General features: G+C 47.9%; 1 pseudogene; it reads left to right on the forward strand.

The window, feature by feature from the left end:
• The first annotated feature begins 16239 nt into the window (after positions 1 to 16239).
• LOC138276112 (zinc finger protein 84-like) lies at positions 16240 to 41323 on the forward strand (annotated as a pseudogene).
• Positions 41324 to 72089: the final 30766 nt, after the last annotated feature.

Genomic DNA, 72089 nt, shown 5'->3' on the forward strand with positions numbered 1-72089 from the left:
AAAGGGGCACGGCAGGGGGGCATGGCCTGTTCTGAGAAGACCTGGGGCACACCATTACACAACACCAACAACAGTCCCATGGGGGCATGCGGTCATGCCAACGATGGAGCAAAGGGAAAGCCACGACAGGAGGGAAGGCCACTACGTCAAACTGACATCCTGGCACTCGTCAACCAACATACCTCCTACATTAACTAGGGCCCTATTAGCAATCCTCTAGCCAAACCGACAACTGCAATGTAACTGCGACAACAGTTGCCACTACCACCTCTGATCTGTGTGCAGCTCAAGTAGCCTATGGCAGTAACCTCCCCATGGAACATAAATACCTAAATTAAGGGGTGAGGATGACATCTGCAACAATCTCCTGAAACAAGACAAAGGCCCCAGTACACTCAAATGTCAATGCCCATAGTTGTCACAAACATCAGCCAAAGTAAACAACAATAGGAGCGACACAGCACTAAGGACACACCCATGCTGCATATATCAGGGCCCATCCTGTGCCTGGGTAACAAGGCAACATCACAAATGTCATACTGCTCAGACAACAGCATTGAGGAGGGGACACATGTAACTGGTCACTGAAATACACCTGCACAGTCAGAGGACGAAATAGGACACTGATACGACTATCAGGGCAATCCAATGTAACACACATTACCCAACATCAGCAGGACCCATTAACAATGTCAACATCCATATCAGATCATAACATTGCCATGCATAGGATATGCAACATGTCAATTACATTTAAGTCGATGTGAACGATCAGGGATTGTGGCAGGTCCTGATAGTTATGTGTGCTGCCAGGGCCATCAGAACACCCACAGCCAGTGAAAGGTCTCACCATGAGAAAGGATATACACGGAGGGTCGAGTAGGAAAAGAAGGTGGCAATTCTCTATTTGGCATAAAGCAACACCTAGAGGCGATGAGGCTGACAAGTCTGATAACTCAATAACATACATGTGACACACAGGTGGGCCATAGGCCTGAAACAATGCCCATCTGAAGGACTGCAGATATTAATACAAATCAAGATCACAAAGTGAATTCATCAAAAGGCAGGCACGTCACGTCACAATTGTCACAACACAGACACACTAATTGTACCCTGTTTCATTGCAGAGGAAGATGGGTCTCCTGCCGATATGCCTGTCCCAGATTTCCCTGATGACATGGATGACGAGCTGATAAACATTCCCCAGGAGACTATCCAAATGGTCCTTGAAACCCTCCAGGCCCCACCTTCAGTCACAAGGAGGAGCACAGAACAAGCAGCCATCGCAGAGGATCCACCCAACACCCTAATTGTAAGACCTGCCAGCTCCAATACAGCTGAGGACTCAGACGACACTGGCACCAGCTTTGAGAGAACTGTAGTTGGAGTACAGCGGGAGCTGGCCAAGGAGGTGCGGGTGGGAATGCAAAATATAGCAGCCAGCCTTGAGGGGGTGCGTTCGTGCATGATGTCATCTGCAGATCAGGCAGCAGCTATGCAAGCCCTAACATCTATCTTGCAGGAACTGCAGAAAACCCAGAAGGAAATCAGCACAGCTGTAATACAGTTGACCCAACACCTACAACAGCAATCCTGTCAACGCGTGCATGAATGCAACATTGAACCCCTCACGGCCGACCTGGCTGCCTACCATTGTGATGTGGCTGCTATTCTCAAGAACCAGCAGGCCCTCCTTGCAGTAGTACTGCCCTTAAGACCTTCACAGGGAGCAGCGACCGGGATGTCTGACTCCACGTCTTCCAACACTGAGGTGTGTGTTGCCCCTTCACAACCAACAACAACAAGGACAAAGCAGGCAACACACACATCAGAAGAAGAAGACATGGAACAGATCACATTCACAAGGAAAATTACCCGGAAGCACTAGTCCCTGCCACATGGCCAACTATTACCAAAGTCCTGCGTTTTGAAACATGACAGTCTTACAACAACTGTACTCAAGCACTGTTCTGCTAACCACTGTATAACTTGTCACCCAGCCCAGTGATTGTCTCTCTCATACTCATTGGCTAAGTCTGTCCCTCTGCATTGTCTGAAACAGCAACCCCAGCATGACAAAAGCATTTTGGTAAACCCTTGTGTTGGATCACAATGGAAGATATCACTATAATGGACTCACAATCATGGACAATGTACATATAGCACTACAGCACTTTTCAATAAATAGCACTTACACAACAAATCTGTCTCTGGGTAATGTGACATATCAACTGCGCAGTAGATAATTGAAATGTCCCTACTGTCAAATAACGTAGCTTGTCAATACAACTGTCCAGATATTATGTAGTTAGAGAAATCTGCACAGTGACCATGATTGCATCATACTCTGCCCTTCCTGAGGGAATAATCTGATGAAGTGAGAAACCATACACCACCATGCTGTGTTGGACAGAAGAATGCTTCCTCAGGGGATAACTAAGTCATCAAATAGTGCCCGCTAAATGTTGTCAACGTGCAAAAATAACACAATAAACATGCCACACTAATCTAAGTAAACACTGAAAAAACTGCACAAATGAAGGTGTCTGAGTTAACATACAAATAGGTAATCATGCTGAACTGTGTCACAAATGATGTATGAGGGTCATGAAGACAAGAATACAAGATTGCCAATGAGAACTCATCTTATAAGGGTGTGCATGATCATCACACTGCAGTAAGACCTAAAACTGTTTCCCCAATATCAAGTCTGGAAGCACTGTTAGTGACTTTGAAAACACACTTATCAACAGAAACACATTGTCATCAATCAATCAATCAATCAATCATTTATTTATAAAGCGCGCTATGTACCCGTCAGGGTTTCGAGGCGCTGGGGGGGGGTGGGAGGGTGAGCTGTTTAGCGGTCGAAAAGCCAGGTCTTGAGGAGTCTCCTGAAGGCGAGGAGGTCCTGGGTCTGGCGTAGTGATGTGGGGAGGGAGTTCCAGGTCTTGGCGGCGAGGAAGGAGAAGGATCTGCCGCCGGAGGTCTTGCGCTGGATTCTGGGGACGATGGCGAGGGCGAGATTGGCAGAGCGGAGTTGACGTGTGGGAGTGTAAAAGTTGAGTCTGGAGTTGAGGTAGGTAGGTCCGTTGTTGTGAAGAGCCTTGTGAGCGTGGGTGAGGAGTTTAAAGGTGATCCTCTTGTCCACAGGGAGCCAGTGGAGGTCCTTCAGGTGAGGGGAGATGTGACATCGGCGGGGTATGTCGAGGATCAGGCGGGCGGATGCATTTTGGACACGCTGGAGTCGTTTGATGTCTTTAGTTGGGATGCCTGTGTAGAGTGCGTTGCCGTAGTCAAGTCTGCTGCTGACGAGGGCTTGGGTCACCGTCTTTCTGGTTCCTGTTGGGATCCACTTGAAAATTCTGCGGAGCATTCGAAGGGTGTTGAAGCAGGAAGAGGAGACGGCGCTGACCTGTTTGGACATGGTGAGGGCGGAGTCCAGGATGAAGCTGAGGTTTCTTGCGTGGCTGGCTGGGGTGGGTGGGGGTCTGAGGTCAGTGGGCCACCAGGAGTCGTTCCAGGCCGAGGGGGTGCGCCCGAGGATGAGGACTTCCGTCTTGTTGGAGTTGAGTTTCAGGCGGCTGTTGTTCATCCACTCGGCGATGGATTTTAGTCCCTCGTGGAGGTTGGTTTTGGCGGTGAGTGGGTCTTTGGTCAGGGAGAGGACGAGCTGGGTGTCGTCGGCGTAGGAGATGATGCTGAGGTGGTGTTGGCGGGCCAGTTTAGCGAGGGGGGCCATGTAGACGTTGAACAACGTAGGGCTGAGGGAGGAGCCTTGGGGGACGCCGCAGATGAGGTTGGTGGCTTTGGAGCGGAAAGGGGAGAGTCGGACTCTCTGAGTTCTGTCGGAGAGGAAGGATGAGATCCAGTTGAGGGCTTTCTCTTGGATGCCGGCTTCATGGATGCGGGTCAGTAGGGTGCGGTGGCAGACTGTGTCAAAAGCGGCTGATAGGTCGAGGAGGATGAGGGCCGAGGTTTCGCCGTTGTCCATTTGATGTCTGATGTCATCTGTGGCGGCGAGGAGTGCAGTCTCGGTGCTGTGGTTTCGTCTGAATCTGGATTGCGAGGGGTCTAGGATGGAGTTGTCTTCGAGGAAGTGGGCGAGCTGTGTGTTGACGATTTTTTCGATGACTTTAGCTGGAAAAGGGAGAAGAGAGATCGGTCAGAAGTTTTTGAGATCGTTGGGGTCAGCCTTGGGTTTTTTGAGGAGGGGTTGGATTTCTGCGTGTTTCCAGCTGTCCGGGAAGGTGGCGGAGTTGAAGGAGAGGTTGATGATCTCGCGGAGTTTGGGGGCGATGGTGGCGTTGGCTTTGTTGAACACATGATGTGGGCATGGGTCCGTGGGGGAGCCTGAGTGGATGGTGTTCATGGTTGTTATGGTTTCGGCGTCATCCACGTGGGTCCAGGCGGTGAGGCGGCAGGCGTGGGCGGAGATGATCCATATTAACTGTGATTGGTGGTTGCAACAAAAGGTAGACACTTTGCAAGGTAGCTCTGGGTTAGCTGGCAATCGTACAGCTCAGTTGGGATTTGTTTGTAGCACTGGACACAGACGTTATAGTACAAAAGAGATGTACACGGAATCCAAACCCACGATCAAGTACCATTCAACACATACTATTATGGGGTAACCAAATATTTATTTAAAGCTAAGCATAGATGAGGAAACTGAGGGAAAAATCTTACCTACCCTAATCTACCCTGACTACTCATTACCCACAACTGTCCCTAACTAACCTAAGCTACACTTACTTATTACATGTAACGAAACGTTCTAAACATCTACCCCCCCCCCCTTATGAGACGGGACACATTGAGGACAACACATACTAACCTAAACACATACTATACTATCCTAAACAAAAATATATTTTTTTGGTAAATTATTTTGTTATGTTTTTTGCTTTTTTTTTTTTTTTACACACAAGAACCCCAACATAGCCCCCCACCCACCCGCCCACACATATAATAAGTCAAAAAAGAAAAAAGCAGAACCCCCTACCCCCCACCCACTAACACTGACTAAACTAACAGCCTATACTAACCTAACACTAAGCCCCCTAAGCCCACTAAGTATAAGAACAAGGAAAGAGAAGGGAGGGGAGGGTATCATGTCCATCTATTCAACTGTCTAGAGGTTGGCCCTCCGGAGGGTCCTCTTGATATCCTTGACCCGCCGTTTAATGTGCCGCACATCCCGGCTCAGGTGGCTCACCTTGCGCAGCACTTTGTCCATCTTGTTTTCAAGTCTCTTGAAGGCTGCAGGGTCAACAGCTGGAGCAGTGGCAGTCTGGATACCGGTGGAGGAGGTCTATGTGGGCTGTACTGCATGGGTGGCAATGCTGGGGCCAGGAAGTCCAGCAGATGTAGATTCAACAGAGGCAGCTGTGGGTGGGGCCACCTGGCTCAGATTGGTGGTTGTTTCTGTGGTGGCTGTGGTGGGCACAGTAGGCCCACCCTGTGGGAAGGCTTGCAATGCCCCGGAGGCACGTTCATGGCGATATCGCCGGGCCATCCTCCGGAACCTCGACTCCACCAGCAGGATGTGCTGGTATCGCATGGCCCGACGCTGAAATTCACGGACCTGGTCTGGAGTCATGTTAGCTGCTATGAAGACAAATGCAGATATGCCACATTAGTAACTGCATTGTGTGAAACAGCACAGCAAGTTAATCAGACATTACATCTACTGTACTTCTAACAGCTCATTTCATGATACAGAGCATCGAATGTCCCTGAGGAAGTACATGGCAGGCCAGACAACAAAGGTCACATCACACAAAGCACATTCAAAACCCACAAGATGGGTAACAACTGGCCTTGACTTGCAATCTAAGAATCATGCTGCATATCCTCCACCAAGAGCTGGGCTACAAATGTCAGTGTACGGAAAGCAAAACTAAAGCCACATGGTCTGCAAGTTGTAACTGGACTTTCCAGTATGGTACCAAGTGCCAAACCTGAGTGTGTATACTAGTATGCAACCAAACCGTCCCTTATTCACAGGTATGTGTAACATACTGGTAGCCTCAATACTAGGTACCCCATTCACAAACCCATGGCCGTGTTTGAGGGGGGGCGGTGGATACACAACTATAATTTGCCAACAACATGTACACCGAGGAGTGTATAGGCAACTCCACACATGTTTGTCTCTACAGACACACCACAGGTAAGGTCTATCTACATTTTGGAGTCAGCAAACCCTAGAGCACTCATAGGGTCAGACATGTCAGGAAAAATCAGAACTTAGTACACAACATATACTTCCAGTGAGGCCTGACTTACATCAGACACAGAGTTGCTAGAACACCCTTGATCATGAATTGCATGCACACCTAGGCCATTACACTCAGGTTCCACAGACTTGATGCACTACATGTGGAAGTACATGATGCTAGGAGGTTCTACCTACTGTTTCAAAATTAGGTAGGTAAATAGTGAAGCAGATGTCTATTGGGAAGCTATTAGCTCCACCAATCTTAGAGAATGTGGGTCTGACAGGCTGACTAAATAGGGCCTGACTTCCATTGCGACTCTTGGTGATACAAGTGTCAGAGACATGACTATCCCCTGTACTCACAGTGGGGCCTACAGGGATGTACTACAATCCCTACATGATACCATTGGATACGCATTGGCTAACTCAAAACATGTGAAAACTGCATTCCCACTCATGGAACAAGTGAAAAACTTGGCCACAGCATCACACCTTGCTATGCGTCCAACTCACACGAGTCCATAACCAGCAAACACAACACATAACAGACATATCAACTCTTACTGCAGTGGTCGGGGTCCTCAAATGTCGCCACCTCTCCCACAATGTAGGGCGCCGGTCCACCTGTAAGGTATGGAAGGAAGAAATGTGCTCAAAATCTGTGCATAGTGCAACATTTTCAGTATCATTTACAATGTGTAGGCTGAATAAGTAAATGGCTGCCATTCAGACATGATGGTACTGCATCTGATATTTCACGGCCAACTAGTACATAGCATGGGTCTCCTGTGACAGTTACACACATATCTGCACACATACATTGGCCCTAACTATCATGTGGTTGCAAACTTGCCCCATAATTGGTGAGCACTAACAAATATGGAGTGTAATCGGCTCATCATGTGCATCCAAGAGAAACATCCAACGCCTGGTTACTTGAGGACTGCATTACCAGTCAAACATGCCTTGTGGCCATGACACATTTAGTGCACATAGGCCCAATGTACAGAGGGAGGGGCAGGGACTCCTGTAAGACATCCTGTTGTTACAGTATAGTCAATTGATGTGGCCCAGCTATGGTGATTTGCACCAACCATGGAGATGTAAAGCCATTTGCATACACTTGGACTGCCATCCATATTTGGATTGTGGCTCAACAGATTCCAGCAAACATCTTACAATGTTAGCTGAGGGCACCTTACACCTTTACACGATGTATTCAAATGTTGCGTCATTATGACATTTATCCAAAAAGATTAAGAAACACAATAATCCCACACATTCATAGTACTTCTGTGAACGCTTTCCATCCACACTCACCAGACTCACATGAGACCAATGTTTGAGCCACTTTGCTATTATAAATTGTCGTGAAGGCAGCACTCATTTTCCGCATCATGTAGTGATTCTAAAGTCAGTCTAGCAATTGCATCAACATAGTTGGCCTAAATGTTGGTGCATCTGTACTTCTCTGTCAATAATACCCTATATAGACACGATTGGCTCCTATTTTGTTAGCTGTGCTGACAGAAAGGCCGCACCAATTTCCTTCATGGTAAAGTTACCTGTAAGTTTGCTGAGCACGTGCTACCTGACAGCTAGCAATTGTGATCCTTGCCATAGTGCATCAATGATCCCCTTATATGTCCCCAAAATTACACATAGTCATCAAGTTAGCTGGCAGACATTGCACTAATCCACTGATGTCACTACAGAGCATTTATTTGTGCACAATAACAATAGTCGTACTCATCAACAGTGCCACCAATCATGATTCCCAGGTGGTCCAAGAGATCCTGCTCCCTGGTGATGAGGTCAGCCCACCGGTGCTTCAGCTGGTGGTCACTCCTCTGGCTGGCATACACACGCTGCAGGTGATGCAGCACCTTTCCCCACCGGATTCTGCGCGCCTCTGTCGGGTACGCCTGTGTGACCCTGCCCCCTGCCTGGATCTTGAGTGGCAAGAAATGCGTCACCAGCCAGATGAAGCCCCCAACTCCTCTTCCCTCATCCTGCCAAGACGTGGCCTACCAGACATACTTATAATTGAAGAGAAGGAATAGGGGTAAAAGAAATAGAAAGGGGAAATGGGTGAAAGTAGGGGTAAAAAGACAGGAAAAAAGTAAACCTAAACACTAAAAGAACCCAACTATCCCCAAATTAACACTACCCACAACAGACTCCCACAAACAAGAAATACACAAGATAAATGGACAAATGTAGACAAAACACAGTACTACAGTATACACAAACAAAATGTATTTCACAAAAGGACTTTACTCATAGCACACAGGACAAATACAGCACAAAATCTCCGGACAACACTCTCTACACAGCCACACAGTCTAGAAGGATCATAGACTGCAAAGTGAAAGTGAAAGTACACCCACTGTACATGATATGTAAATAGGATATCCTATTACATCACTTCCTGAATGAAAAGTCCTGCCTTTTCCGCTTTATGCGTCATTTTTTGTTGCACAAAACTGTATTTGCGTAATTTTGTTTGACGCACAGACGTGAATATTAACCTGCATCCACATATTGATACATGGACTGTACAAATATCTGGATGCGGGCTTTTTTTCACTCCTGTGCGTCAAAAAAAATGACGCAAATACAGTTTTGGTAAACAAAAAATGACGCACACCGCTAGGGACGTCATAATTACAGTGCATTAACTGGTTTGGGGCATTTTTACTTGTTTTTTGGTTATTTTACATTTGGAACACATCAGAGATTGGCTAATTGAAGACAGTATGGTGTTGATGGTGTATGTTCACATGTGTGACATCATACTGCAGCGGAACATCATCCACTACACCCTTCACAGTATGTTTACAGTTGGCTGACGTCATAGATAGTCATAAGTGTGGCCTACATATATGTGTGGCACAAATTGTGCATGTTTGCCATAAGGAGAGGATAGCAATGTGACGCACATATGTACAATACCTAATTGCCTTTGGCTCAAAGTGTGTGCTTTGACAACTAATTTGTTGGTTGACCAGGTGTGTGTGTACATCACTTGAAGCATTATTGTACATTTGGTTGTATGAATGTGACGTCCATGTGTCCAACCCTAAGATGCAAGTAAAAATTGGAATGAGCAAGGGCATGTGTTAGTCATACATGTAACAACACCCGCAAAGTATACCTCCAGGTTTTAGGGTCACGTAGACGCCACATGTGACATAGCATGCACCAGATGGATGGCAGACACATGTTCATGTCAAAGGTCCACAATTTCTACATCCTATGTCCTAGAGTATTGGTAAGAGCTTCCTAGGCACTAGTTGATGAATCCCACAGTGAGTCATACACATGCATTGAGGAAGTGGGTACCATGTTGTTTGCACAGACAGACAAGGGTCAATCTCATATGTATGATGACACCACAGTTGAGGCCATAGAAGTAAGCCCCAACTATCAAGTGGCTGTGGTGGACCAGCATACAAGACAGCACATGTCCACATATTTCCAGTGATCAATTGCACATAGGTGTCTTGTTCATGTGTGTGGTCCATTGATGATCCTGTAGATTTTTTGGGATGTAATTTGTCACAGTTTGGACCAGGACTCATCATGAGTCAGTGGCAGCTATTCCTGTAACTACTGAGTATCCTTTGTTGATCAATGTGAGTAAAGTAGATGTGGACATGTGAACCAACATGTGGATGGTCCCACCCTGTCACTAAAGACGTGTAATGAGACAGTCAACAGGGCAACCTTGGTGTGCTGAGTGAGATAATGTCTCAATTGTCATGTTCCAGCAGGTGTCATTACAACATTTGTACACAGGTTGGCCTCTGCACTTCCCACTGCATCTGGGAACATCATAGCCTCTGTGCTGTTTATTCTTGCAGCTATTCACCACACACGGCCCATCACTATGTTGTGCGCACTGTGATGCTGTGTGTGAACTGTCATGGTTCTGACATTTGTGTATTAGTCATGTACATTATCAGAGGTTGCTGGTTGTGCAGAAAGCCCCGTACCCAAGCCTTGCCTATGACCCTGGGACACTGTCACACTTTGTCATTCATGCATAAATGCAACCCAGAAAAGGGATGGGCCATGAACTTTGCATTTCCTCAAGGATTTAACTCAAATGGTACAGTTAAAAGGCAGATAAGGCTATACAATGTATTTGTGTATGCATGGTAGAAGCCCATGCCCAATGCCCCCTGATGAATGGCAGGTTTGCTAACGCAAGTGTGGTACATATGTAGACACAGGGATACTTTAGTGTGACGCACAGACAGTTGCCAGTCAGGCTGACAGAATGCAAGATGATTCAGGAGCCAGCTACTGGACAAGTTACATAATCAGTGGTCTGACTGAGACTGTTTGGAGGACAAACTAGACAGTTGACATGTCAATCTGTGTATGTCCTGTATTTTTGAAGGTGACAAATGAACCCAAGGGCTGTGTTACACGGCTTAATTACTATCAATGGTTGACGATGTATTTGACATAATGGCAACTCCTATGCTGTTCCAGGCATCATCAGGGGCAGTGCTTTTTGTAATGGGTTGTGTACATGGAGGTGATCACAGGTGTGGGCTGCATCTGTTTCTCACCAGTCCTGTAGGTGAGACTTGCATTCTAACAGACATTTTCACAAGGGGAAGCACTCTACATGTGCTAACAGGGCTTTGAAACTAGAAGACAGTTTATAAATTGACCTGACGTCCATGCAGTCAGATGTTCTTTGACAATGGCATACCTTAGGAAAGGGTGTAGCACACTGGTATGCTAATGTTGGTCTGTGTTAGTAGAGGAGGTATTATCAGGGTACACATCTTAGTATTCCAGGGACCTCTTCCGACAGGTGGGTTGTGACCAGGTGCATGGGTGTGTCAGGAGTTAGGAAATGGGCTGACATGTACATGGAATGTCATGTGCGCAATGCATGTCATATGTGTGGCACTTGTGCTGTCTATGTTCTGCTTCTAGGGAACTCTAATCATAGATATTCCTTGCAAATATTGGATGCAGTTGGACTAACTGCTGTCAAGGGTCTTGTCAGACATTCCTGTTAGTGATGCCAAAGCACATTGACTGCCTCATGTATGAGGCTTGCTTTCCCCTTATTGAGTGATGGTGTCATAGTTGTGTGCCATATGCTGCGTTGGACCTTGCTTTCAACATGTATGTCTGAAATAGTGTGTGTGTGTATGTGACCATTGTATGTTAGGCATCACATAAGCTCTGGGATGTTCCGTGTCCTACTCAGTATCACAGCAATGCTCCATGAGGCAACACTCTTATTCTGATAAGTAGAGATGAAGGTGTGTAAAAAGGAATTGCCAGACTATGATACGGTGATTATAATAGGTGTTTATTTACATTAGTTAACTAAAGTGGCGAAGGTGATCATATTCAGAAGAAATTATTTACAATCGGTTGCCGTCTCCGTATACCAGCAGCTGTGTTCTGTAGTTCCCCCTCCTGTTGCAGGCCAGCATCTTCCTCTTCCTCCTCTTCAGGCATGTGTGGCTCTGGTTCCAGGAGGGGCATGTTTCTTCTGATACAAATGTTGTGCAATATTGCACATGTGAGGATGATCCTACAGACCATCTCGGGGGAATATAGGAGGCTACCACCAGTGATGTCGAGGCAGCGGAACCTTGACTTGAAGATGCCGAAGGTCCGCTCGACAATGCTGCGTGTCCTCCTATGGGCCTCGTTGTATGCACGCTCTGCAGCTGTACTCGGGTTGCCAAATGGTGTCATAATCCATGGCTGGATGCCATACCCCTGATCAGCTGCAAGAGAAAATGAATGGGATCATGTTGATGTAGATGGCACTATTGAAAAGACCTTTAATGGCAGTAGTTGTCTTGTGTTGTCTGTGACTCTTTTGTGTACTAATGTGACATCCTATGCTTGTAGGCTATACCATCTGCATTGTGTTGTTTCCTTGGCTGAACAAGTGTTTGTCTGCTAACCGTTTGTCACCAGTATGTTTTGGGATTTTCAGTACAGTGTGCCCTCCCTAGCATTGTAACTTGTGATACAGGTGTCCGTGTGTCTTCACTGGGGGTGAGATGATAGTTCCATGCACAGTTAAAATTGAAAGTGTTGTTAACACGTTCATATCAAAGTACCCTGGACATCCCATACCTTTAGACTTATGCAATGTATTAATGTAAAGGTCATTGGGACACTTACAATTTGCAAGGTGACATTTAGGCAACCACACTCATTGACGTCTTCACATTAGGCTGTACAGTAAATTCCGATGTGTGACAGGTTCAATGGTGACTTAAGAAACATGGCTAGCGATGTCACGACCTAAGTGTGTTCCTGTTGACATGTTGCTGTTGTGGTGTATGTGTTGTGTGTCCTAGAGGGTTGTTGTGCAGTGTGTAAATAAGTAGGTTTTTGTACTTACCAACAAGTAGTCCATTGCCATACCGTCCATCCTGGAAGTGTTCATTGATGATGCAGTGACGGAAGATGTATGAGTCATGTACACTCCCAGGATATTTAGCCACGAAGTTGGTGATCAATCCTTGGTGATCGACTATGGCCTGCACGTTGATGGAATGTGTGTGCTTCCTGTTGCGGTAGAGGCGTTCAGTTGCAGCAGGTGGCACAAGGCGTACATGTGTGCAGTCGATTGCACCAAGGACGTGTGGGAAGCCACTGATTGCGTAGAACCCCTGTTTAGTTTCCTGCTGCTTCTGCAGTGTGTTAGGGAAGCAGATTTGACGGGTGTCAGTCGAATGATGGCGTCCAGTACTTTGGGCAAAAAGGCGGAGAATGATGGTTGTGATATTCCGCCAACCAGGGCACCAGTTGTTTGAAAAGAGCCACTTGCCAGCATGTGAAGTACGGCAAGCAGCTATGTTTCTGTTGGGATGGTGAGGGGTGTCACCAAAGTGGGGGCAACTGCTGTTCAATGTTTCGCAGCAGCTGCTGAATGGCCTGCCAGCTCAACCGGTACCTCTGTATGATGTTGTGTTCCCTGAGGCCCTGAAGGGTTGTTCTTGGGCGGAATATCCTCTCCTGCCTTCTGCGCTGACTTTGGGGTCCCTGCTGGTGTTGTTGTAGCTGCTGTTGTTGCTGCTGGGCTCTGCGTCTGCGTGCATGCTGGATTAGAATCACCTCCATGGCTCCCTGTTGCTGGTCTGCTGCTCTGCTGTTTGTTCTGTATGTTCTGATTAAATACAGGTGTGTTTACCCCATTATAATGCCTGCACTGACCCAGACGTTAATTTTTGACGCAAATCGGGCTGTGCTTCATTTTCTGGCTCCGCCTCCCGGCCGTGTGTCATTTTTGCCCGAAAGCATAAATACGACGTATGGTCCTTTAAGCCATTTTTTGGACGGGAACGCCTACCTTGCATATAATTAACGCAAGGGGGGTTGCCGCATCCAAAAAATGATGCACACGGCAGTATTTTGTCGTCCCTGGGCTCGTGCGTCAAAGTTTAAATAAGGGGCAACCTTTGCGCTGATTGTGCGTCAAAAATGTTGAAGCACAATTGGCGCAGACGGAGTATAAATATGCCCCTTAGTGTTTTCTCACACTCCCAGCGACCCTCTATACACTACACTAGGCCTGGGGTCCATTTGTGGTTCACATTCCACTTTTGGAGTATATGGTTTGTGTTGCCCCAGGCCTATTTCTCCCTATTTTATTCTGTTGTGTTCTACATTGTTTGCACTACTTTTCTGTTACTTACCTGATTTTGGTTTGTGTGCATATACTTTGTGTACATTACTTACCTTCTAAGGGAGTATATTCTCTGAGATACTTTTGGCATATTGTCACTAAAATAAAGTACCTTCATTTTTAGTAACTCTGTGTATTGTGTTTTCTTATGATATAGTGCTATATGATATAAGTGGTATGGTAGGAGCTTTACATGTCTCCTAGTTCAGCCTAAGCTGCTCTGCTATAGCTACCTCTATCAGCCTAAGCTGCTAGAACACCTCTAATCTACTAATAAGGGGTAATTGGACCTGGAACAAGGTGTAAGTACCCCAAGATACCCACTATAAGCCAGGCCAGCCTCCTACAGGGAGACAGTGGAAATGGTGGATGATGTTGTGTCTGCAACTGGATGGTGTATGTGTGAATGCCTGTGGGATGAAGTGTGGTGCTTGTGTTTGTCTGTTACACTCTTGGGTATTGTCCTGTGTGCATGCTCATCTGGCTGTGTGCTTGGGTTGGGTTGAGCTTGAGGGGAATGGGACTGGGAAGTGGTAGTTGGAGGGGGGACGGTAGAACAGGGACAATGGCTGCCATCAGAGAGGAGGCCAGAGCCTGGATCGATCTCTGTTGGGCCGCCAATCCAGTGTGAATGCCCTCCAGGAATGCATTAGTTTGCTGCAGCTGGGCTGCCAGCCCCTGGATAGCATTCACAATGGTTGTTTGCCCTACAGAGATGGATCTCAGGAGGTCAATAGCCTCCTCACTCAGGGCAGCAGGGCTCACTGGGGCAGGGCCTGAGGTGCCTGGGGCGAAGGAGATGCCCACCCTCCTGCGTGAGCGGGCACGGGAAACTCGCTGAGGGGCTGCTGGGATGGCGGTGTTGGTACAGGGGGGGGAGGCTGTACCTGTAGCTCGGGTGGTCACATAAGTGTCCACCACCACTGTGATCGAATTTTTATCGGAAATATAGAAGTGACACAATTGTAATAATAATTGAGTATTTTTATAAGTAAATAAAATACGATCGGGAGTACAATACAGTTCTGCAACTGAAGTCACACTCAACTCAGTTCTTACAAACAGCGATTTTTGTAGCCAAGGTGGACACCTAAGTTCCACCTCCTTCATAACACTTACAATTAACAAAAGCTGTACTTCTTAAAAGCTATCTACATATTATCTAACATACATAGTGAACTTCAATCTTGCCCTGTGAACTCTATCGCTACGTCCTCCCTACACGTCTACCAGACTTTGAAGTTTTACCGTCTGTCTCCCACTCTACCCCAGCCTTGAAACACAAACATCTAGTGCTGTGTCTCCCTTTCAGGTCTGTCATAATTTACCCCTTCTCCTAACCCTGGTATCAGAAAGTGGCTCAGACTCTCCCCTGTGTATGCGTCCTTCTAAATTATCTATAGTATGCGAAGCCAGACTGTGACTGGTTTTACCCTGAAACTGACCTCTCTGATCATTCTCCTTTCTGTCCCTGCGTCCCCACTTGACCATTGTATCCAAACTGGGGCCTGTACTTTTCTCATATAATATACACTTCTGCACATTTGTTTTCTAAATCGCGTGTTGGCCAGAGTGGGCCCACTGTAGTTTTCTTAAGGCCTATTACATTACCCCCTCTAGTTGAATTTTCAACTACTTGATCACCTTTCCTACCCAATGTACCTATCTTAGGGGGTTATTCTAACTATGGAGGAGGGGTTAATCCGTCCCAAAAGTGACAGAAAAGTGACGGATTTACCACCAGCCGTATTACGAGTCCATTATATCCTATGGAACTCGTAATACGGCTGGTGGTATATCCGTCACTTTACCGTCACTTTTGGGACGGATTAACACTCCTCCAAAGTTAGAATAACCCCCTTAGTGCATGCATCCTGCTTCTCCTTCCACTCCTTACTACCTAATCTATTAGTAGGTAGTCCCTCCCAACTTCTGACTACCGGATTTGCAACACCATCCAATACCGTGAACAATACAATACATCAATAGGATCAGCACAAGAATTGGAAGAAGTCCCTTAAGCAATTCAGATAATGAGGACGGCATCCCTGGAAACCACTCGTTGGAGGCACCCCCCTCTTCTACCATTTTCTTCTGCAGATTGTGCAAAGTCCGTATAGCTTCTATTATTGTTCTATTGTCCGCATCATTAACCGGCACAAATGTACAGCAAGCCATACCAATCTTGGCACAAATCCCACCCTCCATTGCCGTCATCAAGTCTAACACATATCTATGTTGCCTCCGGTCCGATCCACAGTCCTGCATCCGGCGCCTCTGGGCAGGTCTAGGGGAGCAGTGTCTCTCTTTGGGGCCTGTGCATAGCGCGCCGAGGCCCAGGCTGGAGTCGGAGGCGCTGTATGGGTGTAATGAACTCCTTGCTACGAGGGTCCTGCATTCCCCACTAACCTGCCCCCCAGCAGTCAGAGGTAGGAGGGGGGGGGGGACGGGGGTACTCGTGTTTCACTTCAGCAGGTGCTGCACCTTCACGGGGCGATGTAAATATCACCAGTACTTGTGTCCCGGTGCACTGCACCTGCTGCTCATGCAAGTATCACGAGTACTTATATCCCGGTGCACTGCACCTGCTGCTCATGCAAGTATCACGAGTACTTGTATCCCGGAGTACTTGTATCCCGGTGCACTGCACCTGCTGCTCATGCAAGTATCACGAGTACTTATATCCCGGTGCACTACACCTGCTGCTCATGCAAGTATCATGAGTACTTGTATCCCGGTGCACTGCACGTGCAGCTCATGCAAGTATCACGAGTACTTGTATCCCGGTGCACTGCACCTGCTGCTCATGCATGCATCACCGGTACTTGTGTCCCGGTGCACTGCACCTGCTGCTCATGTAAGTAGCACCAGTACCTGTGTCCCGGTGCACTGCACCTGCTGCTCATGTAAACCCCGCCAGTACCTTGGGGTCCAGGCCCCGCTCTCGAAGACCAGGACACTCCACTTGGCGCTTCAAGTTATTCCCATTTAATAAAGCGCTTTATGTGGCTACAGCGCTGAGAAGTGACAATCCAGCACTATGTGACCCTCCGTCTCCCCATGGGGTGGCCAGGCTCGAGCCTCGGCACTAGCTGACCATCCCGTGATTCTGGGCAAATCAAGCGCTTCTACACCTTCCATGCGGGCTGGCGCTATAGAAAACTGGCAATAAATGCACAACTAAGTAAAACAAAGTCTTAGCTTAAAAAGGGGAGCACAGATAGACACCCCCTCACTTTTGCATCACATTCACTCGTTATAATATCTGGCACCTGCCCCCCCTCTGGCCCCAGGGTCACAGCCCCACAGTAAAGGTTTATTTAATGCAGGTTACTCAAGGCCTCTTCAGGGCTCAGTTCTCTTTCACTCATTCTGTCTCTGTATCGTATTGTAACTGTTTGTCGTGCCCGGTACACAGCTCCACCCGCACATGGCATTAGTGCCAGAAAATGTACAATCCGCACATTTCACAAAAGTGAACCCAGTACAAAGTGAAACCAGAATGCCTGGATAAATCACAGCTTTACTACTTAAACTGTGTGAACTCAGGCAAATATTTTATTTTACCAAATCTTCTCTTTCTTCATTATTGCGTATGAAAGTCCTTCCGAATATGTGAGTTCACAGTATCAGTTGTATAACAATCTGTTGTGTTTAATAGACTAATGTTGCTCTGTAATAATCTGGGCCATGTTCAGGGTTTACATGATAACTGTCTTGACTCCTAGGGCTTGTTAGGAGTGTGGTGGACCACGGCCCAGTGCGAGCTATCTGCCACATTACACCCACGGCAGGGGGACCCACCAGGGGGACCCACGGGGGGGACCCACCAGGGGGACCGCCGTCACCGCGGGAACGTTTCCCGACGGGTCATTGTTGAAGTCAGCCACATTGCTTTCCGCCAGCACTTTCATGGCGGCTCCACCACCATGAAAAGGCCGGTCGGGAAACAACTGCCGGGTGCCACGGGGGGCCCTGCACTGCCCATGGCCCTGGCATTAGTAGTGCGGGGTCCCCCTGCCCAGCACCCTTGAAGTGCGCACTGTCTGCTGTCATTTCAAGGGTGCCGGTGCACCCTGCGTGCTGCAGCACAGTCGCCGACTCTATTGTGATCCGAGAACAATGCTGCCGCCCCTTTCCCACTGGGCTGATGGGCGGACACCTCCCTTTTCTTTGAAGTATGGAGGGATGTAGGGACCACAGGCTCCAAACCCAAACTTTTTACCCCGGTTGGAATTCCACCACAGCAGCTTTCTGGTCATAGCAGTGCTTTTGCAGCTCCTGGCTGGCCTGAAGGTGTTCACTGGTGTCGTATAGCTATTTTAGCCATGTTTTAGACACGGTATAATAGCACACTGGCCTGCCGTTGTGCACTTTATCTAGTTACATTTTATTCAGCATCGCTTCAGTTTTCTAGCATTAGCCACAATTGCGGTGTTGTTTTATTTTCTCAAACTGTTTGTTCTTTTGCCTTAGACAGCATCACGTTCTTAGCACTGCACTTTGTGCTTTCCTCAAGGCTGCAGTCAGATAGGGTTGCCGGCAAAAGTGGTATGTTGTGTCTCCAACATTCACAGAAACATACACATCCTTACGTGGGACCTTTTCTCAGAACATCAACTGTTATAAAAACGCTACTTTGTACCAAACACTTTAGAGGGAGATTCCAGCCAGATGACCACGACTGCATGCTGATTGCTGATTGCCTACGCTACAGCCGCTTGCTTAGACTGCCTGGCATGTTACCCCCATTTTCACTGTATGTATGTTTGTTTTTGCCTCTGTCACTGGGATCCTGCCAGCCAGGACTCCAGTGCTCATAACTTTGTGGCCCTGTATGTGTTCCCTGTGTGGTGCCTAACTGTATCACTGAGGCTCTGCTAACCAGAACCTCAGTGTTAATGCTCTCTCTGCTTTTTAAATTTGTCACTGTAGGCTAATGACCATTTTCACCAATTTTGATTGGCACACTGGAACACCCTTCTAATTCCCTAGTATATGGTACCTAGGTACCCAAGGTATTGAGGTTCCAGGAGATCCCTATGGGCTGCAGCATTTCTTGTGCCACCCAAAGGGAGCTCAGACAATTCTTACACAGGACTGCCACTGCAGCCTGACTGAAATAACGTCCACGTTATTTCACAGCCATTTTACACTGCATCTAAGTAACTTATAACTCACCTATATGTCTAAACCTCACTTAGTGACGGTTAGGTGCAAAGTTACTTAGTGTGTGGGCACCCTGGCACTAGCCAAGGTGCCCCCACATAGTTCAGGGCAAATTCCCTGGAGTTTGTGAGTGCGGGGACACCATTACACGCGTGCACTACATATAAGTCAACACCTATATGCAGCGTCACAATGGTAACTCCGAACATGGCCATGTAACATGTCTAGGATCATTGAATTGTCCCCCCAATACCATTCTGGTATTGGGGGGACAATTCCATGCATTCCCGGGTCTCCAGCACAGAGCCCGGGTACTGCCAAACTAACTTCCCGGGGTTTTCTCTGCAGCTACCGCCAACCCTCAGACAGGTTTCTGCCCCCCTGGGGCCTGGCCAGCCCACTCCCAGGAAGGCAGAACAAAGGATTTCCTCTGAGAGAGGGTGTTACACCCTCTCCCTTTGGAAATAGGTGTTAAGGGACTGGGAGGAGTAGCCTCCCCTGGCCTCTGGAAATGCTCTGAAGGGCACAGATGGTGCCCTCCTTGCATAAGCCAGTCTACACCAGTTCAGGGATCCCCCAGCCCTGCTCTGTTGTGAAACTGGACAAAGGAAAGGGGAGTGACCACTCCCCTGACCAGCACCTCCCAGGGGAGGTGCCCAGAGCTCCTCCAGTGTGTCCCAGACCTCTGCCATCTGGGATGCAAAGGTGTGAGGGCACAATGGACACCTCTGAGTGGCCAGTGCCAGCAGGTGACGTCAGAGACCCCTCCTGGTAGGCTTTTACCTGGTTAGGTAGCCAATCCTCCTCTGAGGGCTATTTAGGGTCTCTCCTGTTGGCGTTTCCTCAGATAACCAATGCAAGAGCTCACCAGAGTTCCTCTGCATCTCCCTCTTCGACTTCTGCCAAGGATCGACCGCTGACTGCTCCAGGGCGCCTGCAAAACCACAACAAAGTAGCAAGACGACAACCAGCAACATTGTAGCGCCTAATCCTGCCAGCTTTCTCGACTGTTTCCTGGTGGTGCATGCTCTGAGGGCTGTCTGCCTTCACCCTGCACTGGAAGCCAAGAAGAAATCTCCCGTGGGTCGACGGAATCTTCCCCTTGCTAACGCAGACACCAAACTTCTGCATCACCGGTTTTTTGGGTGCCCTCATCTGGACGAGTGTGGTCCCTGTAACACAGGAGCTGGATCCAAGTGACCCGACAGTCCAGTAGTCCTTCTGTCCAAATTTGGTGGAGGTAAGTCCTTGCCTCCCCACGCCAGACAGTAATCCTGTGTAGTACGTGATCTGCAGCTGCTAGGGCTTCTGTGCACTTTTGCAAGGAATCCATCGTGCACAGCACAGCCCAGGTCCCCAGCACTTCGTCCTGCATTGCTCAACTCGCTGAGTTGACCACCGGCTTCCTGGGACCTTCTTTTGTTGTGTTGAGACGACTGCTGTACTCAGATCTCTTGAAAACCTGTTCAAGTGCTTCAGGTGCTGCCTGCTTCTGCTTGGGCTCTCTCTGTTGCTGAGCACTCCCTCTGTCTCCTCCTCCAAGAGGCGACCTCCTGGTCCTCCCTGGGCCCAGGCAGCACCCATTATCTTCAACCATGACTCTTGCAGCTAGCAAGGCTTGTTTGTGGTCTTTCTGCGTGGAAATAACTCTGCATCCTCCAGCATGCCGTGCGACATCTTCTTACCAAAGGAGAAGTTCCTGGCACCTTCCGTTGTTGAATCTTTGGCTTCTTCCACCCGGAGGCAGCCCTTTTGCACCTTCATCCGGGGTTTAGTGGGCTCCTGCGCCCCCCCCCCCGGACAGTTGCGTGACTCTTGGACTTGGTCCCCTTCCTTTGCAGGTCCTCAGGTCCAGGAATCCATCTTCAGTGCTTTGCAGTCAGTTGTTGCCTTTGCAGAATCCCCTATCTTGACTTTACTGTCTTTCTGGGGTACTAGGGTAACTTTACTCCTACTTTTCAGGGTCTTGGGATGGGGCATCATGGACACTCTTAGTCCTTCATTACAACCCTGGCGGTCGGTGTTAAAGCAGCGGTAATACCGCCAACAGGGCGTCAGAAAAAAAAATGGGACTACGACCGTGGCGGAAACCGCCAACATAGACAGCCACTTTAACACTCCAACCGCCACGGCGGTAGAATCAAACAGCGCGGCGGACACCGCCAACAGACAGGCGAGAGACAAAGTACCGTCCACTGTATTACAAGAGGCCTATCCACCACCTTTTCTGGGGCAGAACCAACGACATCAAAAGCACAGCGGAAACAGTACACAGAAGGGAAACACTCACCTCTCAACACTGAACGAGGAACCAGGACGCCATGGAGCCGGAACTACACATACTGCCCATGTTGATTTACCTCCTCTTCTACCAGGAGTACGAACGGCGGTGGCGGCGACCACGGTGAGTACTGCACCTACAACACGGGGGGGAAGAGAGTGACACACACATGCAACACGCAACACCCCCACCCACAGCAACATACACACAAATACATGCAGCAACATTACATATACACCCCCCCACCCCCTGGAAGAACGCAAGGAAAAAAGGAAATGATTGTAACAATTGTAATCAAGAAAAATCCACTAGTCAAAAGTCAAAATTCAGTATATACAAATTTGTACACAAACTACACAAGCCCGGAGAGTGTACTAATCATTGTCCGTGACCACTGGGCCCAAAATGCATGGGCGAGGCCCACATATGACACCTGATTCGAAATGGAGAGAACACTGCTGGGGCATCAGATCGAAAATAAAAAGGCACCTCAGGGTGAGGGGGAGGGGGAGGGGGCGCACCTCAGCCTGATGAACGCACAACCGCCACTGCTGCACGAGGGGGCTCCATGCCTATTGATGTATCCTGGGGAGTACAAAGCCACAGTCTCTCAAGTCTCTCCAGTGGGTGGTTTGCCCACTGCTTTATCCTGGGGAGTGCAAAGCCACAGTCTCTCAAGTCTCTCCAGTGGGTGGTTTGCCCACTGCTTTATCCTGGGGAGTGCAAAGCCACAGTCTCTCACGCGGATAACAGTCTCCACTGGTTCTGGAGGGGATCTAGTGCCCAGAGTGCTTCATCCTGCCAAGGACTGAGGTAGTGGATGTGATACTCCACTGGTTCTGGGGGGGGCGTGGTGCCCAGAGTGTTCCACGTGCAGTGTGGCCGGTACAATTCCCTCACCTGGGTGTGCGTGCCACGAGATTTGCGAGGTTCAGGTAGCATGATACGCCATGGAGGCAGCGACATACCCCACACTGCTGCGGCTGTGCCTTCTACCTGCAGGTGCAAACAGTGATGAAAGAAATGCCTCATGGAAGCTGGCCAGGGTCCAGGAACTCTCCTCCAGCCTCAGACGACTGACCACTGGGGATGGTAGCCATGCCAGCAGTGGTGCCTGTGTCTGAGAATGCAGCGGGCCGGTGGCAGGGTTTGCGGCGGTGCTGGCGGCAGTGCTGGCGACGGTGCATGGCTCAGCACCTGCTGAGGGACACAGCAGGACGTCTCCTGCAGCCTCGGACGGCTGCCCACTGGGGAGGAGGCTGGGGACTGTTGCTGAGGCTGTAAACGTGCCGGGGATGGTGCAGGTGGCGGTGAATGTGGCGGTGCAGTTGGCGGGGCAGCTAGCGGTGTTCGCCGCCGTACAGGTTGGCGTGGTCGTGGACAGAAAGTGTGACACTGGTCCCTCAGTAGGTGCCACCATGCCCTCTCCTGACCTGCTCTTCATCTTTTGGCCCTTCCCCAGCTTCGATGGTGCCGCAGTTGTCTTGCAACTATCCCCTTTGTTTTTTTGCTGAGCCCTTGGTGGCTGGTACTTTCGGCTTCTCTCTCCAGGATGTGGGCATCTTTTTCACCTTGGCAGGTGGCGGACAGTCCTTGCCCTCACTACATGGCACACTGGCAGCCCTGATGGGTGGCGCACTCGATGACCCCGCAGTTGCTGGCACCACTGTGCATGGGGATTTGGTGGCTGAGGTGCTGGGCTGGGACCTGGAAAGCCTGGCCCTAGGGGAAGGACGGGGGATGGTGAAGGGAAGAGGTCAAGGTTTGCCAGGAAAAGTTTTTTTGACACACTGGGATGGGAAGATTGAGAGGGTTTGGGAGTGGAGATAGAGGTAGTGGTTGTAGGAGGTGTACGTCTGCTAAATTTGGGTGAAGGTGCATGGGCTGGAGGCTGTTGTGAGGTGGATGGCTGTTGGGTGGGTGTGTGCCTGCGTTTGTGTACTTTGGGAGGAGGGCTCACTGACACACTGGGAGAGGACACAGGGGATGTGTGAATGGTAGTGGGGGTGGTGAGTGCACGTGAGCGGTGTATGGTGATGGGCGTGCTGGTAATGGAGGCAGTGGCTGAGGATGTAGTGCATGCAGGTGTGAGTGGAGACGAGACAGGGAGGAAGGAGGAGGACATGGAGGAGGGGGACACAGTGGAGGCAGTGGATGTTGCTGTGTCTGCATGGGGATGGTGCTTGTGTGAGTGCCTGGGGGATGTGTGGTGCTTATGTTTGCCTGAGCCACTCTTGTGTGTTGGCGAGTATACATGCTGGTCTGATGGTGTGCTTGGGATAGGCTGAGGTACAGGGGATTGGGTCTGGGTGGAGGAAGTTGGAGGGGGGAGGCTGGACAAAGGGACAATGGCTGCCATCAGTGCTGAGGCCAGAGCCTGAGATTCTCTCTGTTGGGATGCCTGCCCAGAATTAATGCCCTCCAGGTATGCATTTGTTTGTTGCAAATGCCTCTCAACACCCTGGATGGCATTCACAATGGTAGATTGCCCAACAGTGAGGGATCTCAGGAGGTCAATAGCCTTCTCACTGAGGGCAGCAGGGCTGACTGGGGCAGGGCCTGAGGTGCCTGGGGTGAAGGAGATGCCCACCCTCCTTGGTGAGCGGGCACGGGACACACGGTGAGGGGCTGCTGGGAGGGCGGAGCTGGTAGGGGGAGTGGCGGCTGTACCTGTTGATGCGGTGGGCACAGAGGTTCCCGCCACCGCAAGGGAGCTCCCATAAGAGGAGGAGTCACTGTCACTGCTGTCTGCTCCTGTACCCGCCGTGGAGCTCCCCTCGCCCTCCGTCCCTCTGGTGGCTTCAGACCCCTTTGTTTCGCCCTCCAGGGCCAAGTGGGTGGCAGCTCCCTCCTGCTCCGGTGCCAATGCTCCTCCACCTAATGATGCTATTGCACACAAGAACAGGGAGACCACAAAAAGGGGGGTGGAAGACAGAGAAAGACAGGTTCAGTGCATGCAACACCACTACCGTTGGCGGGCACAACACACAGGGAGCAGCCCTCTGCACTACGCCATGCACTGACAGTTCCTAGAAATTTCAGCTGACCATGGGGTATGAGGCATAAGACCTATTGCTGCACACCTGGAAGTCAGAGGTGCCTGACTACGTGTTGATGGCTATTACCACTGGTGGGTTTCGGGTGCCACATGGCCTGCCTCACAAGGGACCTTGCCTACCAAGTTCGCCCTGGCCTAGGGGAACCCACTGCCCACCTCCCCCACCCAGACACCTCGTAATGCGCGCAGAGTCAGCTGAATGAGAGTGTACTCACCCACTTGTGGCTGCTGTGATGCCCTCAAGCGCCCATCCAACTCCGGATACGCCACCTCCAGGATCCGGAACATCAGGGGGGTCATGGTGCGACGGGCACCCCTCCCACGTTGGGAGGTCATCCCCAGCTGGGCCTCCGCCGTCTTCTTGCTCCATCGGCGCAGGTCCTCCCATCTTTTCCGGCAGTGGGTGCTCCGTCTGCGGTAGACCCCCAGGGTCCGAACGTCTTTGGCGATGGCATGCCAAATACCCTTCTTCTGGTGGGCGCCTACCTAGAGGAATGGTACAGGGGAAAAGGAAATGACTTACCCGTCCGGACCGTCATACTCATTGCCCCCCAGTTCCCACCCTTGCCCTGACGCACATACACTCCCCATCCGCACATGCAGGCCTCAGCCCCACTCATGTATCTTCCATCCACACCACTACAAACAGGCATTGCCAATGGAGCATGCTCACAGTGTACTCACCTGTTTGTCTGGAGGACCGTACAGTTGCGTGTACTGGGGGAGGACCCCATCCACTAGTTTCTCCAATTCCTCCGAAGTGAAGGCAGGGGCCCTTTCCCCAGACACATGAGCCATCGTCGCTTCCAGGCACAGGTCACAGCAGCACTTGCAGTGTAGGTCCTCTCCTGTTGAAGGTCAGGTATTAAGTGAGTGAACAGACAGAAAATGGCAGTCATGTCCACAGCGGTGCGTACCGTCACCGCCGGCGTACATCGTCATTGGCTCCTGGGACCCATAGGGCCCAATGTTAACCAATGCAGAATTGCGCTGCGGTCTTAGACTGCCCACCGCAACAGTGTAGAACGCCAGCGCAGTTACCTCATATCCTCTTGTCCCACCTTACAGGTCAGGCAGCCGCCATTTCAGGAGGCCACATGGGATGGATGTTAAATGCATCACACCTATCTAGGCCGGGAATATAGACAGATACCGGCACATTGCGGATTAATAACATTTCTGCAAATAACAGATTGTGATACCTCAGTGTTGGATGACTCTCTGCTCGCTGTTCTCCTCCATAGGGCACGTCCGCTGGGGCAGGTGATGAGATGGCGGCATCCTCCGGTGGTCAGACCCCAGGTGGACCTGTCGACAATGGAAGAGAGACACATCCTAGTCACATACAGACTTGATTGTGCAACAATCCAGGAACTGTGTGCCCAGTTGGAGCCGGACCTGATGTCAGCTATACGCCATCCCACAGGAATCCCCTCTCTAGTGCAGGTCCTGTCTGTACTCTATTTCTTGGCCAGTGGGACTTTTCAAACAACAGTGGCCATGGCATCAGGGATGTGAATGTTCTCTAACGTGTTGTCCAGAGTGTTATCTGCCCTGCTGAAACACATGTGCAGCTACATCGTGTGCCCTCAGGTGGAGGATTTGCCCACAGTGAAAGGTGACTTTTATGCCCTGGGACATATCCCCAACATCATTGGTGCCATTGATGGTACACATGTGGCATTTACCCCCCCTGCAGGAATGAACAGGTGTACAGAAACCGGAAGAACTACCATTCCATGAATGTGCAGATGGTGTGTTTGGCAGACCAGTACATCTCCCATGTCAATGCCAAGTATCCTGGCTCAGTCCATGACGCTTACATTTTGAGGAATAGCAGCATTCCTTATGTAATGGGGCAACTCCAGAGGCACCTGTGTGGCTAATGGGTGAGCCTAAAGTCCCCACACAGTTTCATTAGCTGTCTGGGTATGGGGCAGTCCCTAAGGGTTAGAGTGTGTCTAACAGTTGTCCCTCGACATTTGCAGGTGACTCTGGTTACCCCAACCTGTTATGGCTACTGACCCCAGTGAGGAATCCCAGGACAAGGGCAGAGGAACACTACAATGAGGCACATGGGCGAACTAAGAGGGTGATCGAACGCACCTTCGGCCTTCTGAAGGCCAGGTTCCGGTGCCTCCATCTGACAGGTGGCTCCCTATACTACTCACCGAAGAAGGTGTGCCAGATAATCGTGGCCTGCTGTATGCTGCACAACCTGGCTTTGCGACGCCAGGTGCCTTTTCTGCAGGAGGATGGGCTAGATGGTGGTCTTGTGGCAGCTGTGGAGCCTCTGGACAGTGAAGAAGAGGAGGCAGAAGAAGAGGATATCGACAACCGAAACAACATCATCATGCAATGCTTCCGGTGAGACACAGGTAAGAAGATGCCACTGCTTCCCACATCTCATTCTATTGTTGGAGCTAGCATAAGTCTGTCATTTTCATTTAGTGTATGGATCCTGACTTGTCACTTTGACTTACCATTTCACAGATCTGGGTCCCAGTTTGTGCCCTTTGCTATGTTTACTGCTGGCCTACAGCTGTGTTACATTGCTATGTGAACAAGTAAATTGACATTGCTATATTCCATAGTTATTGCAATTACACATTTGTGAAAGCACAGACTTACTCCAGATTGTTTTGTGATTGAAGTGTGTTTATTCCTGTGCTAATAAGTGGAGGGGGTTGTAAAATGGGCTGGGGGTATGGTGGAGGAATGTCCATGGCAGAGTCCGGTCTATTTGTTTCACAGGTGCATTGTCCAAAGGGGCATAGGAAGTGGAGCAATGGCAGTTTAAGGATGGACATAGCGACATAGTGGGACAGAAGGGTGACATTCAGGGGGGTCTCATTTCCTGGCAGGGGTCTTGGCAATGTTCTCTGTCTTGTTCCTGGATCTCAGGGACCGTTTGCGGGGTAGTTCTCTATCTGCAGGGGGTGGGGTGCTGGTGTCCTGTTGTTCCTGTGGCGATACCTCCTGCCCACTAGCGCCGGCGGAGGTGGAGGGCTGTTCATCGTCCAGGCTAGTGTCAGGGGCCCCTTGTTGTACCACTGTGTCCCTCCTGGTGTTCAGAAGGTCTGCCAGCACCCCCGTAATGGTGACCAGGGTGGTGTTAATGGACTTCAAGTCCTCCCTGATCCCAAGGTAGTGTTCCTCCTGCAGATTCTGGGTCTTGTGAAACTTGGCCAGTACCGTTGCCATCGTCTCCTGGGAATTATGGTATGCGCCCATGATGTTGGAGAGCGCCTCGTGGAGAGTGGGTTCCCTGGGCCTGTCCTCCCCCTGTCGCACAGCAGTCCTCCCAGTTTCCCTGTTTTCCTGTGCCTCTGTCCCCTGAACTGTGTGCCCACTGCCACTTCCCCCAGGTCCCTGATTTTCTTGGGTTGGTGGGTTTGCCTGGGTTCCCTGTAGTGGTGGACACACTGCTGATTGATGTGTTCTGGGGACAGAGGGATGGGCCCGCTGTGTGGGTGTTGTGCTGGTGTTTCCTGAGGGGGGAGGCTCTGTGGTGGCTTGTGACAGTGTCAGGGGAACCGACTGTCCCGAGGTCCCCGATGGGCCGAACTGGTCATGTTGATCCAGTTGTGCAGATCTGCTGTCATCACTCTAGGCCTCTTCTGTCGGGGGACTGGATATGTCTGGCACGTCCTGTCCGGTGACATTGGGTAGGGGTCCTGTTGGGGTGTAAATGCATCTGTGCGTGCCATCTTGTGCATTGGGTGGTTGACCCTCTACTCCAGTGCTTGCATTATTGGCTTGGTCCCTGTGTGATTGGTGATTTTGGGGCATGAGTGAGTCTCTGTAGTGGACATGCTTGGGCGATGGGTGTCCATGCATTGGTGTTACATGCAGGGCTTGGTTTTGGGATGTATGGGTTGTGTTGGCGGGGTATCTGTGGGTTGTTGGGGTGATGGGTATGAGGGTAAGGGTGGGAGTATGTGATGGCATGCAGGTGGGGTGGGGTGATAAGGTAGTAAAGATTTGCCTTAGTCCTCCTGCTACTCCTGCGAGGCCCTCAGGATGCAGTATTGCCAAGACTTGCTCCTCCCATGTTGTTAGTTGTGGGGGAGGAGGTGGGGGTCCACCGCCAGTTCTCTGTACAGCAATCTGGTGTCTGGAGACCACGGAATGCACCTTCCCCCGTAGGTCGTTCCACCTCTTTCTGATGTTGTCCCGTGTTCTTGGATGCTGGCCCACTGCGTTGACCCTGTCCACAATTCTGTGCCATAGCTCCATCTTCCTAGCAATGGATGTCTGCTGCACCTGTGATCCAAATAGCTGTGGCTCTACCTGGACGATTTCCTCCACCATGACCCTGAGCTCCTCCTCAGAGAACCTGGAGTGTTGTTGAGGAGCCATGATGTGGTGTGGGTGATGTGTGAGGTGGTGTTGGTTGTGATGTGTGAGAGGGTGTGTTGGTGTGTGTTGTTTGAGGTGCGTGGATGTTGTGTAAGTGATGGTGTTGTGTGTCTGTGGATGCTGGTGTTGTTTTAGGTAGTGTCTCTCTCTGGCCTGCTTTCAAATTTCTGGTAGTAAGGGTTTGTGGGTAATGTGGGTGTGTGCTTTATATTGGATTGGGTGTGTGGGAGTGGTGTGTGTATGTGTATCAGGTGTGTGTATTTCGATTCGTCCAATGTGGTTGTGTTTTGTAAGTGTGTGTGTATTTTGGGCGCGCGGTGTGTACCACCAATGGATTACCGCGGTTGAAAGACCGCCTCATTGATTCGTGGGTCGTGATAGTGTGGGCGTATTCTTGTTGGCGTGACAGTGTCTGTTTTATTATTGCCAGTTTATCACTGACCTATGGTGTGGCGGACATGTGTAGGTGTCTGTATTGGGGCAGATTCCGGGCTGTGGGTCGTAATACCTGTAGCGGAATTCCACGGCCCGAGCGGTATGTTGGCGGTCTTCTGCACAGCAGTAAGTGGGATTTACCACCAGGCTTGTAATGAGGGCCTTAGTGTTTTCTTACACTCCCAGCGACCCCCTACACTACACTAGACCTGGGTTCCATTCGTGCTTCGCATTCCACTTTTGAAGTATATGGTTTGTGTTGCTCCTAGGCCTATTGTGTCTTATTGCATCCTATTGTATTCTACAGTGTTTGCACTACTTTTCTAACTGTTTACTTACCTGATTTTGGTTTGTGTGTATATTTTGAGTATTTTACTTACCTTCTAAGGGAGTATATCCTCTGAGATACTTTTGGCATATTGTCACTAAAATAAAGTACCTTTATTTTTAGTAACTCTGAGTATTGTGTTTCTTGTGATATAGTGCTATATGATATAAGTGGTATAGTAGGAGCTTTGCATGTCTCCTAGTTCAGCCTAAGCTGCTCTGCTATAGCTACCTCTATCGGCCTAAGCTGGTAGAACACTCCTAATCTACTAACAATGTATAACTGGACCTGCCACAAGTTATAAGTACCATCAGCTACCCACTATAAGCCAGGCAGGCCTTCTACATTGGTGGTTCAGCGGTGGGATAAGTACTTGTAACTGCTTTACCACTTTGTCATTGGTACTTTTCATAAGAAAAACAGATACCAAATACTTCAGGATATACACAGTTAACCTAAACAGTTTAACTTTCTTTCTCTAAACTTTCTAAAAAGTTTTAGAAATGTTTTCAAAAGTTTTGAAAAGTTTAAAAATGTTTTTCTCTTTTCTCTAAATGTTTCTAAACGTTTTTCACTCTACCTTAAACTCTTTCTAACAATCATGTCTGCAGCCCCACAATTGTCCAGGCAACATATGGTATTTTACACTTTAAAAGTTTGAGGGGTCTCTGAATTGAAAGGGGTTCAAGTATTGGTAAGAATCCCACAAAAGATCTTCTCCTTAGCCTTCTCCTAGAAAGTTACCAGAACCAGCCTAGCCCATCCCATGATTAGGAGGTAGGGGAGGGAGGTACCCAGCCAGACTCAGAGGAGTCCCCTCAGGATGCTGGGTTAGGATTCTTCCAAGGATCTGCCAGCTAACAGGCCATCTAGTGACACTGGTAGTGGGAGGGGTTCACACACTAGTAGGGTACCTTTGACTCCATAAAGGCCATGTTACTAGAGTCCAGCCAGTTAGGGACAGGTCTAACTCTGGCAATTCCCATCTTTCTTCTGTGTCTCCCAATTCCCAAGCCTCCCACCCTGAGGATAACTTAATGGAAAGGGAACTCAGAAAGCTTAGGTTGGAAGATGCCAGGCTGAAGCTTAAACAGCAGCAGTTGGCCTTAGACAGGGAATCTCTGGATGTGGAAAGGGAAAGGCAGAGGTTGGGGTTAGTTCCCCATGGTGGCAGCAGCAGTGTTTTTGATAGCAATCTTGTGAGAGAACAATATTCCAGAAACCTGCATAAGATAGTCCCCCTTTACAAGGAGGGGGATGACACCAACAAGTGGTTTGCTGCACTTGAGAGGGCCTGTATGGTACAGTTGGTCCCTCAAAGGCAGTGGGCTGCTATCCTATGGCTATTGTTCATTGGTAAGGGTAGGGATAGGCTCCTTACTGTCAGAGGAAGTGATGCTAATAACTACCAAGTTTTGAAAGATGCACTCTTGGATGGATTTGGCTTAACCACTGAACAATACAGGATTAAGTTCAGGGACACCAGAAAAGGGTCCTCTTAAGACTGGACAGACTTTGTAGACTGTTCAGTGAAGGTCTTGGAGGGGTGGTTACATGGCAATAAGGTGACTGACTATGAAAGCCTGTATAATCTAATCCTGAGAGAGCATATTTTGAACAATTGTGTGTCTGATTTGTTACACCAGTACTTGGTAGACTCAGATCTGACCTCTCCCCAAGAATTGGGAAAGAAGGAAGACAAGTGGGTCAGAACAAGAGTAAACAGAAAAGTTCAGAGGGTGACAAGGGTGGCAAGAAGAACGATGGTAAGTCTTCTGACAAGGGTGATGACAAAGATAAAAAACATTCTGAGTCTTCATCAGGCTCACAAAAATCCTCTGGGGGTACCACTTGTCCAAAGAAAACCACCAAGGCTTCCACTACCACAACCCCAACTGCAACCTCTAGTACCACTAGTAATAGCAGTGGTGGTGGGAAGTCTACTATAAATAGCCAATTCAAGGGTGTAGCTGGGGTCACCATTGGCAGTGTAGTTGGGGTTGGTCTTGTTAGGGAGACGACAGAGGCTGTTTTAGTCTCTAATGTTGGCATTGACTTTGCCACCTTGGTTGCTTGTCCCCTTAATATGGGTAAGTACAAGCAACTTCCCCTAATTAATGGTGTTGAGGTTGAGGCCTACAGGGACACAGGAGCCAGTGCAACTATGGTTATAGAGAAACTGGTTCACCCTGATCAACACCTACTTGATCAGCAGTACCAAGTGACTGATGCTCACAATAACACACGTAGCCACCCCATGGCTGTTGTGAATCTCAACTGGGGAGGTTACTGGTCCAAAGAAAGTTGTGGTAGCCACTGAATTACCTGCAGATTGCTTACTAGGCAATGATTTGGAGACATCAGCTTGGGCTGAAGTGGAATTGGAGGTTCATGCAGCAATGCTGGGCATTCCTGGGCATATTTTTGCTTTGACAAGGGCTCAGGCCAAGAAGCAAAAAGGACAGGGTGACTTGGATCCTGGAACAATGGACCAAGTGCTCCCAAAAGCTAGGGGTAGTAAGGATAAATCCTTGCCCACTATCCCTCCCTCACCAGAAGATTCCCCTTTTGAGGAAGAGGAATCCTCTCCCTGTGCAGAACCTACACCAGAGGAGCTGGCAGCAGACACTGCTGAGCTTTTGGGTGCAGGGGGGCCTGCTAGGGAAGAGCTGAGTGTGGCACAGCCGACCTGTCCCACACTAGAGGGTTTGAGACAGAAAGCTGTCAAACAGAAGAATGGGGATGTCAGTGATAGCCATAAGGTGTATTGGGAAGACAACCTCCTGTATACTGAGTCAAGGGACTCTAAACCTGAAGCTGCCAGGAGATTGGTCATCCCTTTGCAGTACAGGGAGTTTCTTCTTACCTTGGCACATGACATTCTTTTGGCTGATGCTTGATTCTGAAAAAACAGAGGTCCTCTTTTTTAGAAAGAATTCACCCTCCTGGGACCAATCTTGGTGGCCACAAATGTTAGACCCTCTCCCCACGCCTGTATCCACTATAAAAAACCTAGGAGTAATTTTCAATTCCAGCCTGTCCTTTAATGCACAAATAACCAAACGTTCCTCATCTTGCTTCTTTTGACTATGCAAGATCAGGAACATCTTTCAGTATATACCTTTTGAATTGCAAAACAATGAAACTACAGCACTTGTGTTATCAAGGTTTGACTATTGCAGTGCCCTCTACATAGCTATTCACCAACATTCCTTGCAAATATTGCAATATCTTCAGAATGCAGCAGTAAGACTTTTGAAAAAAGTTCATTGGCTGCCAGTAAAGAAATGAGTCAGATTTAAAGCTCTTTGTCTCGCTCACAAAGCCTTGCATGGAGAGACCACTCCGAACAATCTTACCTGGTATTATCCCAGTAGGCCACTTCAATCTGCTAGTTCTTGTACAATAAAGGTCTGTAAAATTAGGTCTGACTGGTAGGGGAAAGTTTCATCTATGCTACATCCCATCTCTGGAACAATCTACCGGAACAGCTGAGAAGTCAATCTAACCATCTGATTTTTAGGAAACATCTTAAAACCTGGCTGTTTTCCAGTCTTTAAATGAGAGGCAACAATTCAGCGTATATCGGCAGGAGCATAGTCAGTATGGTTAACACAGCACCAAGGTACATTTGCACGCTTTAGAAAGTAGGAAGTAACCTTCTTTATATAAGTTGGTATTCAGATACAAGATGAAGACTCAAGAGTTAATTTGTTTCCAGGCTTTACAAAAGAGGATTTACCTCCAGATTTAATTTGCACAGTAAAGAGACTTGGATTTTTACAAGAAAATAAACTAGATTGATTGAAAGTTCAGAGCCAGTACAAATCATGGTGAAACCAAATGCAGCGAATCCACACACTCTTCAGTACAACCTTACAGGTGAAGTAGAGGAGGGAATTGTACCGGTCATTGATAAAATGATTGAGCAGGGCATTCTAAAAGAAGTGCTAAGGAGCACATATAACTCTCTAATCATGGGGATTAGAAACACAAGTGGTAATTAGAGTAAGAAACAGGGAGTGAGAAAAATAAATACTATTGTTGTCTTATGCTGAGGTATTGTATTATAGAACATGCAAGATCCAATGCCATTATTTTGCTTTTAGGTGAGTCACAATTATTCATTTTCTGAAATTACATTTTGTTATGCTATGTTTTCCTGAAAGTTTATTGGTTGTTGTCATTATTACCTCATCATGAACCATGTCTATAATGTGTTCCCTCTGTCTGAAAAATATAAAATGTACTGTTTTTGGGATATTTCCTGGAATGTTTTTGCCCTTTTCCATAAGGCAGGCTTCATTCAGTCCACTTACTGATTTTATTCTTAAGAACGTTCCTTTGTTTTTAACTAAGCAGACTCTATGTTAGTTTGCAAATTTGATATTATAGAATAACTTTTTCCAATTCTTAGCAGACAGTTGTTGTGTTGGTCAGTTTATTGACTTTGCATCTAGAGTTATTTCAAATTCTGGCTTTTGATATACTTCAGAGGTTACCTTTATGTGATCCTCTTGCAAATATTATTATGACCATTTCTCTGACAGCTTAACCATGTTTTTGCCTCCTGTAATTATTTTAAATGCATAATAATATAGCCTTATAGCTTGTTGTAGGTCCAAAGGCAAGGGCCTTTACCAAGGAAGATGTTGTTTAATGGCCAGTATTGCCTGCTGCGGCAGACTATAAGGCTATTACTGCATTTTCCCAATGAGGACAAGATGTGTTAATTAATAAAACAAAAGAACCCCCGAGACTGAGGTGGGTGAAACACCCCTGTGGCTCTGAAACATTTGTTTCACAGGTTTTGCTGTGAATTTTTAACAGTTAGCAGCTGCATGCAGGGTCACAGCAGTTAATTGTTTAACATTCACAGCCCCTGGTTCTTTCCTGGCTTGGCCAAACTGCTTTTTGTCATTCAGGTGAGCCAGGAAGATTCAGGAACTTAGCAGAAGCCCCAACTCCTCCTCCCGAGACACCACTAACACTGTGAGCTACGGGAGGAAGAAGAGGGGAGGCTCCTCCGTGCCCTGCTGCGCATTCTCTATCTTTTGCTTCCTTCTGACCAATCCATACATTTTGGAGAGGCAGTGGCTGTGCACTAGGACATCGTAATGTTGAGAGCAGCGGGCCTTTATCAGGGGTTATACGCTGCTGCTGCTCCATTGACTTCAAAGGAGATCTCAACATTCACTGTTCTGTGCTTTGTCTTGCCAAGGTTTGATTCCAGATCCTAGTCCTTGGGTCATTATCCAGTGGGGCTCAGCAGACACCGGTCCCCCACATCATCCCTTTAGGTAATTTATAGATAAAAAGCACCAACACATTGATGCCTTGTTGGCAGAATTATGTACAATGACTTTACCATGCCATTTGCAAACCATATTGTTTTGATTCATGCGTTTCATGCGTTGTAAATGGAAAGACGCGGTTATGAATAAGCAGACTGGGTTGATGATGTCTCCATATTCACAGAGACCTTTTTCAGCAAGCGATCATGGTTCTTGGTGAACCAAAAATTTCTATTTATTCATAGCATAGTTGCTTTACAATGACTTATAGAGAACAAGAGTTTCTTTTGTTTTGTAAATTCAGGGCAGTTATTTGGAAGATGGGATGAAGTGTGATTGTCGTCTGATGCAAAAGTGTTTGTTTACTTCGGTTCAAGGTATTCTGGGATGACCAGGTGGTGCGGTGTGGTGCGGCTGCCACCCTTGGTGGAACAAGAAATATAACGGTCAGGTACGGATACCTTTAACCCTAAGTTTCCTTTTCCTCTGTTTCTTCTTTCTCTGTTCCCTCTCTCAATCTGTTTTTTAATGTCTCTTCAACATTTGACGCCCTCTTTACACTATTTGTGTTGCTATCAAACTTCTGATAATAGCCTGATGGAGCCACATTCCTCCTGGAACACGTTGAGGCCTAATGCTGGTCCAATTCCTTTCTAAGTCGGTTTTGCCCAGCAGTTCCTTGACTATCTGAGCATTTGTCTCCTCCTCCTACACCACGGGATACTATCCTTCCTTTGTCTGTTCTTCTACATCTTTTCTCTCTGGATCTTACTTCCACATCTTTACGTCCTCGCATCCAACCCTTTTCTGTCTTGTCTGCCACTTCACGGGTCGTGCTGGGCCCGTCTGTTTTGTGTTTGTCTTTTCTTGACCCTTTTTGGTTTCCTATACCGTTGTGATGTTTTCCTTTTTCAGGTGTTGCAGTGCTTGGGTTCTGTTGGAGGATGAGTTCCAGGTCACCAAGTAAGCCCTTATCTTCCCCTCAGTTTGAAATGGTGAACTCCACTGAGCTAACTGGACACAGCCTCAGCGGACAGTGGCATTTAAAGCACTGAGTAGAAGGCCAATTCCTTTTTTCTATAAAATGTCCCTTCCTAGATCGCTGAAAAAAGTAATGACACTCTAAGTGGCCAGGGGAGTAAACAACATCTGTTAATTCATTACAAGTATTACAGGTATCTCACTAGGATGTCAGTCGTTGAGACCTTGAGTTGCGGTGGTTCCAAGCTTCCTATCTACAGACGCCAAGAGCTGTTTTACCACTATCAGAAATGCAGCTCAAACTAATGACCTTTCTTGTTTCTGTAAATGCTTTCTTTCTGCAAAGTATAAGATCATTTTATTTTATTCGTGTTCATTTACAATCTCTGACTCTATTTCTACAGGTGACTGAAACACGAACACAAAAAGGAAGGTTTTAATTTAGTGAAACACCTTGAAAAGTGTTACTTTAAGGAACGGTAAAACATTCCAGAGCATTAAAAGGAGAAACACATTCTATGAGCGAGAAACGGTGAGGAACCTGGAGCGGAAGAAACTGCTCAATGTGGAAGTTGTCAAATCCTGAAAGTAAAATGACCATTAATGTTTCCAAGTGTCATTTCCTGAGCATGAGTAGCCTCTGAAATATACATGGAACACAAGAGTAAATTGAAAGTCTGCATCAGCTAGTTGTAAGAATATTTTAACTTAAAGGAAACAATTCAAGATTAGGCGAGCAAAAAATTGCGGCAACAAATGATACCCATGCAGTGCACTGGAGAATATTCAGTGTTGTAGATTCTCTCTGATGGTTTATGAGAAATGCCTGGGATCCACAAACCGCAAACCAGCAAAACAGTATCTGTACACATAACATGACAGAAGTGTCAGGACGACCAGTCGCCTCCATGTAAAAGAGCGAGCTCTTGTCCATGTCTCCTGTGATTTGTAGAGAGAAAACATTGTTTAAAAGAAACAAATTGTAACTGATCTTTCTCAAATGTCATTACAGCAAAGAGGCTGGAGTATCCTTTCCAGTACAGAAAGATTCCCCCAATAACTGTCTCTTGGGGTGATCGGAGTAGGATCCTGCTCCGCCAAAGTCGATCATATACCTGCCTTAGCCGTATAGTAAAAAATCTGGTATTGGCTCAGAAAGCTTCAAAGGGGCCAGTGCTTTGCCACTGATAATTCCTAAAACCACTCTGGCGTGCCCTAATCACTTGTCATTACTTGTATGAACAAATGTACCTAAAAGGCAAACGCTATACCCCAAAGACCTTATCAGTGCTTTTAAAACTCTAAAATCAGATGTGATAAACTGCAGTCACAATATTAGTCCAATTCAACATCAGGGGCCTCACCAGGGCACAACTTGGATAAAATGAATCCATGAGAGGCATCTTAATAAATACAAGGGCCTCCTCAGTGAAGGTTTATAAGACAAGTTAGGTAGGCTGCCTTTGAAAGTAGGAAAATGATCTCCAGATAAAAGCTAAAATTAGTTAAATACAATTGTTAAGAAGAGCATCTGCAGTTTATTTTAGATGTTAATGCTGAGTGTAACATAACTGAGTACAGACTCTTGAATTAGATTAATTCTTAACATGGCATGTATGCAGGAACAAACCAGACATGGAGATACATACATCTCAAATAAGAGCAATAAATGTGAGAACAGCTTTAGTTATCAATCCCACCTCACTGAACACGAGAGAACTCACACTGGACAAACACCTTATCAGTGTCCCGAGTGCCAGAAAGTATTCAGTCACAAATCCTCTCTCATTCAACATGTGAGAATCCACACTGGGCACAAACCTTATCAGTGCTCTGAGTGCCACAAAAGCTTCAGCCAGAAATCTAGTCTCACTAGGCACGTGAGAAACCACACTGGACAGAAACCATATCAGTGCTCTGAGTGTCAAAAAAGCTTCAGTTTTCTGGGCAGTCTCACTCGACACATGAGAATCCAAACTGGGCAAAAACCTTATCAGTGTTCTGAGTGCCAGAAAGACTTCCGTCACCAAACCTCTCTCATTTTACATCTGAGAAGCCACACTGGGAAAAAACCTTATCAATGCAATGAATGCCAGACAAGCTTCAGTCAGAGAGCGTGTTTAATTCAACACGAGAGAATCCATACTGGACACAAACCTTATCAGTGTTCTGAATGCCAGAAAAGCTTCAGTTCAAAATTAAGTCTCACCCAACATGAGAGAACCCACACTTAGCTAAAACCTTATCAGTGCTCTGAATGCAGGAAAAGCTTCAGTCACAAATCTGGTCTAGCTCGTCATGAGAAAACGCACACTGGACTAAAACCGTATCACTGCTCTGAATGCCAAAAAACCTTCAGTGAGAAAGCTAGTTTAATTCAACATGAGCGAATCCATACTGGGCACAAACCGTTTCAGTGTTGTGAATGTCAGAAAAGTTTCAGAGTGAAACAAAATCTCACTAAACATCAGAGAACTCATAGTGGGCAAAAACCGTATCAGTGCTCTGAATGCTGGAAAAGCTTCAAACAACAGTCTGGTCTCGCTCAACATGAGAGAACTCACACTGGACAAAAACCGTATAAGTGCTCTGAATGCCAAAAGAGCTTCAACCAGAAAGTCAGCCTCGCTGCACATGAGAGATCCCACACTGGGCAGAAACCATATCACTGCTCTGAATGCCAAAAAAGCTTTAAGCACAAATGGTTTCTAACAATACATGAGAGAATCCACACTGGGGAAAAGCCTTATCAGTGCTCTGAATGCCATAAAAGGTTCAGGCGGAAAAACCGTCTCTCTATACATGAGCGTTTACACACTGAGCTAAAACCTTATCAGTGCTCTGAGTGTCAGAAAAGCTTTAGGCGGAAAATCTGCCTCATTCAACATGAGCGCGTACACACTGGGCTCAAACCTTATCAGTGCACTGAATGCCAGAAAAGCTTTAGTCAGAAAGACAATCTCATTCGACATGAGAGAACACACACTGGGCTAAAACCTTATCAGTGCACAGAATGCCAGAAAAGCTTCAGTCAGAAAGACAATCTCACTCAACATAAGAGAACACATACTGGGTACAAACCTTATCAGTGCTCAGAGTGCCAAAAATGTTTCGGTTGTAAGATCAGTCTCATTCGACATGAGAGAATCCACACTGGGGATAAACCTTATCAGTGCTCTGATTGCTCAAAAACATTTAGCCAGAAATCTAGTCTAGCTCAACATGAGAGCACTCACTCTGGTCCATGACCTTATCAGTGCTCTGAATGCTGGAAAAGCTTCAGTCGAAAATCTGGTCTTGTTCAACATGAGAGAACTCACACTAGATAAAAACCTTGTTATTTTTCTAAATACCAGGGAAGTGTCAGCCGGAGATTCAGTTCGATTCAACATGAGAGAACCCACAACGAGAATGAAAATTATAAGTGCTCTCAATGTGACAAAAACTTCAGTTGTAAATGCAGCATATCTACATGAGAAAGACAGTGCGGGAGAAATAAAGTTGCTCGCTGTCAACCCTGGAGAGGAGAGTTCAGCACTGCAGAACATTCATATGACGTAGCCACAAAGATCGAAAGCCATTGATTGTCCTACAAACTGTCTACTGAAAGCACACTGTGATTGGTGGAAATACTTGAATTAACCTTAGTTCTTAGTGACTATTTGTGGCCTTATTGCATTCAGTGTGTTTTGCTCCCTGTGTGCCAAAGAGCCACAGCACCAACCTACAAGGATAAGTTGATCCTGAACTTTGAGGCCACGCCCCTATGATCTGGAATGCAAATAACCTAAAACTGTTTCCAGCCTTGATAAGCCTCAACAGGGAGCTGCAAAAGGAGTTCTTTCATCGTAGGTCTCTGTGGAACCAACAGCAGTTCAAGACTGTGCCACTTAGAGCTGATCATTGAGAAAAACTAAAGGTGATGGAAGCACTGGTAGTTAATCTTGGCAACATTCCACCACATCATTCTCTAGTCTTTGGACCACTAAAGACAATGCCAACCATATGCAAACCATTCTTGGCACCACCATAAATAGTCCTAAATACTTCTGTTATGAGGGCACACAGCATAGTATTATAAAGATCCACTTAAGTGGCCTCTTTCCATTTCCAGTATGCTACAAATGGAACCTGCTCCCCATCTGCCGATGGAAGTTTCACAAGCTTTAGAATCACATCAGATACATCCAAGAGGGACTCACAGATAATCAGACATATTCATAAACTGCAATAGGACAATTAAGTACGACAGAATGCTATTCACAGAACAATGTGTAAATGTCCGGCCTTTCCCAACTTTTTCGGCGACGAGTTGTCTGCACCTACTGCAGAGTTTCCCCACACGTTAATATACTTTTTAGTACTAAATGCAGGAGGCACAGAGGGGTTTGGCTGCTAAATTGTAAATATTTATCAATAAAGGGGAGATGATAAGGAAGGAGTAAGAGGGAGTTTACGGAAAGACAAGCACTCACCCACAAAGGAGTAAGCCCATTTTAACTTACACTCCACAGTTCTAAACTTACTACATCTACAATGTACCTAAAACAGTTGTAAATACACTCCAGCTCAGAGCAGGAGTAAGTCCAACATCACACATGGCCATCCACTCAAACTGCAACTAGTAAAAAATCGAAATATGTGTAATTAAATGGCAAACAATATCCAAATAAAAAACATTTTATTATTTTAAAATGTTTTAATGTAAACACTAATACAACCTTCCTTTTCAGTAAAGTATAATTACATTTGTTATACTTAATTCTCTACATCACATTTAATAATTAATCATGCATGATAAAATGTTAGTTTAGGTGGGAAACCTTTAATTTAAGCTTACACAATTTGGGCAGTGCTCTCCCTGTGTAAAAAGATGGGGAAAATTATAAATGTTTATTATACTAGAAGAAATGAATTGTTTATATGTTAAATATTAGTGTAAATTAATAAAATATACTTTAAACGTAGAACACAATTAAAAAAGGCTACAACACTATTAACTTGTATTTTAATTAACTTATTTTAAATGTGCTAAATAATTTTTTGAAGAATTGTATAAAAACATCCCACCTAAAGTAAAATCATTGTATTTTCTTATGATATTCTTAGAATTACTACATTGTATTGTACTGTATTAGGCACTTACAGAGCACAAAGCTACCCTAGGGCATCCTAGCGCTATAGTGTACTACACATTACACAGCGGTGATGATGTTAAACATCTGCCATCAGAGCCAGGAGATCAATAAGATTGAGCGAACAGCTGTTTCCGTAATGGCAATTCCAATTCAGCTGTCTGCAAGGTAGTAGGCATAGAATTCCATAGCTTTGAAACATTGTACTGGAAAGATCGTCCACCTCTTCTCGCTCTCCTGATCACCGGAACCATAGCCAGGCAGGAGTTAGAAGAACACAAGCGTCTTGTAGGGGTAAAAGGAGTGATCAGTGCATTCCCAATCTTGGGACCCGTCTGGGTGATCTACGAGCAATGCATTTGCCTTACACACCTCTGCTCAGAGGGGATACAGCCTTAGAAAAAGCTATGTATGGAATTAATTTAAATAATGTTTTTAATAGTTACAATATATTCTAATTAAAAGGTTAACTTATTTTATGAAATAATTAGTTTTAAAATGTTTAATTATGTAGCATTCTTTTGAATTTATAGGTAGTTTTGAAAGGCAGAATACATTATTGTTATTTATCTTTATTTCCAGTAGGGTTCTATTTTTAAGTCTCAGCCGCCATTAGTTTCTAGGGAGGGGTTTTGCATTATCAGTGTTGGCTTTGTGTAGTGCTGCACTTCTCATTGCTGCATTCTGGCTGTAGTAGAAATCACATTTGTACATTGTGCTCCACCTCTATTTAAGGGTGTGAAGTCTACACTTTTAAGTAACTACGCTCGTAATGGTGAATAGCTAAAACTAGAAACGTTACTCTATGAGCATCATTGCACATATAGGTTACTCACAAGTGTAGGATACCTTTGTGAATAGCCCTCACGATGCCCAACTTGACCTGATTGTTTCATTTTTGTGAACCGGGGTACTTGGCTGTTATTGAAGGAAATTGGATGATCCTGCGAGAACACCAGAGCACTTGTCCGATGTGTTTGTTTGACTGAAGAGTGGCAACGAATATCTTTAACTAACTTTTCTGGACTCGCTACATCACTGGCCCCCCTGAGAGCCTCTTGTAGCAGCGATCCGATATTGCAGTAGTATGATCAGGTAATGTCTCCATGTTGTTAACCATGTTATCATGATTTGCTGTTATATTTTTCCTTCTCCTCTTCCTTTTACCAGACCTTGTTGTATTTACCACCACATTGGTGCTGAAATGTCATTTGCTGTTAACTGGTTCAGAGGTTCTCATATTTTTCATGTGCATTTTTTGTTTGATGAACAAGTTTTTACCCTTGGTCTACGTCTACAATGTAAGCACCAAGAGCCCAAAACCCGAGATTTCTGCACCTTGATCTGCCTTCAGTGGTATTCTACCTTTTCACTTGGATGACTAAGATATGGGTGGAATAGCGGATCGAAGTTTGAACCTGCAGTGATATACCATGATGGTTACAAGTTTCATGTTCAAACCATCAGCGTGAGCTCCAGTATGACCCTTGTTCCCACACCACGTTCTGTGCTTTGGTTCAGATCATCAAGTTTGAACCATCTCCATAACTTGGAACCTCTAACAACTTTGCAGCTGTTTTAACTGCCTGACATTTGATGCATTTTGGTGGCCATAGATTCAAGTTCAACTGGATGGCCCAACACTACTTTCTGGGCATTTTACACTTCAAGCCACTTCTGTGCAGCTCATCACCTTCTGAGACTGACTGAGCCCAAAATCTTGCATCAAATTCCAGTGTTAATCATCACCAGATACTAGACTTACCAGTGCCCCTTTGGGAATGCCTAGCGAGGCCAGCTATTGTTTTGTATACTGATTTTTTGTGATGTTGAATACGTGACTAACAGTATCCTGTATTTCCTTTAGGTCAGTTGTTTTTGCTAATTAATAATCCTTAAATCACATATATACTTTTGATTTTGCTTCTGAGTAATTATTAAATAATCCTGTTTATCTAAACTTGCTTTGAATGTTAAATATCTGTATCTCATTTAATTTCATTGTATTGAAATTTCTGACTTCCACTGATTTGTTTTACCCTTGAGTGTGCATTAGGACTTACTGCTGAAGCCACGTTACCAAAAGCGAGCTAAGGGCATATTAGTGGAAAACACACTTACCTTTACTGCCCAAAGTATGGGAAAAGCAAAGCAGGCTGATTCCAGACACCAGACTATGTAGCTGACAAAGTTACTGGTTTAGACAAAATGTGCACCAGACTGTAGGTGCAGAAAGCAGAGGCCATGAGGGTGGCTATTGGTAGCTGTGCCCCAGAATCAGAGACTTGCACCCTCTCTCAAACAGTTGAAATTGCTAAAGCTGCTACCCTTCCTACCTTCAGGTCTCAACTACTAAGACTGCCCGCTCATGTCATAACAACACTTGCACTGTTACCAGTGTCACTGTGTCCTCTGCTGTGTACAAGCATGTCACATAAACACGTTCTGTTGTGCTTTGTGAACAGGCTGCCCCACCTTTGTATTTAAATGAGCTTCAGTGATCAGATACCCCAGGCTCCCATCTCTGCTAGTGCACATGATAATGTGAGCAATGGATCGCAATAACAACCAAGGGCTATATTGAGAAATAATTGGCGTCTAAGTCACACGGCCGTGGGTATGTAATTTTGTATTACTTTTCAATTTATGTTAATATGCAGCAGTGTTCCAGGTTACTTTTCTCTTAGTTTATCACTTTATATTGTTCTTTGCTCTGTATCAGGTAAACATGTGAGGTTTGACACAGGATATGTTTGTGTTCCTTGACCATGACAAAATCCCTTTGTTCCCGATTTTGTAATTATGCGTTTTGTCGACATACTGGTCTAGGATGGACCTTCTCAAAGCAGAAAGTGCTGTAATAGGAATACTAATTCATACATATATGAAATTGTCAGAGCTTCAGATTGTAACATAAAGGGCTGAAAATGCTCCACTTTGAAGAATATCACATTGTAACACATTAACAGTCCTCTTTTACTCTTAGGAACCATCTACCCTCTAATCACACATTGACTGTCTTTGCCTTGGACCATGTACAAAGCTCTGATGCCTTTCAGCAATAGTCATGGTATGCTAATAGGACACATATAGACAGGGAAATGTGTTCAAGCTTGAGTAGCACCCATCTCTCTTACAGTGTGGTGTGGGGCGGTACATTCTGTGTACTGGTTCATTTGTGGGTGAATGCTGTGACCAGATAAGTCAGACACATGAAAGCGTTCTCTTAAAAGCTCTTCGTTTTATTTGTTGTGTAGCTTGTAACCAACTGGAGCTGTGGCTGGAAGAGCTATGGTATTTACGGATTAGTATATAGGGGGTCATTATGACCCCCGCGGTCAGCGATTATGTGGAAGTAGTACCACCAACAGGCTGGGGGTTCTTATTGCAGCATTATGACATTGGCTGGTTGGCTGAAGCCACCACGCCAATGTACCACTCCGACCGTCATGGCGGTAACAACCGGCGGGCTAGAGATATCCATGAGAGATGTCAGGCATAATGTATGCAAGGGGGAGTTCTGGCACTAATAGGGGTGTAAAAATGGTGTAAAGGAATCTATGAGATTCCTTTGCACCATTTTTTATCTGCATTTTGAATGCCTGCTTTCTGTAGGCGCTAAATAGAGGCTCCCATAATATTCAATGGTCCTCTGGGTGGTTTGCAGGACTAGCATTTACATTTTTGAAGCTGGTCCTGCAAAGCGCCGGACTAACATCAAAAGTTTTGACTCCAGTCCCCCCAACTACCTCCATGGTGCACTAGGTGCAGCGCCACTTTTCATAAATATGCCCCAATGCATAATGGCGGTTGGAGTGAATACATAGGTGGCTATTATGAACATGACTGGAAAGACCGCCGACCGCCGTGATGGTGGTGAACAGAATCCCGGCGGCGGCGGCGAATGGAAACCCGCCATATAATGATAAAAAAAAACAACCCCGCCAAAAATTCCCACACCACCACTTCCTGCCAGGACCCTGTCTGCGGGAATCCCGGCCCACCCAACCCCGCCACCGCCAAGCACACCCACATCCCACCCTCCAAATAATGATGCACAAATCACCTCGGCGGACAGTGGAGGCCGGACGACCATTGGCAGCTGCGACCAGCAACGGGCTGCTAGTGGGCCCAACATCAACCAGTGCACACATTGGCTAGGCCTAGCACCGACACACCTGACACACATCCACAACACCATAAAACACCCCCAGACACACCCCACAATCCCTTGAAACGAAACCAGGACCAGAAGATTGAGAGCACCAGAGCCACAGAGAGAGAACACCAGCAGACAGGACACGCATAGCGATCCACACAGGAGCACCCAAACCCCGTCCCTAGTCCTAACACCATCCACCACCCTCGCCATGTCCCCCCCAAAAATCCACGCTTCACCAAAAGGGAGCTACGGACCATGGTAGATGAGATCCTAAAGGTGGAGCCACAAATTTTCGGGTCTGAAGTGCAGAACACACCCATTGCGCGGAAAATGGAGCTGTGGCAGACCATTGTTAACAGTTTGAATGCAGTGGGACACCATCCACGCACCAGGGACGACATCCGCACCAGAGCCACAGAGAGAGAACACCAGCAGACAGGACACGCATAGCGATCCACACAGGAGCACCCAAACCCCGTCCCTAGTCCTAACACCATCCACCACCCTCGCCATGTCCCCCCCCAAAAATCCACGCTTCACCAAAAGGGAGCTACGGACCATGGTAGATGAGATCCTAAAGGTGGAGCCACAAATTTTCGGGTCTGAAGTGCAGAACACACCCATTGCGCGGAAAATGGAGCTGTGGCAGACCATTGTTAACAGTTTGAATGCAGTGGGACACCATCCACGCACCAGGGACGACATCCGCAAGAGATGGAACGACCTGCGGGGGAAGGTCAGGGCCATGGCATCCAGGCACCACATCACAGTGCAGAAGAATGGTGGAGGACCGCCACCAACACCACCCGACTACACCGACTAGGAGGAGAAGGTACTCGCCATCCTGCACCCAGAGGGACTCACTGGACTCACTGGAGGAATGGACTCGGGTAAGTCATCTACAATTACCCCCTATACACCATACCTGTAATGCATGCACCACCCAACCCCACCCACACCCACCTAGACCCACACCCCACCCAGCCATTACCCACCACATCCACCACCCTTCATCACCCACAACTCACTACCAGGCCCACATCACTCCCGCTGTGTACAGCCACCCACCCCTGCACGTACCCACAATGGAAAAAGAACCCTCACCACAATGTAACCCCTCCACTGACACTAAATACAATGACCACATCACAAAGTCGCCCCGGAAGGCCCCTGAAAGGCACACCAGAACACAATTACACAGTTCTGTACACCTCAAACCCTCATGCATATGTAACAGACATGTCTATGTCCCCCAACAGGCACCACCACCCATGCAACCCTAGTGGAGGGGACAAGGTGTGCCACAGCACTCCAGGGAGACAGAGGCACATCACAAGACCTTGACGAAGGATCCCTGGACACTGATGAGCAGGCAGGCCCCTCACACAGCCCTGGATGCTCAGCATGCAGCAGCCCCACCCAGGAAAACACTGTCACCCCTAACACCCAGTCAAGACCAGCAGGACAGTGGAACGGTACCCACACCAGTGGACCCAGGGCACAGACAGGTGGAACACAGCTACAGAGGCCACAGTCTCCCACTCCCAACATGCAGGAAGGCGAGGGCCCCAGTACAAGTGGCACGTCAAGACCTGCGCAGGGGACACAGGCACAGGGGGGCCAGGGCAAGGTCAAGTGCCCCAGTGGGTCAGGGGGCAGGGCACCGGATGGATGCAGCAGCCCAGGACGTCATTGCAGAGGTTTTGGGGGCCTACCAACATACCCAAGACAGGTTGGCACAGATTGTATCCACCTTGCAGCAAAGTCAGAGGATGCAGCTGGAACAACATCAACAGGCCATGGAGCAGTGGAAAGAACACAATGCCACAATGGCCACCATTGCTGGAGCACTGCTGCAGTTGGTTAACAAACAGTCAGACACCCACACCGGACAAGAGGCACCCACATTAGCCCTGAACAACCAGCAACAGATGACCCAAGCAGCAAAAACAGCACAGGAAATACCCTCCCAGGAATCACAAGGGCCAACCATGCCACCTCAAGACGCTCCACAGCAGGCGCCCAAACGTAGTCTTAGGCCAAGATACAAGAACAAGCCCCACTCCAACAATTGACACTGCTACTACTGCAAAGCAACCATCCCACCCATTCACCAACTACACTTAGCTGAGGGCTAAATAAAGTACTATACTACAAATAGGACCCACCTATGACATCCGACAGGGCTGCCACCAAGTCTGTTTTGAGTACACCCAACCCTTACAACTTCCATCACTGTACATAGCACATTTCAATGTATTCGACCAATGAACAACATTTCTCACCTGTAACACTGTCCCCTGTCTTCAATGTTGAACAAAGTGCAGTATGGATGCAACTGGCAGGGAACTACTTTATGGTCAATTTGTGCTTGGTGGTGGTAATGTGTGTTTCAAATTATGCAAGGAGGTAATGCATATATTGTCTGCCAGTAGCATGCTGAAGAGGTCCATGTCTCACCTATCATGACCAATTCCCCCTATATGACATGGCACACTTACAGTATCAGTCACTAACCCCAATGACAGGCTTATGTCCCACACAGTTATTGCAAGTAGAGTTTTATCAGTTGGTTCCTGGAATTGACATCTTCACCTTCCTCATCCTCACCTTCACTCTCCTCACCTCTCTGAGGTAGCTGATCAGGACCTATAGCAACCTCCACCTCCAAAAGGGGGATTGAATGTCTCACAGCCACGTTGTGCAGCATGCAGCAAGCCACCACAATTCTACACACCTTATCAGGCTCATAGGCCAGGGAACCCCCAGCGATATGTAGGCACCGGAATCTAGGCTTCAGGAGACCTATAGCATGCTCTATTACCCTCCTAGTACGTCCATGGGCCTCATTGTATTTCCTCTCTGCATCCGTCCTGGGATTCCTCACTGGTGTCAGGAGCCAACGCAAGTTTGGATAGCCAGAATCACTTAGGGAAATGGCCAATGCAGAACCGTCATTGTAATGTCCTTAGTCAGACAGGCTGGTGTTCTGCAATGCGTCAGTTAGTGACATGCAAACTTACCTATCATCCACCCTCCGTCCTCTTGTAGTTGTTCCATCTTCTATGGCACACTACTGTTCCTCAAAACAAATGAATCATGGACAGCACCTGGAAACATGGCATTCACATGGGAAATGTACTGATCTGCAGTACAGACCAATTGGATGTTCATGGAGTGACAGTTCTTCCTGCTTCTGTACACCTGTTCACTCACTCTTGGGGGGATGATGGGTATGTGGGTGCCATCGATGGCACCTATCACAAGGGGAATGTTTGCAAAGGCATGGAAGTCAGACTTGATGGCAGGGAGGTCAACACTTTGGGGGAATCGCACATAGGATTGCAGATGTTGTATAGATGCATTCAGAAATCTTGTCAGTACCTGGCTGAACATTGGCTGTGAGAAATTAGCACCCATGCCCACTGTCACTTGAAATGAGCCTGTGGCCAGGAAATGGAGTGAGGAGAGCACCTGTACCTCAGTTGGAATGGCATGCTGATTACGATTTCCGGGAGTCAGTGCAGGATCCAGTAATGCACATAGGTCCTGAATAGTTGCACTTGTGAGTCTGTAGGTGATTATGATCTGACACTCCACCATGGCCCCCATATCCACAAGTGGTCTGTACACAAAGGGTGCCCTTCCTCGTCACAAGGGTCAGTACCTATGAGGGGTAAGAAAAAGGAGTGATGGGCACACATACATTGGCAGATATGCTAAATACATGCAGTGCATTGTTCATAGTAGTGTCTGTACAATAACTGCAACCTGACAGATGTACATGGACATCACTAGGAGGGAACAGAGTAAATCATGTGTGAATATATACTCAATGGATAGAGGCCTAGGTGCTTCATATGGCTAGTAGGCCCAGCATTGTGAGTATCATGAAATTCTAGATGCGTAGGTGATGGCAAAATGTCTGCCCACTGTTGTTCTGCCCCTTCGTTGTGGAAGTGACCTAATACCTCTAGCAGTTGACGTTACAACGTACGGCGGTGTTGACCGCTGTTCGCACCCTCATTGGGTAACATGGATGCCAGTGGGGAATCCTGGCGTATCATGATCGCAGCCAGCGATGACGGTGCATCCCGCCGCAGAACATACGCACGTTCATCATCGTTTGATCACTTGACTCCCTGATCTTGTGCGGACAGGTTCTCCACTCTGTGTACTGCTGTGGCCTGCCTCTGGCTATGGATTTGGCACGTGGTGCAGGGGAAAGGGCCCCGGCCTTCTCCCAGGTAGTACTGGAGAAACTGGTGGAAGGGGTCCTGCCCCTGTACGGCAGACTCTATGGCCGGCCAAAGGTACAGGTGAGTCCGGGTCTGGGGGCACTGTGTGAGTAATGGATGGAGTGAATTGTACAGATGTGTGCTCCTGTTAGCCAGGATGGGCCTTGGTGCATGGAATGCTGTGTGCCACTGTCCTGCATGTCTGGGAGTACTGTCTGTCCAATGTCTGACATTCTGCCAGCTGTTGCCATTGTGCAGGTGCCTGACCTCTGTGTTCCATTTCTGTGTTACCCTACTGGGTCAGAGCCCACCAGAAGAGTGCACATTGGCATGCCATCGCCAAGGAGGTGTGGACCCTGGGGGTCTACAACCTGCGGAGCACCCACTGTCTAAAGAGGTGGGAGGACCTGCAGCACTGGGCGCGTAGATCGCTGAAGCCCAGCAGGTGCTGCCTGTTGGGTGTGTCTGCTGGGTAGGTATATGTCTGGCCATTGTGTATCAGCATTCAGCTACTTACAAGTGTCTCTCCTGTTTTGTCTCCCCATCCCTGTTCTCTGGTGTTTGTCTGGTACAGCATCTACATCAGGTGAGGGAACTGAGGCACCAGCAAGTGGGAAGGCAGCGGCCCACGGATCATCCGAGGCAGAGACAACGGATGCCCCAGGAACCAGTGGGCGGGAGGGCGAGGGGACTTCCACGGAGGAGGCTACTACCACAGGAGGTAGTGACTCAGAGACCTCCTCCGATAGGGGTACTCTGGCGGTGGCGGACCCTAGTGCACACACCACTACCGTAACATCTTCTGCCACTCCCCATACCATCAGCGCCCTCCCTTCTGCTACGCACCGAGTTGCCCATGCCCGCCCACCCAGAAAGGTGGGCGTCTCCTTCACCCCAGGCACCTCCTCCCCTGCCCCAGTCAGCCCTGCTGCCCTCACAGAGGAGGCTATTGACCTCCTGAGAACCATCTCTGTAGGGCAGACAAGCATTGTCAATGCCATCCAGGGTCTGGCTTCCGAGGTGCAGCAGACCAATGCCTATCTGGATGGCATTCACAGTGCTGTGCCTGCCCTACAGAGATCTTTTCAGGCTCTGGCCTCCTCTTGGACGGCAGCCAGTTTCCCTGGCCATTCCGTCCCCCCTCCAACCTCCTCTACCCCTTCCAGCACTCCTCTCCCTTCACCCATCCAAAGCACACAATCAGACCCGCTTACAGGCACTTCATCACACAAGAAGCACACTTCCAAACACAAGCACCACACCTCCCACCACAAGCATTCACACAACCAAGAGACACCTGCACACACAACGTCCACTTCCCCCAGTGTGCCTGCCTCTTCCGCCTCCCTGTCTGTCCCCTCTACATCCACACCCTCATGCACTGCACCTTCACTCCCTGTTACTGCTCCTCTTCCTGCACTCACCACGATAGCAGACAGCCATACATGCACCCCATACACCACACGTGCACTCACCACCTCTACTGTAGTTGACCCATGCAACACACTAGGTCTAGGTGAGCGCGTTCCTGTCCGTGTACATATTGTCATTTTAAACTCTTATATTTTTAACTTTAAAACTTTGTCAACTTTGTTAATTTTAAATTTTAACCTACTTTGCGCACAGGCACTTTTCTACGATCTTGCCGACTGTGACTTGGTATTTTTTGCTGCTTGTGGGGGCTGCTCAGGGGCTGTTCATTTTTGGGGGTTTTAAAGCCGGAGGGGTCCAGTTTTTGGCCACGGACCTGGTAGGAAGTTTGGGCCTGTTAGAGCCCACTTCCGGTTTACTGGTAGTTCACGTCCGGTTGGGGCAGCGCTCTAGTTGTTTCTGGCTGAGAGGATTTAATGCCAGCAAGAACACGGCCGCGCAGACTAGGTGAGTGCGTTTCTGTCCGTGTACATATTGTCAATTTAAACTCTTATATTTTTAACTTTAAAACATTGTCAATCTTGTTAATTTTAAATTTGAACCTACTTTGCGCACAGGCACTTTTCTCCGATCTTGCCGACTGTGACTTGGCATTTTTTGCTGCTTGTCGGGCTGCTCGGGGGCTGTTCATTTTTGGGGGTTTTAAAGCCGGAGGGGTCCAGTTTTTGGCCTCGGACCCGTTTGGAAGTTTGGGCCTGTTAGAGCCCACTTCCGGTTTACCGGTAGTTCACGTCCGGTTGGGGCAGCGCTCTGGTTGTTTCTGGCTGAGGGGATTTAATGCCAGCAAGAACACGGCTGCGCAGCTGGCGCGCCAAAAGCAAGCCCGTCTGCGCCCATCCGCGCCAGTACAGGCCAGAGGGCCAGGAACCTTACATTTTCTACTAAAAAAGGCCAGCCTACCCCAATAGACATCTGTAGCTGGGCAGGTAGTCCCTGTCCTCATAAGTTTATACCAGGGAATCCGACCTCCTGGAAATGTACACGTTGTAACTGTTCTGTGCCGAAACCACTAACATTGGAGGAGCATAGTGCTCTGCGGGAGGCAGGGAACAAGACCAATCATACGAAGGGCGGGGGCACAAGGGACAATAGGGAAAGGGGATCTTTTGCTCTTATTAATGCCAGATCCCTTCCCAAGCATAAGTTGGAAATTAGTGAACTGATCACTTCCACTGATATTGATTGCCTTTTCATTACTGAAACATGGGCTAGACCTGACTCAGACCCGGACTTCATTGAGGCCTCCCCCGCGGGCTATTCGTATTACAGAGCTGATAGAACAATGGGCAGAGGGGGGGGAATGGCCATCATTTGTAGGTCTGATCTCACCTGCATTTGGACTGGCGGGAGCACTCCCTCAGAGGTATGTGAAATGATGGTCTTTAAACTTTTCTATGGGTATTCTTTAGTCACAGAAGGGCTCCTAGTATATCGCCCTCCTGGTCCCCTCTCTAAATTTCTTTCAGAGTGCCCAGACCTGCTGGAACCGCTTGTCATGGCACCGAAGGCAATTATATTGGGGGATTTTAATATCCATTTCGATGATAGTAGTAACCGGCTGGTTACGGAATTCCTTAATCTGATGGTTTCCTTAGACTGGATTTTAAAGGAAGGCTCGGCCACTCATGTAGCTTGCCACACCCTTGATGGAATCTTTACTCGTCCTGAGGTGGATATAAAGCTTACAAAGATCCCGGTTGCATGGATGGATCACTTTCTTCTGACTTTTCATTTTTCAAAAACACGGTCTTTTCCCACACGTACACCCTCGAACAAACTTATTAGACAATGGAAAAGTATTAAGGCAAAACCCCTGGAAACAGCACTAAACAACAGCTGGAACGATCCTAAGTTGTCCGTATTACCGCCATTGGCCCATTTTAATCAAGGAATTACTGCGGCGATTAACTCTTTAGCCCCTCAGAAGGTACACGTACCACGCCTGGGGAAAAAACCTAGCCAACCTTGGTTCTCCGAGGACCTTAAAACGCTTCAGAGGAAATACAGACAACAGGAGCGGCGCTGGAGACTTAAGCCGGACCCCAGCGAGAAATCTGATTTAAAAACGGCCTTAAACTGTTACAAGGAGGCTTGTTTTAAAGCTAAATCAGAATATCTTACGCTTAAAATTAGGAATGCTGCCAATTCCTCTAGAGAGTTGTTCAGAGTTATCAATGTCCTTACCATCCCTCCTTTTGTGCCTAAGCTGGACAACTCTCAAGATTTTTGTAATAAAGTTGCAGATTTTTTTGAAAGCTAAATTCTAAACATCCATTCTAGCTTTACCGCAGCGAAGACTCAGGGGTCCTCCTCTCCGCCCATCCCCCCGGCCGGGCTCCTTTCTGGTCCATGTCCAGCCGCACTTAACAACTCTCCGCTACTGTCCAAGTTCAACATGCCATCCCAAGATATGCTCGGTAAGCTGCTCCGTGAATGTAAATCGGGGTCGCCACTAGACCCTTGCCCTCCGGCCATTTTGCAACTGGTCCCGGAGCTGACAGCATCTGCGCTGGTCCCCGTCTTCCAAGAAGTTCTTACTTCCTGCATTTATCCATCTGCTTGGAAGGAAACTACTATTATGCCTCTAAAAAAGAAGGAAACGGGAAATACGATGACTTAACCAATCTTCGTCCTATAGCTCTGCTTCCTTTGCTGGCTAAAATATTTGAGAAATTTATCAACAAAGAACTGGTCAATTTTCTGTCAGTCTCAGAGGGTTTCGATACGTCTCAACATGGATTTCGGAAGTCCCATAGCACGGAATCTGCCCTCATCTCCTCATCAGATAATATTCGGAGGTTGGTTGATGAGGGACAGGGTGTTGTTCTGGTCCTATTAGACCTTTCTGCGGTGTTTGATACCATTGCCCCCCACATCCCGTTAGAACGTCTACATCATGTGGGGATTAGGGACCAGGCTCTGAAGCTTCTCGAGTCCTTCCTCACTGACAGGTGGTCTACCGTAAGCTGCGGAGACTTCAGGTCCCCGGCCTACCTTCTGCCCTGTGGGGTCCCTCAGGGGTCCTCTCTTAGCCCCACTTTGTTTAATGTTTATGTGGCCCCTCTGGCAGAACTTATATGTTCTTTTGGCTTCACCCCCACCTTATATGCAGACGCACAGCAGATTATTATTCCTATCAACAAAGATGGGGAGATAGTCGCGGCTCGGTTTAATACCTGCATGTCGCCGGTAAGCAGTTGGATGAAGGCCAATTGGCTCAAATTGAACTGTGATAAGACAGAAGTTCTCTGTTTTGGGATAGGTAAGGCACTATGGTCCCCTAGTTTGTGGCCTAAAGAGTGTGGCACTTTGCCCCTACTGGGTTCCACATCCAGAAATCTAGGATTTCTTTTCGACGATCATTTGTCTTTCCAACCGCTGGTCAATCTGACCACAAAAACATTGGTGTGGACGTTGAGGAAGCTGAAGAAAATTTTCACCTTTCTATCTAAAGAATGGAGAGTTACGGTCACTCTGGCGATGGGCGGGTCCAGACCTGACTATGGTAATGCCCTCTTGCATAACCTGGATAAAATATCTCTTAAATAACTGCAGCTGATACAGAATACAGCTGCTAGATTAATATTGAATCTGCCACGATTTGCCTCTGCTAAGGAAAGCCTTAGAAATCTTCATTGGCTTGCCCTTAGCCCAACGGATATCCTTTAAGGCTCTCTGTATTTCCCATAAAGCCGTGCATGGGATTGGGCCCAAGTATCTTACTACTAAACTTCACTGGTACCGATCTACACGGTTGCTGCGATCGGCCAATACCTTTCTCATACAGGTTCCCCTCACTAAGAAGGTGAAGTGGGGGGATAAAGCCTTCACTATAGCGGCTGCTAGGACTTGGAATTCTCTCCCGTTGGAGCTTAAAAAAGAGCATAACTATCTGATCTTTAGGAAACGGGTCAAGACCTGGCTGTTTCCTCAATAATTGTCTATTTCTCTTTCACTGACATTGCTGCCCTTCCTTAGTCAGCGCTTCGATGCCCCCGGGCCGGAATGCGCTCTACAAATACCTCCATACATACATACACACTCACCAGACTTGCAGACACCCACCCAACATACATCCACACTAGCTGTCTGTCTTCTCCCACTGTCTTCACCCCCCACCTCCCAAAACACTCAAACGCAGCAAGACACCCACCCATCAGACATCCACCACACCACAGCATACTGAGCAGTCACCTGCACCCACTACACGCACACCTACACCCCATACGTCCACTCCCTCTGCCTCCACTCCCACTCCCACGCCCTCATCCACGCCCACCCCATTTGCTCCCAAAAAACCTTTCCTCTCCCGTACAGACCTGTTTGAACCCACTGGCCTACCCCGTCTTGTCCCGAAACATGCCCACCTCCTTGCCCTTTCCGCTGCTTCCACATCACAGCCCACCCCGGTCCAGCCTTCCCATTCCCGTGCCCCTTCTCCGGTGAAGAAGGCCAGCTCAGAGCCTAAGCCATCCAGCGCCACCCGAGCCAAACAGCCCCCACCCCCTTCAAAAGAGAAGCCCACCCTCCTCCAACCTCCTCACGCAAGTCTAAGTCCCACCCCCATCATAAATCCCCACCCCCCTTCCGTGAGGTGCCTGTATCCCCATATGGTGCCCCGTTCAGTGGAGTACCCAGCACTTGTGGGAGTCAGGTGTGGCCAGTTATGGCCAAGGACTAAGGACTTTTTATGGGCTGGCCATTGGCCCTGTTGGCACTGTTTTGCTCAGTGAGCTACATATTAAAGTGTCTGTGTGGCCAGTGTTTGGGCTGCACGCAGTTCCACTCTGGTGTTTGTTTTAATTATTTATGGTTGTGGGGCTGTTGTATGTACTATGGCCAAGCTGCAGGGGCCTTCGGTCGGGTACGTCTCTTTTGGTGTGGGGTATCTGACTTGTGCTGCTGGGAAGGGTTGGGGGGCGTTGCAGAGTGGGTGGAGTGGGTGGGTATGTAACTTTGCCCTTTCCTCCCTTGTGTCGTAGGTTGCGGTACTTACAGTCGTCGTCTTCGTCGGCGGTCTCGGTTGTGTAGAAATATGGCAAGGAGCAATGCTGGCATGATCTGCAGCTCTCTGTCCATGGCTGCCGCTGCACGTTTGGTGGGAACTCCGGTGAGTGTTTCCTTCTATGTGTTTCTTTTCCGCCTGGCTTTGTGTGGCGGTGGTTCCCGCCCCGGAACTGGTGGCGGAATGGTGGTTCATAATTTGATGGGCGGGTTGAGCCTTTCCGACGACCTGTGGGTAGACTCTGCCGTCGTCAGCGGGACTCCTTTCCTGGCAGTGGGTGGTGCACGGGATGCGTGTGTCTCGTTTGCTTCATTATTTGGTGGTCCGGACCGCTCCTCTGTTGGCGGTTTCTACCATCACCGCCGGCGGAGCCTTACGGACCGCCATGTTCATAATGAGGGCCATAATCAACATCTTAGTGTTCTTCTGTCAGCAGAGTCTCGCTTAAAGAGACATGCGACACCCATGCACCACTTAAGAAAAGGAGGGAAAAAGGGGGAAAATCCTTGTTCATAAATAGCCCTCACCCGCTCTAATAGTGGCATGCTTCATCATCGAGTTCGCCTGGATCCCTCCAAGCCAGAGAGGTTTCAACCATATTCCAGGAAGCTCTTTTTTTATAATTTTACATAGAGGGATGTATCAATTAAAAAATTCTCATCCACTCCCTAGGCACCCCTTTATTAGGGGGGGGTGAATGGGAAAGATTAAAACAAACAACTATAAAGGGGATTAAGGATTTTATGGCCCTATGACCCTTTGATGCACCAACATGTTTCAGTCCTATGGCACTGGCCTCTTTGGTCCTGGGCTTTCATCAGGACAGGTACGTTTTCTTAGTACTCCCCCAGTGATATATATTCTATATACACAGCAGTATTTTACTTGCCAATCAAAACTGCACCCTCTTACTGGGCTTTTATTCTCGGGACGATGGAGGTTGGCCCTGTAGTCAAACCTTTGTCCTGGGTCCCTACTCTTCGTATCACTTATTTAGCTTCAGCTTCTCCATCTTCTGGACCACAAGCCAGAGGAACAGACATGTTGCTTTTGTAGTTTTCTAGGGAGGACATATCCCTCTATCCTTTGACACAATGAAGCACCTCCCCACACCCAGGGCTTGGTAGGTCTTCTGACCTCACTCTCCTCAGTTTTGAGGAGGTTGGACTGAATATCCATCATGCTGCAGATTGCCAGATTCTGGACTTCCTTAGATACCTAGTTCCTCTCCCTGTTTATAGATCAGTTTCTTCTATTAGTCTATAAACATAACGCCACATATGAAGTACACATCTTTTTGGCTACAACCCGGCGGCTGGCAGCCATTCGCTAAGATGTGACATAAGAATAAAACAAGACCCAAGCTCAACAGCCCTCATCCCTTCCCCCTTCGTTTACGTGTTATTTATAAAAACTTTGCAAAAGTCACTTTGCAATTCTTTCTTAGCACCCCTGCGGGTCTCTCAGGCCTAGGGTTTCTCACTTGCCTGTAGGTAGCTGGCCGCATCAGTGGCTTTATTTGTGGAATCTAGAATCAGGTGCAATAGTTTAAGGTATTTGGGGAAAGTCAGTTCATTGAACTCTGCAGCGAGAATGTTTGTAAAGGGAGCCCGTATTTCCAGGTATGTGCCTAGCTTAAGATCAATAGCTAGTGATAGAGTCTAGTAAATGCCACAGTTTGCGCAGTCATATCGTGTGGTTCAGAAGCGTATCTGTGCCCCACTGTGCGAGAATGGCCTGGGGGCCGCATGTGGTGCAAGAGCTATTTGTCGGCCCCATAGAGATTTTAGGGGGTAGATCAGTGGAATATACAAGCCCAATAATGTGTAAGCAGGGAAGCACAGTATTTGGGTGTCAGAGGCCCTGTTAATGACATCCAGAATACTCCCTCAGTACCGGACCAGCTTCAGGCAATCCCACAGTAGATGCAGTAAGGTCCCTGTATTCCCATAACCCCTCCAGCACTCGCAAGTCCACTACAGGTTGCATTTCTGAATGCGAGCCAGCGTCACAAAGCAATTTTAAAACTGTTCTTGGTGCTAGATGAGCTGTGTGACATCTCCTTTGCCCAGTAATAGACCTTCTATTCTCTGTGGGTGAGTATGCGGCCTAATTCCAATAGCCATGTTTTCTGCCCAGTAGGTTTTTTGTGTGTCCGGTGTGAGATTAGGAAGGCATCTATTCAGTGATAAGGCTTTCGTCATCATGTTTGAGGTATACCCATTTCTCGAAAGGTAGTAGCGATCCTTGTGCTTGGAGTTTAATAGAGGAATGAGTCACTGTAACAGTGGGCCGTGGTTTGCTGGCAAGAAATCCTCTATGCCCAACAAGGTCAGCCCGTTTCAATATGCAGATTGTGTGCTAGTCAGGTAAGATGACGTATACCTGGAGACCAATGTGGCAGAGCCCAGGGGCCTGGGTCCATATTTATACTTTTTGACGCAAACCTGCGCTAACGCAGGTTTTTGTCAAAAAGTATACCGCTGGCTAGCGCCATTCCTGGACGCCTGCTGGGCATCATATTTATTGAATGACACCAGGCGGCAGTAAGGCCCAGTTAGCCTCACCCATGTGGGGGAGGCATAGGGGATACTGGAGGTTGTGCATCAAAGACTGGCGCTAGTCAGGTTAGAGTCGAAAAAATTGACTTTAACCTGATTAGCGTCATGTTTTCCACACACAACCCCCATGGACATGACTCCTGTCTAAGTAAAGACAGGAGTCATGCCGCCCAGCCCAATGGCCATGCCGAGGGGAGTTTTGTCCCCTGGGCCTGGCCATTGGGCACGGTGCCATGTAGGGGGGCCCAAGTTAGCCCCCCCATGGCACTTTAAAAAAAAAACATAAAATACTTACCTATACCTACCTGTACTTACCTGGGATGGGTCTCCCCATCCCTTGGTGTCCTCCTGGTGTAGGTGGGGGTGTCCCTGGGGCCAGGGAAGGGCACCTGTGGGTTCTTCCATGGTCTCTGACCACGGAAAAAGGCCCACAGAACCCCTAATGCCTGCCCATATCCAGGTGTTAAATAATGACGCTAAGCAGGCTTAGCACCATTAGTTAAGGCCCCCGTGCGTGATTTAAGCACAGAGGGGTAAATATGGCACCGAAAATGATGCAAACTCCATAACTTTGGCACTAGACGGGTATAGTGTCAAAGTTTATATATGGAGTTAAGTTTGCGTTGAATTAGGGGGCGTGGCCAAGATAGCGACCGCGACGGGTGCCTGAAATGTAGGCTCCGTCCCGGGCCCACGAATAAATCCTGTTTGGCACCCCCGGAGGAGTTTTTAAACACAGGAGTGCAACGGCGGAACCCTCTGAAAGCTAATAGGGGTGTGTAGAAAAATCTCGGCAGAACGAGTGTACCCCAATGGTCCTACAGGCCAGAAGAGGCCTTGTTGTCACCCGGAGCCGGGATCTCGCATTGGGGGAGAAGCCGGGGCCACTGTTTGTTGCTCCGGGTGGAGTTGGGCCTGTGGGAGCGGCCCAGCGGAACCCCATTGAGATCCGGTGGGGGGCGGAGAACCGCTAGGGCGAAGTCGGCGCGTCACTAAGGGTCTCCGGCTCGAGGGAGACATTGCAATCACTGGATCTGAAAAACAGAGTCTGCTGGTGACGCCGGGGGAGTAAAATCTGGTGACTCCTCGTGTCTGCCAGAGTGGACACGGGCGGAAGGTGACAAGGCACGGTGCATGGTAGCGGGGGCTCCCGGTGGGGGGCCGACACAATCGAGTAGGACGCTTCCCCCCCACCACCCTCCTCCTGGAGGAAGCAAGGCAGCAGCAGGCAGGGCCCCCCGGTGGCCCCTCACCGGACAAACACTGTGACACGGGGAAGTCCTTCTCCCACAGACCCCTATCCCTCACTGAAGAGAGGAGACTGTGGGGAACACGCAATTTAAATCAGGAGCCCGGAGTGGAGATACTGGGCTGCCGGGTCTGTTTAGATAAGATCTGGGCACCAGCCCACACAGAAGCTGAAGTGGGAGTTCTGCCGTCCCGAACCAAGACACTGCTCCCCCCCTCATGCCACAATTTACTTAAATGAGTGGGCATTTTGACAGGATTGTCAGCTTTAACACTGGTTGCTGCTGGTACCAAAGGAGGGGGTGGGGAAGAAAAAAGAAAGGAGAAGGGACTGAAAGGACCAAGGTGAGGCTGTCGGGGCACGAGCCCCCTATATCCACAGGGACTCTTGTTGGGGTGAAGCAGAGGAGACTGCACGGACTGACTCTACGCAGGATAGTGGGGGCAGTTCCCCTGTGGAAATTACTACATGAAACACACATTGGCACACCGACCCAAAGCACGGCGGAGTGTCACTGAACGGGGGCATGGCCGGTAAATCCAAGAGTGCCAAGGCCCAGAAGCGGCCGGCACCCGCTGTAACACCAGCAGCAAACAATGCCCAACCTACAATCCCTAGAAAACACGCTGCAAGCCCACTCGACTCAATTCGAGAAAATCCTACAGGCGATTATGGACACCAAATCCTCACTAGAAAATAGAATTGACACAGTGTCCCAAGACCTCAACCTACTAAGGGTGGACCACCCCAATTTGTTGGAAAGAGTTGGAATAGGATACGATGAGCGGGCTGAACCCATTGGTAATAGAGAACCAGATACAAATCCAACGGTTAGATGCTGAGGTGAAGGTCCTATGGCGACGTGCTGAGGAAGCAGAAGGCAGGTCCCGCTGCAACAATGTTCGCTTCTTGGGGTTTCCCGAAAGATCGGAGGGGCAAAACTCTGAACTATTCCTGGAGCAGTGGTTGATCAAGGAGGTACTGCACGGTGCTCCATCAAAGTTTTTCTCAGTGGAAAGGGCACACAGAGTCCCTGGGAGACAACCGGCCCCAGGGCAACAGCCTAGACCGTTGATAGCAAGATTTCTAAACTACAGGGACAGGGACGCAATACTGCAACACTACCGCAGCAAAGGCCCTATGCAACACGAGGGCTCCTCCATCACTGCCTACCCGGATTTCACCCGAGGTACAGAGACAGCGCAATTCCTATATGACAATCAAACAACGGCTCTGTGAGCACAACATTAAATATGCCCTGATGTTCCCTGCTAAACTGAGAGTCATTTCGGAAGACCGAACACACGTCTTCACCTCCCCTGAAGATGTGTGGACATGGCTGCATGCCAAAGGTTTGGCACAACCTCAGGAAGGACCGGGGGAGGATGAAGCATGGATCACTTCATCGACACGGAGGAGACCCAGGAAACGTTCAAAGGCCGAACCTACCGAAAAACAAGCAGCGGCGGGGAGCGCAAAGGTGCAGAAGGAAGCAACATTACACACACAGAACCCCTTTGGTGCATTACAGACTCATCTAAATGATCATACAGACTCTGACTCAGCTAGTTCCAACTCAACGATACTGGAGGCGCTTAGGGGCCCGAAGCTCACACCCAGATCCGCGGATGCATTGTGACGGGTAGAGGAGTGGATGGTGAAACTGTATCACTCCTCAAAGAACTCCGGGGCGGGATGGTGGAGCGCTGGTTCAGAGGAATTGCCCATAACAAGAAAGACATTGCCTTTATACATAAGTATTAGCTGGATAGCGCTATCCGTTTATATACTAGTAATTTACAATATTGAGCTCATGGTAATAGAGAGGCCAGCACTCCGGGGGTGCCGACATGTGTAATCTTTTTGTTTCAAGGGTGGGGGCACCTCATAAGAGCCACCTCCAAATGTCAATATGATTCCCAGAAGGTATCCATATGGATACAGTTTTTCACTTCTAGAAGTGTGTTGAAGATTTTGCTATTACAGACAACGGTTAGAATAATGCAAGTTCAGTATAGTTGTTGGGGTTTGGTTGGGGTGGGTGGTGGGCGGGAAAGTTCTCATTCATGTTTAGTAGGTCTTTCTAAACTATGAGATATTTTGCTACAGCTGATAGTCTATATTTCACAGCAGGAACGGAGCGGAACAACCTGGGGCGGAATTGTAACCCAGGACACGAAATATACACAAATTCTCTACAACAGAACATGGCACAGATTGCAACCCACGCAATGCATGAATACAACATAATCACGTGGAACGTGCAGGGAATGGCGGCGCAGGGCAAAAGACACCGTATTCATGCTCGCCTCAGGCACCAGGGTGTACATATTGCCATCCTACAAGAGACACATCTATTGGAGGGCGATCTTAAAGCATTATGGGGGTGCTGGGGGGCAGATTATGGTCACATCATACTCGGCCTATGCTAGGGGGGTATCGGTGTGGATAGCACAAGTGGTACTGTATGTCCAACAAACACATAGAATAGATCGGAGGGGCAGATATGTGGTAATAGAAGGGAAACTAGATGGTAGACAGCTCACGATAATAGGGATTTACGCCCCTAACAGCGCGCTGTCTGAAGTTCTGCGCACACTAACACCAGCATTGCTAGTTAATCCTGAAGCGCCAGCTGTGTGGGGAGGGGACTTTAATAGTACACCGGATATGGTACTAGATCAATCAATCCCACCCCCAAAGGGCTGCCACAGGGGAGCGTCACTGGTCCGCTGCTGACATGGGCGGGAGACATGAGACTATATGATATCTGGCGCATATGACATCCAGCGCAAAGACAATACTCATTCTACTCAACACCCCACAAGGTATACACCAGGATAGACATTATATGGGGGACCCCTGACATATGCTCCCTAGTTAAGGACATTGGATATCTGGCCAAAACGCTGTCTGATCATTCTCCGTTAAGGATGACACTACGGTGGGGGCGGAGACGCTCCGTGATCCCCACTTGGCGCTTGCAGGTGGAAGCCCTCCAGGACCGGGCTTTTAGGGAAGAACTGAACACAACAATAAGACAGTATTGGGAAATAAATAGGGATTCTACAGACACAAGAGCGATGGAATGGGATGCTCATAAAGTCATTGGGGTTATTGTCTATCAGCCAACTGGGGAGTATAGCGCTCGCTTCATGTTGATGTCGCCAAACTTGAGAAGGAGGTGAGAAATCTGGAAATCACAGTGGCACAAAACAGGGCACCATACACAGAGCTAAGAGACATGCGCACAAAATATGATGAGGCAGATTTAAGGCTCCGCAGTCATAATTACAACTACCACTTGATGCGATTACAAACAGGGAGAAAGGTCGGGGAGATTGCTGGCATGGCTCCTACGTGAGGACCGCCAACAAGCTCCCACAGGGTCCATACGCCTGGCTGATGGAAATATGGCCACCAGTCAGGAAGCAATCAACAAAGCATTTGAGGACAATTACACCGGCTTATACAGGGGACAGACAATGTGCACTGCCCAACAATTGGGGTCTTTTCTCTGAGGGGTGCCCTTAGCAAAATTGTCACAATCAGATAAAGAGATATTAGAGTCTCCTATAAAAATGGAAGAGTTAGAGGCGGCCATAACACAGATGTCCAGAAATAAAGCATCAGGAATAGATGGCTTGCCATTAGAGTACTACACCACTTACTCAAAACACCTGAAATCACACTTGCTGGCGGTCTTTGAAGAGGCATGGACCCGCAGGATACTCCCGCCTACACAAAGAGAAGCATTGATATTGGTTCTTCCCAAGCAGGGTCGTGACCCTACAGATGTTAAATCCTATAGACCGCTCTTGCTTCTAAATCTAGAATGCAAAATTCTAGGCAAAATACTAGCAAGCAGGTTGGCTCCCATAATAAATACCCTAATACACGAAGACCAGAATGGCTTTATCCCAAAACGCAATACATTTTTTAATATTTGCAGGCTATTGAGCATTATGGGGGACCCTCCGGCGGGGGCATACGATAAAGTGGCGATGTCACTAGACATCGAGAAAGCATTTGACACACTAGGGTGGGACTACCTGTTTACAACTATGCAGAATATGGGATTTGGTCCTAGCTACATACGCTGGGTGCAGACATCAATCAATCACAACATTTGTAAAGCGCACTACGTACACGTAAGGGTTTCAAGGCGCTGAGAGGGGGGGGGGTGCTGCTATTGGTCGAAGAGCCAGGTCTTAATAAGTCTCCTGAAGGCGAAGAGGGCCTAGGTCTGCCGCAGGGAGGTCGGGAGGGTGTTCCAGGTCTTGGCGGCAAGGTAGGAGAAAAATCTGCCACCGGAGGTCTTGCGCTGGGTGCGGGGAACGATGGTGAGGGCGAGGTTGGCGGAGCGGAGTTGGCGGGAGGGGACGTAGAAATTGAGTCTGTTGTTCAGGTAGGCTGGTCCGGCGTTGTGGAGTGCCTTGTGAGCGTGGGTGAGGAGCTTGAAGGTTATCCTCTTGTCTACGGGGAGCCAGTGGAGGTCTTTCAGGTGGTGGGAGATGTGGCAGCGGCGGGGTACGTCGAGGACCAGTCGGGCGGAGGCGTTTTGGATGCGTTGGAGTAGTAGCACCCCCCCAGCACCTTGAGACCCTAACGGGTGAGTAGTGCACTTTATAAATAAACTGATTGATTGATTGGGTATGCCCCTGTATGTGGTAAATATACCCGAGTGTTGACCTGAGATAAAGTGAGGGTCCGGACTGCTAATCTTAAAACACCCTGGGGAATTATCAAAACACATCTGACACCCATTTGTCCACAATAACCACCAGAAGGGACTGGAATTTGAAGAATTATAGGTACCAGCATGAACCTTTGCATCTAATTCTTCCTCTGTGACGTTTAGGAAGGACTGCCAATTGGTGAACTTGGGTGGTGTGGGGATACAGGGCGCATTCATTTCCTTCATTTTTGCTAACCCTCGGCAGGATGTCTATTGAACTGTGTCATTTAAAAATATAATTTGAACAGGAATAAGGCATGCTCTAAACAAAGCTTCCCTACCCTGAATTTGCTAATCTTGCGTTTCCCATACACTTTTTACATTGATGGTGTTCTTCCAGTATTCGTATCCTTCAACTGCAAGTCGGGAAACAAAGGAATCTGAGTAGATCAGTTTAGTGTTGGTTAGAAAAAGCTTCCTAATTTTAGAAGGTTGTAACTTAGTAGTATGATTCTGCATTCTTAATGTTATGCCCAGAAAAATATGCAAATGTATCTGAATAATGTTTTGGGCTCACCACTGGTGGTGCTGAATAGTGTTCCCACTGTGTGTAATTAAATTCTGATCTGTGTTTAGTGGCTCGGTGCAGGTAGTAATGTCCCCAAATATTATAACAGAACATTTCCCCATAATAGTGCTGGTGTAAGCATCATCACTTTCAAATACAGTATAATCGTGCAGTTAGCAAGAATTGAATCAACTGTTCATCAGTCATTTAAATTTTAAAGTCATATGGAATTTGAATTACCTTAGTAGGCCCGTAAATATCAAATGGAATTTTATCCCAAACAATCCCATCTGGAATTGGTACCGCTGAAATGTTCACAAGGGACAAGTCTCTTCGGACCGTATGTGAGGAAAGATATGGTGGTAAAACTTCATCCACTGGCTCGACAGAACAGTTTTCAGGAAGATAAAGACCATTTATCAAGAGAAAGAAAAGTCACGAAACCAATCCATAACAGAAAGGCAAGCAAAGTCAGAAGTATCAACAGATAATTCCATGGATAAACCAAATAGTTATTTTTAAGCCATTTGTACAGCCTACGTGTCTTTGAAAAACGTTCAGATGAAGTCGAAGAAAAGTCATAAAGGCTGACAAAATAACCAGAAGCAGTCTCTGCAAACACAGGAAGTGGCGCATTACTGGTGGATGGATCCACTTCACGTGGAGGTTCATAATAGATGAAGTTGTATGTTTGAGTTGAATTGGAGTAGAAAACAACCACGTTTTGGACAGTTGTTGTCGGCGAGGTGGTAAAAGGAATTAGCAGAAGTTAATTTTCTGCCCTCTCCATGCTCGAGAAGGCATCTGTAGCATTATTGTAGCATTATTGTACATGCTGGTGTAGTCAGAAGAGTTGTTTTTTCTCATTGGAAGAGGTATGCCCTGTTGGGTAGTGAGAGGGGACTGGGAACTACACAAGGGAACTCTGGGCCTACTGTGCAGGATCAGCCAAATAGTATAGTTTGATGTTGTCAATGGAGACTAATCTTTTTACTTTAGTGCCTGGCAACGGTGGTAAGATGATTGTTCTGGTGCCTTGTATTCCTAAGACTGGGACCGGTGCTCTGTAGGATGGGCCGAATTCCTTCTTCACAACAATCTTCTCACAAACCAGATCCCTGACTTCAGGAATCCAGCCTGTACAAGTTGTTGTAAAATCCCTATTTCCTAAAGTGGCAGCAGTGGCAGATTAATTATCATTACGAAATTGCTGAAGCTCCTGTAGGTCTGTTTGTATGGACCTGGCCACCACAAGCGTTTCTGCAAGAGTGATATTGTGGCCGCAACACCAGCATGAGCATATGCGACACCCTTTGATGAGATCTAATCTCTAGTCTTCGTGGGGGATCATTTGATATCCAGCCCCAGGAATTGTTGCAAAGGCAATATTCTGTGCACTGATGTGGTAAGAATACTTTGTAGGGTATGCTTTTGGGAAAGACTTGTCTTCAGCCGAAGCTTTCATGGCAGCAAGAATTTCATTATCCAATCTCGTCTGAGAACGAGTCACTGTAGCAATAGAAGCCATAGCTACTGCGCATTTAGGGCCAGATGTAGCAAGGCATTAGCGCCTCGCAAACGGCGAAAAACGCCGTTTGCGAGGCGCTAATGCCTGTGCGCGATGCAGAAACACATTTTGCGAGTCGGAACCGACTCGCAAAATGTGTTTCCGACTTGCAAATAGGAAGGGGTGTTCCCTTCCTATTTGCAACTCGCACCGCGATGTAAGTTGATTTGTGACCGCAAAAGCGGTCACAAATCAACTCGCAGTTACCATCCACTTGAAGTGGATGGTAACTCATTCGCAAACGGGAAGGGGTCCCCATGGGACCCCTTCCCCTTTGTGAATGATCACAAAAATAATTTTTCAGAGCAGGCAGTGGTCCAATGGACCACTACCTGCCCTGAAAAATACCGAAACAAAAGGTTTCGGTTTATTTTTCAAAGTGCAGCTCGTTTTCCTTTAAGGAAAACGGGTTGCACTTTGAAAAAAAAAACCTGCTTTATTGAAAAGCAGTCGCAAACATGGAGGTCTGCTGACGACAGCAGGCCTCCATGTTTGCGAGTGCCCATAGTCGGTATGGGGCCGCAATTTGCGACCCACCTCATTAATATTAATGAGGTGGGTCATTGCGACCCCATACCGACTCGCAGAAGGTGTCTGAGACACCTTTCTGCATGTGGTTTTGCGAGTTGCAATTTGCGAGTCTCTATGACTCGCAAATTGCAACTCGCAAAACCATACTTACCTACATCTGGCCCTAAGTCGCTTCATCAGCCAAAGTGTTGTCAATAACGTGTACTCCTACACGTTGGTGGCCCAATGTATGGACTACATGGGCATTAGGTAGCTTATCCTTAAAATCAGCTTCCATCCCCCACAGAGTTCTGTGTTTTATGGTGTTCAACTCGGAGTCTCCGAACCCTTCAACCGTGAATGATTGAGGTAATCATTGTAAGACAGGACACAGTCAATCAGTAAATCAATCAATCAGAGTGTGTTAAGCGCAGCTACTCACCCCAAGGGTCTCAAGGCACTGAGGGAGGTGGGACGTGGAGCATCCATCAGTGTGGTAGTTCTTCAAATAGCCATATCTTCAGCTCTTTCGTGAGGTTGAGGAGGGGTGTAGTCTGTCTGAGGAGGAGCGGTAGGGAGTTCCTGGCTGTGATGGTGCCGGAGGAGAAGGAGCGTCCCCCAGTTCTTGTTTTTCTGATGCGGTGTACTTCAGCGAGGGAAAGCTGGGCTGAACGTAGGGTCCTGTGGGGGTACATGGAAATTGAGTCGCCTGTTCAGGTATGCTAGTCCGGTGTCATGGAGGGCTTTGTGTGTGTGGGTGAGGCTCTTGAAAGTGATTATTTTCTCTATGGGGAGCCAGTGTAGTGTGCACAGGTGCTAGGAGATGTGACAATGTCGAAGTAGGTCACGGACCAGTCTGGCGGTGGCATTCTGGATGTTCTGTAGTTTGCAGGTGAGTTTCTTGTTGATTCCGGCGCAGAGTGTGTTGCCGTAGTCCAGTCTGCTGGTAACAAGGGCATGTGTGATGGTCTATTTGTGTTTGAGGGGGATCCATTTTAAAGTCTTGCACAGGCGGCAGAGGGTGTGGAAGCAGGTGGATGCGAATGAGTTGATTTGGCGGTCCATGTTGAGTTTGGAGTCCAGGATGATCCAGAGGATTTGTGCTTGGTTCGTGGCGTGGGCGTGCTTCAGTGGGTGGGGGCCACTAGCAGTCGTTCCACGTGTCTGTTTTGTCTGTGTTGAGTTGTAGGCAGCTGCTTTTCATCCAGTTGGTGATTACTCCCATGCCTTCGCGGAAGTTGTGTCCGGCTGTGTTTGGTTCGCAAGGATAGGGAGAGCATGAGTTGGGTGGGGACACAGTTGCACGAATCACAGACAATCACTGTGAGTTGTCCTGGATCCGTATGTTCTAGCGCTAGGATAAGGGCTTTAAGTTTAGCCAGTTGAGCTGTGCAGTCCCCCGGGTCTGCATATAGGTATTGTGAGGGTGGAATATACCATCCTTCATTACTCCACTCATGGCTGCGCAAGCGGCTGAGTATTGATGTTTTGTACCTACAGCTGGTTGTGCTGAACCATCACTATAAATGACGGGTTGGTAGCTGTCAAGCGGCAAGATGTCAAGAGGTGCGCGGTTTTGTTGTCAAAGGTATGTGAGTGTTTTGCTTCTAGCATGTCTTGCTGCAATCCTCAAAGGATGCGCGTGTGTTCAATTGTCCAGTGTCTGCTAGAAAAATCTTGGCTTATTAAATCATAGTGTGGCTGGACACGTTGTGCATAGTCAGGAACGTATGCTCTGCCACAGTTAAAGAAACCGAGTAGACTGTAGTTTCCTGATAGTATTTGGTGGCTGGAGTTTCGCACAGTTTTATAAACAGTGCGGGGCCAGGCTCTTGCCCTCATTTGATATCTCATATCCCAGGAACTATACACTGAGAAAGGCTATTTTAGTTTTCTTAAAATTTAATTTGTAGCCAAGGGCTGCGAATCCTAGAACGATCCGATCTACCCTCGCAAGATGAATGTTGAGATCGTCATCCGTGAGATATATGTCATCCACATAGGACAACACCTCGGGGTCAATATCATGCAATAATGATGTTACACGGGCTGCGAACAGAAGTGTTTTTGTGAGCCGAATGACAATGAACTCAGGTCCTGATTTTTATGTGTTAAATTTTGGCAGAAGAAATCGTTGGAAATATCCAAGGTTGTTTTGTATTTTTTATGCACTTTGTTGTTAATTAGTGCTATGCAGTGTGAATTTTTTATAACAACGGGTTGTTCATCGCAGAGACACAGGGCTCAATTACACCCTGGTACTCGGGCTGAGGATCTCGTTCACTGGAGCTTTTGCTTCGTGTTTAACAGGATAGTGGGGCTGAGGCTGGGGTGTAGACCTAATTGGTATTACATGATAAGGAGAATCCTTATCCTAATCTACATGGTTGCGGTATAGGGCAGGTGCCTACGCTAAAGTCCAGTAGACAGCGTAGGCTTGTTTTACTGCTTCTGGAACAAGATAAGAGAAAGAAGGCAAAATAACATATTCTTCATGTGGGAGCTTTATGGACATGTTCAGGAGGCCAGTGTCTTTCGGCCAGTAGGATATCACAGCTAAATTCATCCCAGAATATTACACTAATGGTGCACTCTATGTCTCCCTTAATTTGGATATTTAAATTGTAAACCCTGTCGTGTGGGAAAATAAGCTTGTCTGCAGTCTCAGCTACAATAAAGTTGCTAGTTGCTGTCGCATCCAGATGATCATTCAGACTTTGGTGACATATCGTGATTTCCGCCCGCTGTCCAGCAGTGTAACAGCCCACGTCTTGTTCTTCAGCAATGTTCTCAAGTTTACTGGCATGTTAAATGCTGCCACCTTTTTCTTTTTAAACTGTGGCTTTTGTTGTGGGGGCTTGTCTTCTTTTTTGTCTGAAGACCACTGTGAGCATACTTCTGTTTCATGTTGCTCTGACTGGCCCACTCTCTTGCTACATCTATCCGGTGTGTCCTGAAAGGAACGAGAGGGACATGAATCAGTATATCTGTCATGGACTTTTAAATTTGTGCTATTTCCGAGATTATGGGGGTTATTACAATTTTGGAGGAGGTGTTAATCCGTCCCAAATGTGACGGATATACCACCAGCCGTATTATGAGTTCCATAGGATATAATGGACTTGTAATACGGCTGGTGGTATATCCGTCACTTTACCGTCACTTTTGGGACGGATTAACACCTCCTCCAAAGTTGTAATAACCCCCTATATCTCCTTTCGGAGTTCTCCCAGTGTGGAGAGTCTGCTGTCTGACTTTGTCTGTCTTTACTTTGTTTTTTTTTATCCCAGTGTTTTTTAGAACACTCCTGTGCTTGTTTGGTAACTTCCTTAGGGGTGGTACTCTGTATTTCAGGCTTTTTTGGGCTTGGCCCCCAAACTATCCCGTCCTATACTGGTATAGGTGTCGGAAATCATTTTCGGTAGCTGTTTTTCCTGTTCCAAGTGTGGAATCTCTCAGAGCCGCTGATGTATAGCCAACTACCGCTTCCCCTTTAACATTACTTAGTATTATTGAAGAGACTGCGTCAAAGTTACGCATTAATTTAATCCCCAAGTCTACAGGTGGTGCAGCCCTGTGTTCATTTTGAATTTGTTTTAACACTTCCGCTAAATTGGCAAGTGTTGGGTACCATGTGTGAACATATATATTACAGCAAAGACTGTACCCCATGTGGTGGTGCAGTCGTCCACTGAGGGAACCATTCCAAATCAAAAGCACATTGTGAGAATGTTTTCCTGTGATCCTGTATGGGGAAACACAGCTTCCAGCTGATTTGTTTTCTGGGCTATCCAGAATGGGATTAATCTAATTCCGTGGTCACCTTGCCCATGATAGAATGCACTGTTTGTGGGTTGATCCAGTGTAATGGCCAATTGGTGTCCAGCAGGTGCTGGTGGTGCAGGGCACGCTGGTGTTGTGTTTAAAGTTTGCATTACGAACTGTACAAGTCATCTGTATAATGTTACCAGCTCATTGTATATGTTACGCACATCAGCTGCCTGCAAATTTGGTACAATGGGTGTGGTGTATATGTGGCAAACAGAGGCCACATTAGTCCGTCATTACCTAAGGGACCTAGGGGGTCATTCTAACCCTGGCGGTCCAAGACCGCCAGGGCTAAAATGACGGGGGCACCGCCAACAGGCTGGCGGTGCCCCGCAGGGCATTCTGACCGCGGCGGTTCGGCCGCGGTCAGACAAGGAAAACCGCCGGTCTCCCGCCGGTTTTCCGCTGCCCATTTGAATCATCCATGGCGGCGGAGCGCGCTCTGCCGCCATGGGGATTCAAACACCCCCTACCGCCATCCTGTTCCTGGCGGGTCTCCCGCCAGGAACAGGATGGCGGTAGGGGGTGCCGCGGGACCCCTGGGGGCCCCTGCAGTGCCCATGCCAATGGCATGGGCACTGCAGGGGCCCCCGTAAGAGGGCCCCACTTTGTATTTCAGTGTCTGCTTTGCAGACACTGAAATACGCGACGGGTGCCACTGCACCCGTCGCACCTTCCCACTACGCCGGCTCAATTCTGAGCCGGCGTCCTCGTGGGAAGGTTGATTTGCCCTGGGCTGGCGGGCGGCCTTTTGGCGGTCGCCCGCCAGCCCAGGGCAAATCCCAAAATACCCTCAGCGGTCTTTCGACCGCGGAGCGGTATTTTGGTGGGGAACTCTGGCGGGAATCACCCCCCTAGTCTTGTGGGTTGTATTACGTGTGGTAGGGCGCCATTAAACCAGTTCTGATGTTCTTGACAAGTAATCGTATTTCAAGATACTGGTATGCTTAGTACCGTTGTGGCATGTTTGCAACTCTGTACATGTAGAATGTGCATGTTCTAGGGTCCTCCTCAGGAAAGGTGACCCAGGAAGAGAAAGTTTCTGTTTGGTAAGCTTCATGAGCTGCCACAATGATCGTGACATCCCGCCCTCATGTGATAAGCCATGCACTATTAAATGTAGTGTTAATGCATATCTGACATTCTCGGGAATGTCTATGGTGTTAGCCATGTTATCAAACATGTACATAGATGGACACCAAATGGGGAGAAAGTCCTTTAAGAGTTTGAGGTCAAACAACCTACAACCTAGTTAGGTGCTCCCTGTTCACCTGAGGAGGATTATCCTCAAGACCACGGACATCTCCGTATAATGGTACTTATGTACCTGTTGCGT

The sequence above is a fragment of the Pleurodeles waltl genome, unplaced genomic scaffold (genome assembly GCF_031143425.1).
Source record: "Pleurodeles waltl isolate 20211129_DDA unplaced genomic scaffold, aPleWal1.hap1.20221129 scaffold_37, whole genome shotgun sequence".
NCBI classification, from domain to species: domain Eukaryota; kingdom Metazoa; phylum Chordata; class Amphibia; order Caudata; family Salamandridae; genus Pleurodeles; species Pleurodeles waltl.